The 72,089-nt window shown below is 40.8% G+C and overlaps 1 pseudogene; it reads right to left on the reverse strand.

Moving 5' to 3' along the window:
• Nucleotides 1–19,677: 19,677 nt before the first annotated feature.
• On the reverse strand, nucleotides 19,678–40,772 carry LOC119817083 (annotated as a pseudogene).
• Nucleotides 40,773–72,089: the final 31,317 nt, after the last annotated feature.

The raw sequence follows: 72,089 nt of genomic DNA on the forward strand, positions 1-72,089 counted from the left end.
AATACATCCTGAATTAAAGTGCTTTGGACATTCAGGACTTGGATTCATCTGTCTCCTGGGATGCTATTAATGGGTTATGCATATTAGGCTATTTTCAGAGTCCTGCTCTTTTGCTCTGGAAAATAAATTAAGAAATCCAGTTGAGATGCATCTGGAAGGCTTCAAGAACTGGGAAAGATTCTCATCTGGATGGCATGGTATCAGGCTGATGTGTGAATTTGGGAGCAAGGGCTACAGGATCTCCCCAGGGCAGTTCCAAGACTTGAATTTTACAACACTATGACTATCTAACCAACAATTCCCTGGGGCATAGATTTCAAATTGGATATTACATGGAAAACATTTTTTTGATGTAGTAGAAAAGCACTGGGATGGGACTTTTAAAATATGGCTTCTTGTTCCAACTCTATACATAATTATACGAATGACTTAGGAAGTCATTTAACCTTTATGGGCCTCAGATTCATTATCTGTAAATGAGTGTCATCATGATGATGACCAATATCCCTTTAAATTACCACCACCATCCATAGTGGGCCAGAAAGATGGCTCAGCAGTTAGGAGCACTGGCTGTTCTTCCAGAGGACTCTGGTCCAATTTCCAGTATCTGCATGGTAGTTCACAATCTTCTGGAACTCCAATGCCAGGGTATCTGACATCTTCTGGCCTCTGCAGGCACTGAACACATATAGTGCACAATACATACATATAGTCTCAGTCTCAACCAATCAATCTGTCTATCTATCTATCTATCTATCTATCTATCTATCTATCTATCTATCTATCTATCTATCATCTATATATCATCTATCTATCCATTATCTCTCTCCATGAGTTGGTGTTCTTATGTATTGGTGTACATATTGAGGTTACCTTCAGGGGTTGGACAGCAATACAGAGTTGTGATATCATCTGCCTCACAGAGTGCTAGAAGATGAAATTATCAATATATGCATATCACTTGTTAGAGATATTTTACTAATATTAGAGAATATTTGTATCTAACCAGTATTTATCAATTTCCACAGTCTGGCTTTATTTACTTGAGAGTGCACTTCTTGTACTTGGCTAAGGAGGAAAGAGTTGAAGGCATTGAAAGCAGTCTCCATTTATTGAAGAAGAGGAAATTTATTGGATTCTTGACTACCTTTCTCTTATCTGGTCTCACATGCTGAATCAGGAGCTTTGTGTACTCACATAAATTTGAATCTTCCCATAGGTAGGTAATTCCTCACAGCACTGCCCTTATGTGATAGCTCACAGCAGACCATATAGGGCTGATCTTGACTCTGTGGCCTTGAACATAAAACCCAAGCCTGCACTTGTCTTAGGCTTTCCCAGCTCTACTGTCCAGGCTGGAATTATCAACATGCATTATAGTTAGGAAAATAAATTTATATCCAAGAATATTAGAACCATTTGGCAATAGGATGGTCAGTAAGTAAGCTGAAGTATTTGAGGTGGACAAATACATGTAATAAATGTCCATCTAGCCAACGCACAGTTGTATGAGCATTGACAACTGTATATATTAATGTGCTCCATATCTCAGTGGTAGTATACACTATTAATGCTAGGAAGTCCTGCGTGGATTCTCTTAAGTCAACGGTCCTTTCTCAGTGCCAACTTGTGTTTTGGCGTCTCTCTCAAAGATTAGTTGCTCCTGTCCTAGAACTTCACAGAAATGTCATATTTGGTGTCTGGTTTCTTTCACTTAGCTAATACATTTGGGATGAATCCCTGTTGTTTCACGAGCCAGCAGTTCATTTTTTGTTTGAATTTTGTAAAGAGGCTAGAGTTTCATGTGGATATACTGTTTGTTCGTTCATTCCTTTTAGTGTGAGTAAATGTTGGGATGTTTTCCATTCCAGCTGTGACGAATAGAACTGTGACAAGTAGAACATACAGAATGACAAGTGAAGGAAAGATAGTTTAAGCTTTTGATATTTCCTCTTCTGTATTTATATTTTCTAAAGAATAAAAGATCTGTGTCTAAAGACATGGCCCAGGAGTGAAGTGCTTGGATTTTTCTTGCAAAGGACTTGAATTCAGTTCCTAACACCCAGATGGGAGTCTCACAATCACCTGTAACTCCACTCCAAGAGATCCAGTGCTCTTCTGGCTGCTGCCACCACCAACATACACAAGTGTGTGAGCACACACACACACACACACACACACACACACACACGCTAAATAATTAAAAATAAATCTTCAAGAGTGAAAGGTCTAAAATGAATCTTGAGGGCCACTCAAGTGTAACCCAACCCCTCCAAACATTGTCCATTTCTTCATTGAGCTGCTTTGCACATGCTCAGACACAGACAGTATCTCACACTGAGCCATCATCATACGGCTAGTTTGTGCAGCCCGCTTTTAACATCCATGCCTGTTGTGTTTGAGTTAGTCTCATCTCTTTATTAGGTAAAACTATTTCTATATTTATTTATAACTTCCAGGATGGGGTCGACACATGTAATGTGTTTGTATTTTATAAGTTATTTTGAGCAATTATAGGTATTCATGTGGAATAGTTAATTTAATAGAAATAAGAAAAAAAGCCTTTGGTGACAGATGTGCTACCCCAAGCACAAACCTGATATGAATCTCCAATAGTGCTTCTGGGCCTTGTATAATTAGTTGAGAAATGGGTTGGTTCTGAATTTTTATTTTGTATCTTTTCCTTGTATGTTCAAGTCATGAATCTGGCAAAATCTGTTTCACCATAAATATGCTTTGCAAAAATATTTCCCTTGCACAATTTGAACAGACTATTTTTGGGAACATCTGTAAATTCACCATTCAGATAATGTGCTCTCAGTGGGATATGGATAGAAGTTTGGCTCTAATAAGGTTCACTATCAGAGCACAGATGAGAGCTTCTACACTCTAGATGCTGTGTAGCATGTGTGTGTATATGTATTATACTGAACTGCTCCTCATGTATGTCTGCAGTATGTATTTATGTTTATATACGTGGTGTGCCTATGCATATATGTATGTTTCTGTATGGTGTGTATTCATGTGCTGCATAATACATATTTTTATATATGCACCTACACGTGCTATTCCTATTTTTCTTTGCATGTATCTACAGTATATGAAATGAATATGTTTTGTGGTTTTATGCATAAGTATATTGTATATGTTGGTATGTTTTTGAATGTGTATGTGGGATATGTATATGTATATATGCAGATATGTGACATGTATACACATATGTACATACACACATTAATTCCTGTACGCCACTTCACACAACTATGTATAGATCAAAGAGAAATGATGAATACAGAATTGTATAGATTTAAATGAGAACAAATGACCAGTTCTTTGACAAGACACCATCTCTTGTTGCTAAGTAACCCTTACCAGAAAGGAAGGCTCATTCACTCACAGAATGTTGTTTTTCTCTGATCTCCAGTAGAATTATCATGTTCCCTTCCTTTCTATGTTTTGTATCATTATGCCTTTCATAATTATGTCTCAATTGGTTTGGATCCACATATAACACTGTATATTATATCAGTACTGATGATTAATTATTTCATTTTATGCCTGTATTTTCATATAATCTAAGCATGTGAACTTCATTTGGTGGTACAATTTAGCAATTTTAGCTACTTAGGAGGCTGAGGTAAGATAGCATAAATTCAAGGCCTGTCTGGACTACAGAATGAGGTCACAGTTGCCTTCTGCAACTTAGTGAGACCCTGTTCAAAATAAAAATGAATTAATGGTTTGGGATGTAGCTCTGTGGTGGAGCACTTGCCTAGCAGAAGAAAGAAGGAAGGGACATTAAGACTTTAGTAACAGTTTATCAAGGCCTAATTATTCTCAAAAAGTCTGAGACTTCAGTCATAACTCTTTCCATTTTTGAAGAAACAATTATGTTATTTTTTAAAGAACTTATCTTCTTTAAGGTGAGGAGCTTGGCCCTGTCTCAACATGATGTGCCTTACTTTGTTCATGCCCATGAGAGGCCTGCCCCTTTCTTAATGGAGACTGCAGAGAAGGAGTAAATGGGGGAAGGCGTAGATGAGGAAGAGGAGGAAGGAGAAACTGTGGTCGGTTTGTAAAATAAATGAAAAAAAATTAATAAATAAAGATATCTCTTCCAAAAGAAAAAGGAACATATGAAACTCATTTTTCTTTAAATGTGATTCTAAAATAAGGTTCCGGAATTTTTATACTATATCAGAGAGATGTATCATCATCAGCAGATCAGAAACATAGCTTAAAACTCTGATTATAAGCCGGGCGATGGTGGCACACGCCTTTAATCCCAGCACTCGGGAGGCAGAGGCAGGCAGATCTCTGTGAGTTCGAGACCAGCCTGGTCTACAAGAGCTAGTTCCAGGACAGGCTCTAAGGCCACAGAGAAACCCTGTCTCGAAAAACCAAAAAAACAAACAAACAAAAAAAAACTCTGATTATATCTCCATATTTGAGATATGATCAATGACTCCAGTGGACAGAGAATTAAAAAGAAAAAAGGAAACTGAGCTAGTAAGACAACTCAATGGTAAAGAACTTGTTTTGAAGCCAGAGGACCTTAGTTCAGATCCCCAGAACCCACATAGAACATCAGGTGTGGCAAGCACCCTCATGCAATCCGACAACTGGAAGATGGGAGGCAGAGACTGGCAGATGCCTGGAAATCACAAACCAGTGGACTCCATAGTGAAGCTCCAGATCAGTGAGGGGCTCTGACTCAAGAAAAGGTGGGAGGGACCAGAGGAACAGCACCTGAGTTTGTCCTATAACCTCCACATACATATCGCGAATACATGTACTTCCCACACCCACACACAGCACACATAACACACACACACACACACACACACACACACACAAATATATATGTATATGTACACACTTCTTTAAATGAGGAAAAAGAAGAAAAAAATCGTAGTTCTCATGTGCACCATCACACACAGATTTACATGGGCGCTGGAGATCAAACTCAGGTCCTCATGCTTGTGTAGTGATCCCTTTATCTACAGAGCCACCTCCCCTGCCTTATAGCACTCTTGACCTTTTTACCCTAAGTGGTAACTTACACTGTTAGAAGATCATAGTCAAAAGCCGGCGGTGGTGGCGCACGCCTTTAATCCCAGCACTCGGGAGGCAGAGGCAGGCGGATCTCTGAGTTCGAGGCCAGCCTGGTCTACAAGAGCTAGTTCCAGGACAGGCTCTAGAAACTACAGGGAAACCCTGTCTCAAAAAAAAAAAACAAAAAAAGAAGATCATAGTCATTTGTTTTCTCTTTCACATTGTATATATCTGTGTATAATGGCTAACAAGTCTGGGAAAGGAAATTGCTGTGGCGTTATTAATTAATCCTTCTACCTTAGTCTTTCTATTAGCAATGACCACACTGCAAAAGAGGAGGTGACTGGTTGGGGCTATTCATCAAAGCTATGGTCACGACTTTCCTAGGATTTTCAGACCATCATGTAAGGATGCAAACATAAGCCAATCTCCTCCATCAGACTCTCTTCCATACGCAACTGTGCCTTGTGCTTGGTGCCCAAGACCCAAGTCACACCTGCCATATGAGTGTATCTCAAAATAAATTTCAGACATGACAAATTTCAGAAAACTAAGCAAAACAAGAGCTCTGGATGCAATCAGCATAAGGATTCCTGGTTTTTCAAATGTCGTAGTAACTGATCAGTATAAACCTTGATCATTCATTTAATATACTTCTGAGTTTTAATAGGATGAAAATTCAAAGATTAGAAAACATTTACAAGATTATGACCCACTTTACTGAGGGATGGCCATATTGGACTAGAGGCCCAGTTCAATCCAGAAGAGCCATCTTCACTAAGTGTGCCTACAATGTCCATATTTCCAATGTGCATATTTCTAAAGCATTCTAAAGGCAGGGTTTCAACGTAAGGATTTTGAGGGTGACATAGTGTATAAGAATAGGGTAAATACCTTAGAAACTGTTATTTTGTGGCAAATTCTTAACTTGCCTTCATTTTGTGCAATTTTGGTGGGATTCCATTTTACCCTACAGAACCACAATCTTCATGTTTATAAAAAAAAAGGCAGAATACCGATGTTTGCCACTGACTGACTCTTTCAGGTATATGTGAAATATTTGATAGTTTACTTTTATTTGAATGTATCTTTTTATTTTCTTTAGAAGAGTGGGAGAGGATTCAACATGGAGTTTTGAACTTCCTCTTCCTGTGAATCAAGATAAACTGTTAATAATATATTCACTAATCCTGCCACCATTGTAAGGAAATACAGAGCCACACAAACACACTCATTTCCCCATAAGCTGGAATGTAGTGTGCATATTGAGCAAGGGTAATGTTCTTTACAACATTACATTCAACAGGATGTCCTATTCTTCTCATGAAGCTTTATATTCTTTAAAATAAAATAAAATGTAATAAAATAAAGCAAAGGTTAGTACATTGGAATAGGATAAAACAAACATGGAAAAGAGCCTAAGAAGAGGCAAAAGAAACAGATATTAACACAAAGATCCATTTGTTTACATATGCAGGAACTCATAAAAACACTAAACTGAGGTCATGATATATATCCAAAGGACACAGTTCTGTCTCTTCTTCCACAGGATTCCTTGAGCCCCGAGAGAGGGAGTTCATAGAGCCTTCTTATTTAGGGCTGTGATTTTCAAGGTCTCTCATTCTCTGAATAAGGTCTGATTGTGGGTCTCTGTATTTGTTCCCATCTGCTGCAAGGCACTGATCTATGAGTATAGATGAATGTCATTTACAGTCATTTTATTTCTTTTTTTTAAGAACAGTAGTATTTGGTTTTACCCTAGGTCCCTAAACTATCCAGTCTTAGGTTCTTGACACCCAAGCAGGATAGCACATGGATTCAATCTCCTGGAGCGGGTCTTAAGTCAAATCAGATATTGATTGCTTTTTTTTCACAAGCTTTGAGCCACCATTGCACTAACATATCTTCCAGGAACGAGAATATTATAGATCAAAAAGATTGTGACAGTGTTAATGTTTCTCCTTTCATTGTGTGCAGAATACCTTCCTATACCAAAGACATTAGAACACAGCGGTGAAGGCTCTTTGTAGACACCAGCTCATGTTCCCCATTTTCACAAAGTTGTGTAGATAACTTTAGCAATGGGTTTTACTATCTGTTTGCTGAGTGCAACCTATAGCCTTGGCAACAGCCTGAATTGTTTGGGGGTTCCCATATGACACCTTTGTCCAACAGCTCAGATGTTATTCAGTCTTGGTACTGGAAGCTTCATTTGTTGATAATAAATGTCCACTTGGGTACTGTGTCCCTGTTATTTGGTGATTTCATTTAGATCCCCTTCGTATATGTATAAGTTTTACAAGGGTTCTACTGGATTAGATTTCTATACTACCTCTCAAATGTCCTTAATTTTAATAGCCTGTCCCTGTGTTTCCCTCAACCCCTCAACCCCCTTCCCTGCTCCCTTGATTTTCCCATTCCAACCCATCAAGTCTATCCATATTCGCTATTCTATTTTCCAAAGCAGATCTCTCTGTATGCCCTTAGTCCCTTACTCTATAATTAAATTCTGTGGATCTGTGGATTATGGATTGTTTATTGGTGAGATTGTTAACAGCTAATCCACATTTGTGTTTGGAGTTTAAGTTACCTCACTCAGGATGATTTTTTTTTCTAATTCCATCTATTTACACATAAATTTCATTATTTAAATGGCTGGATAATATTCCATTATATAAATGTACCACATTTTCTTCATCTATTCATCAGATGAAGGACATCTAGGGTATTTTCAGTTTCTAGCTTTTATGACTAGGGCAGCAATGAACATGGTTAAACAAGTGTTTCTGTGGTAGGATGAAGCATCCTTTGAGTATATGCCCAAGAATGGTTTAGGTGGATTTTGAAGTTGACCTATTTCCATCTTCCTGAAGAACTGCCACACTGCATCCCACAGTGGCTACACAAGTTGCACTCCCACCGGCTCTGGAGATGAGTTCTGCATTTGTTCCACGTTCTTATCAACATGAGTTGGCACTAATTTTACTGATCTTAGTCATTCTGACGGATATAAAATAAAATCCCAAAGTATTTTTGATTTTCATTTCCCCAATAGCTAAGAAAGGTGAACACTTCATTAAGTCTTTCTCAGCCATTTGTGTTTTTGGCTTTGAGAATTCTCTATCTAGATGTGTACACCATTATTTAAGTGGTTATTTGGTCTTTTGATATCTAGATTTTTTTATCATTTAGATATTTTGGAGATTAGCCCTCCATTGGGTGTGTAGTTGGAAACAATCTTTTCCCATTTCATAACCTGCTCCTTTCTCCAAATGATGGTGTCCTTTGCCAGACAGAAGTTTTTCAGTTTCATGAGGTCCCATTTATTAATAGCAAAAGATCCAGCAAAGAAAGAGAACTACCTACCAATTTCCCTTTGCTGGACCTTTTGCTATTAGTGTCGCAGAGTACCTGATCTCATAAAACTAACTGGGTAGTGTTTCTGCTGTGTTTATCTTGTGGAATAATTTGAGGAACATTGGCATTGGTTCTTATTTGAAAGTCTAGCAGAATTCTGCAATAAAATCATCTGGAGCAGGGCTTTTTTTTTCCTTTGGTAGAAACTAATTACTGTTTCTATTCCACTAAGGATATAGCTTATCTAATTTTGATTTAACTTTAGTAAGTGGTATATATCAAAGAAATCATTCATTTTAAAATATTTTATAGTTTGTTGGAGTATAGATTTTTAAAGTATGTCCTTATGATTCTCTGGATTTCCTTCATGTCTGTTGTTTTATGACTCATTCATTTCTAATTTTGTTAATTTGGATCTCCTCTCTCTGCTTTTCAGTTAATTTGGATAAGGATTTGTCAGGCTTATTGATTCTCTCAAAGAACAAAGACTTTATTTCATTCATTCTTTGTATCTTATTTGTCGGCATTTCTATTTGATAGATTTCATCCAAGAATTTGATTATGCTTTGCTATCTAGTCCTTCATTTGGGTCTAGAGCTGTCAGATGTGCTGTTAAACTACTTGTATGAAATTTCTCTGATTTTTTTGTTTTCTTTTTTCTATATACTTTTTATTAAGCTAAATATATATATATATATATATATATATATATATATATATATATATATATATTTCTCTACTACCCTCCTTTTCTCCACCTCCTCTTCTGGCCTCTCCCATGATCCCTACACTCCCAATTTACTCAAGAGATCTTGTCTTTTTCTACTTCCCATGTAGATTAGATCCATGTATGTCTCTTTTAGGGTACTCTTTGCTGTCTAGGTTCTCTGGGATTGTGAATTGTAGGCTGGTTTTCTTTACTTTATGTCTAAAAGCCGCCTATGAGTGAGTACATATTATATTTATCTTTCTGGGTTACCTCACTTAACATGTTTTCAAAATCCATCCATTTGTCCACAAATTTCAAGACATCATTATTATTTTATTTATTTTTTGCTATGTAGTGCTCCATTGTGAAAATATACTACATCTTCTTTATTCATTCTTTGTTTGGGGGCATTTAGGTTGTTTCCAGGTTCTGGTTATGACAAATAATGCTGCTATAAACATAGTTGAGCATATATCCTTATGGTATGATTGAGTACCCTTTGGGTATATACCCAAAAGTGATATTGCTGGGTTGTTTCCTAATTTTCTAAAAATCGACATACTGATTTCCAAAGTGGCTGTATCAGTTTGCACTCCCACCAGCAGTGGAGAAGTGTTCCCTTTACCTCACATCCTCTCCAGCATAAGTTGTCATCAATGTTTTTGATCTTGGCCACTCTTACAGGTGTAAGATGGAGTCTCAGAGTTGTTTTGATTTGCACTTCTCTGATGGCTAAGGATGTTGAACATTTCCTTAAGTGTCTTTCAGCCATTTTATATTCCTTTGTTGAGAGTTCTCTGTTTAGGTCTGTACCCCATTCTTACAATTGGATTATATGTTCTTTTGATGACTAATTTCTTGAATTCTTTGTATATCTTAGAGTTCAACTCTCTATCTGATGTGGGGTTGGTGAAGATCTTTTTCTGTTCTGTAGGCTGTGATTTTGTCTTGTTGACTGTGTTTTTTTCCTTTACAGAAGCTTTACTTTCAGAAGGTCCCATTTATTATTTTTCTCAGTGTCTGTGCTACTGGGGTTATATTTAGGAAGTTGTCTTTTGTGCAAATGCATTCAAGTGTATTTCCCACTTTCTCTTCTATAATGTTCAGTGTGGTTGGTTCTATGTTGAGTTCTTTGATCCATTTGACTTGAGTTTTTTTTTTTTTTTTTTTTTTTTTTTTTGGTTTTTTCGAGACAGGGTTTCTCTGTAGCTTTGGAGCCTGTCTTGACTTGAGTTTTATGCATGGCGATAGATATGAATCTACTTTTATTCTTCTACATGTTGATATCCAGTTATGCCAGCACCATTTGTTAAATATGCTTTATTTTTTCCATTTTGTACTTTTTGTTTCTTTGTCAAAAATCCTGTGTTTGTAGATATATGGATTGATATCTAGGTTTTCGATTCAGTTCCATTGGTACTTCTGTCTGTTTTTATGCCAATAAAAGGCTATTTTCAGTGCTATAGCTCTGTAGAGTTTGAAGTCAAGGATTGTGATGCCCCAGAAGTTCCTTTATTGTACAGAATTGTTTTGGCTATCCTGGGTTTTTTTCTTTTCCATATGAAGTTGAATATTATTCTTTTAAGGTTTGTGAAGAATTTTGCTTGAATTTTTGATGGATATTGCATTGAGTCTGTAGATTATTTTTTGGTAAGATTGCCATTTTTACTATGTTAATTCTACCTACCCAAGACCATGGGAGATCTTTCCATTTTCTGGTGTCATCTTCAATTTCTTTCAGGGATGGTAATGCCTCCAGAAGTTTCTTTATTGTATAAGATTGTTTTGGCTATCCTGGGTTTCTTGTTTTTCCATATAAAGTTCATTATTGTCCTCTCAAGATCTGCAAAGAATTTTGTTAGGACCTTGATGGGGATTGCATTGAATCTATAGATTGCTTTTGGTAGAATTGCCATTTTTACTATGTTGATCCTCCCAATCCACGAGCAAGGGAGATCCTTCCATTTTCTGGTATTTCTTTCTTCAAAGGCTTAAAGTTCATGCCATACAGGCCTTTCACTTGTTTGATTAGAGATACCCCAATATATTTTATGTTATTTGTGGCTATTGTGAAGGATGATGTTTCTCTGATTTCTTTCTCAACCGATTTATCATCTGTGTAAAGGAGGGATACTGATTTTATGAGTTAATCTTATGTCCTGCTACATTACTGAAGGTGTTTATGAGTTGTAGCAGTTCCTTGGAGAATTTTTGGGGTTGCTTAGGTAAACTATCATATCTTTAGCAAATAGTGAGAATTTGACTTCTTTTTTTCTGATTTGTATCCCCTTGATCTCCTTTTGTTGTCTTATTGCTCTTGCTAAAACCTCAAGAACTATACAGAATATATACAGTCAGAGTGGATGATCTTGTCTTGTTCCTGATTTCAGTGGAATCACTTTGAGTTTTTCTTCATTTAGTTTGATGTTGACTGTTGGCTTTCTGTATATTGCCTTTATTGTGTTTAGGTATGTTCTTTGTATCCCTACTCTCTCCAAGACTTTTATTATCAAGGGATGTTGTATTTTGTCAAAGGCTTTTTCAGCATCAAAGGAGATGATCATGTGGTTTCTTTTTTAGTTTGTTGATATAGTCGATTACATTGACAGATTTTCATATGTAGAACTATCCCTGCATCTCTGGGATGAAGCCTACTAGGTCATGGTAGATCATTTTTCTGATATGTTCTTGGATTTTGTTTCCCAGTATTTTATTGAATATTTTTTGCATTAATGCTCATGAGGGAGATTGGACTGTAATTCTCTTTCTTAGTAATGTCTTCATGTAGTTTGGGTATCAGGGTAATTGTAGTCTCATAAGAAGAGTTTGGCCATGTTCCTTCTGTTTCTATTGTGTGGAATAATTTAAGGAGTATTGGTATTATTTATTAGATCTTCTTTGAAAATCTTGTAGAATTCTGCACTGAAACCATCTGATTCTGGACTTTTTTTGGTTGGGAGACTCTGATTGACTGTCTATTTCTTTAGCAATTATAGGTCTATTTAATTTGTTTATCTGGTCTTGATTTAATTTTGGTAAGAGATATTTATCCAAAAAAGTGTCCATTTCCTTTAAGTTTTCCAACTTTGTGGAGTACAGGTTTCCAAAGTATGACCTGATGATTTTCTGGATTTCCTTTATGTCTGTTGTTATGTCCCCCTTTTCATTCCTGATTTTGTTAATTTGGATATTCCTTCTCTTTTTTTTTGACTAGTTCAGATAAAGGTTTGTCTATTTTATTGTTTTTCTCAAAGAACCAACTCTTGGTCTCATTGATTCTTTTTATTGTTTTCTTGTTTCTATTTTGTGGATTTCAGCTCCTGATTGGATTATTTCCTGCCTTCTCATCCTCCTGGGTGAGTTTGCTTCTTTTTGTTCTAAAGTTTTCAAATGTTCTTTTAACTAACTAGTGTGGGATTTTTCCAATTTCTTATGTAGGCATTTAGTGCTATGAACTTTCTTCTCTTAACACTGTTTTCATTGTGTCCCATAAATTTGTGTACGTTGTGTGGCCATTTTTGTTGAATTTTAGAAAGTCTTTAATTTCTTCCTTTATTTATTTCTGACTCATTAATGATTCAGGTGAGCATTTTTCCCTTTGGGATTTGCTGCTGCAAGATCATCCATTGCCTGGGTCTTTATGGATATAGCTAACTTTTGTGGGTTGAAGTTTTCCTTCTAGCACTTTGTGTAGGGCTGGGTTTGTGTCTAGGTATTGGTTAAATATGGTTCTGTCATGGAATATCTTGTTTAATCCATCTATGATGATTGAAAGTTTTTCTGGGTATAGTAGTCTGGGCTGGCATCTGTGGTCTCTTAACATCTACATAAGGCTTGACCAGGACCTTCTGGCTTTCATTGTTTCCATTGAGAAGTCAGGTGTATTTCTGATAGGTCTGTCTTTATATGTTACTTGACATTTTTCCTTTGCAGCTCTTAATATTTTTCTTTATTCTGTATGTTTAGTGTTTTGATTATTATGTGGCAAGGGTGGTTTTTTGGTGTTTTGTAAGCTTCTTGTAGAGTCATATTTATATCTTTATTTAGGTTGGAAAAGTTTTCTTCTATGATTTTGTTGAAATATTTTCTGTGCTTTGGATATGGACTTCTTCTCCTTCTATCTCTATTATTCTTAGGTTTTCTCTTTTCATAGTGTCTCATATTTCCTGAATAGTTTGTGTTTAGCTTCTGTTGGACTTAACATTTTCTTTGACTGATGAGTTTAATTCCTCTATTGTATCTTCAATGCTTGAGATTCTCTCTTCCATCTCTTGTGTCCTGCTGTTTATGCTTGCACTTGTGGTTCCTGATCTTTTTTTTTTTTCATATTTTTGTTTCCAGGATTCCCTCGGTTTGTGTTTCCTTTATTGTCTCTATTCTGGTATTCAAGTCTTTAATCATTTCTTTCACCTATTTGATTGCTTTTTGGTTTTCTTTAAGGAAATTTGCTGGGTTTTTTCCCATTTTTTTGTTTGTCTTTTTCTCCATTTCTTTGAAAGAAAATTTCATTTCCTCTTTGAGAGCCTCAAACACTTTCCTACAGTTATTTTTTTAGGTCATTTTCTTTTGTTTCATCTGTATTGGCATGTTTAAGTCTTGTTGTTTTAGAGCCACTAGTTTTTGTTGGTGTCATGTTGCTCTTTGTGGTGTTGAGTGTGTTCTGACTTGTCTACCCATCTTTTCCTCTGAATGGTGTAGTTGGGGTCATGTCTCTGGTGATCCCTCTTCCAGGTGCCAGTGGATCAAAGCTCAGATGGTTGTTCCTTGTGGTGGATTTGGGACCATGGCTCCAGTCCAGCTGGAGGTCAATCGGTGTTCCTGGAGGTCACTCAGCACTCTCAGAGGTCACACTGCAATCCCTGCCATTGGTCAGACTTGCTTCCATGGAGGTTGCTAGCTTGGATCTGTTGCTGCAGAGGTTTTGGTCTGCATATGCAGGTGTCCCTATCTCAGGCATGCATCCGCAGAGGTTGCTGGCTTGGGCCTGGGTCTGCAGAGATTGTTCCCTAGATCCTGGTCTTATGGAGGTTGCTGGCTGGGGCATGCTCCTGCAGAGGACTCTGGCTTGGGCCTGCTCCTGCTGCTATCCCTGACTTGGGTCTGCTCCTGCAGAGGTTGCAGCCCTGGACCTGGTCCTGCCGAGGTTGCTCACTTGGGCCTGCTCCCATAGAGGTTGCTGGCTAGGGTTTGGTCCCACAGAAGTTGCTGACTCAGACCTACCCCCTTGGAGGTCACTCCCTTGTACCTGCTCCAGCAGAGGTCACTGACTCAGGTCTGGTCCCATGGAGGTCACTGGCTTGGATCTGCTTCCACAGAAGCAGTCCTGCAGATGTCTCCAATTTTTATGTAGGTGTTTAGTGCTGTGAACTTGGCTCTAAGAATCACTCTCATTGTGTCCATCAGGTTGGGTTTGCTGTGTATTCACTTTCATTTAATTGTAGAAAGTCTTTAATTTCTTTTCTAATCCTTAGCTTGACCCATTTTTTATTCAGTGAACAGTTGTTCAATTTCCATGATTTCATAAGCTTTCTGTTGTTTCTGCTGTTGTTGATATCCAAATTTAATCTGTAGTGGTCTTATAAGATACAGGAGTTATTTCAATTTTCTTGACTCTGTTGAGACTTGCTTTGTGTCCAAGTATGAGGTTAGTTTTGATGAAAGTTTCATGAGGCACTGAGAAGAAGGAATATTCTTTTGTGTTTGGGTGAAATGTTCTTTCAATATCAGGTATAAACATTTGGTTTAAAACACCATCTAGCTCCAGCATTTCTCTGTTTAGTTTTTGTCTGAATGACCTGTCTATCAGTGAGTATGAGGTATTGAGGTCTCCCAGTATCAGTGATTATATGAGGGTCAATCTGTGATTTAAGCTATAGTAGGGCTTCTTTTTTAAAAGTGGGTACATTTATGTTTGGGGTATAGATGTTAAGATTGAAATATCATTTTGGTAAAATTTTTTTCTTTGATGAGTATCTCTTGCCCTATCCCCTTTGATTAGTTTTGTTTTGAAGTCTACTTTGTCTACTAAAATGGCTATGCCAGCATGCTTCTTAGGTCTATTTGCTCAGAATATCTTCCATTCTTTTACTCTGAGATGATGTCTATACTTGATGTTAAGGTGTGTTTCTTGGATGCAACCAAAGAATGGATCCTATTTTTGCTTCCATTCTGTTAATAAAATGTGTCATTTTATTAGGGAATTGAGACTACTGATGTTGAGAGATGTCAATGAGCAGTGTTTGTTGATTCCTGTCATTTTGTTCTTGTTGTTTTTGTTGTTCGTGGTGGTGATGGTATGTCTGTGTGTGTATATTTCCCCTCTTTCAATTTGCTGAGCTAATATTATTTATTTCTGTGTTTTCTTGGTTGTAGTTAAGTTCTTTAGGTTGGAGTTTTCCTTCTAGTATCTTCTGTAGGGCTGCATTTGTAGATAGATATTGCTTAAATTTGGTTTTATTAAAGAATGTCTTATTTTCTCCATCTATTGTGAGTGAAAAATTTTGCTGGGTATAGTAGTCTGGGCTGACACCTGTGGTCTCTTAGGGTTTATAGACCATCTAACCAGGACCTCCTGGCTTTTGGCATCTCCATTGAGAAGTAAGGTGTTACTCTAATAGCTATGGCTTCATGTGTTACTTAGTCGTATTCATTTACAGCTTTTAATATTCTTTCTTTGTTCTGTACATCTGGTATTTTTTAATATTTATTTATTTATTTATTTATTTATTTATTATGTATACAATATTCTGTCTGTGTGTATGTCTGCAGGCCAGAAAAGGGCACCAGACCTCATTACAGATGGTTGTGAGCCACCATGTGGTTGCCAGGAATTGAACTCAGGACCTTCGGAAGAGCAGGCAATGCTCTTAACCACGGAGCCATCTCTCCAGCCCCCTGGTATTTTTATTATTATAGACTTTGGGGATTTTTTTCTGGTGCAGTCTATTTGGTATTCTTTAATTTTCTTTTACCTTGATAGGCACCCCCTTCTTTAAGTGAGGGAAATTTTTTCCCATGATTTTGTTGAAAATAAAATCATTTCCTTTGACCTGGGTTTCTTCTCATTCTATTCCTATTATTCATAGATTTGGTCTTTTACTAATGCCCGGATTTCCTGGATGTTTTGTGCTGAGAAGATTTTTAGGTTTAATTTTTTCTTTTATAGAGGTATCCATTTCTTCTTTTGAGTCTTTAGTGCCTGTGATTCTCTCTTCCATCTCTTCTGTTTTGTTGATGTGGCTTCCTTAGGGGTTCCTGTTCAAGTTCCTAATTTTTTTCATTTCCAGACTTCCTTCCCTTTGGGTTTTCTTTATTGCTTCTATTTTCACTTTCTTATTTTGAATTGTTTTATTTCTTTCTTTCTATTCTTTGCTTGTATTTACATAGATTTCTTTAAGGGATTTATTCATTTTCTCTTTAAGAATCTCTATCATATTCATAAATGTTGCATTAAGGCCTTTGTTTTGTATTTCAATTATGTTGGAGTACACAGGTCCTATTGTGTTAGGTTCCTGGGTTCCAGTAGAGTCATACTTTCTTGGCTGTTATCAATTGTGTTTGTGCACTGGCATCTGGGAATCTAGGTTTGGGAAGATTGTAAGTCTAGGTACTGATATTGCTCTTGTCTTTGTTGGATGGGTGTTTTGTCCCTTGGTTTCTCTTGTCCTCCCTGTTGTTAGGAGGGTATGGTGGCTGTGTGGTACTTGGTAGGAAATATTTCTGGGCTCATAGTAGGTATAGACACAGGGAGCTTGGTGCAGGACAATTGTCTATATTCTGTCAATTATGTTTTAAATAAATGCTGATTGGCCAGTAGCCAGGAAGGAAGTATATGCGGGACAACCAGATAGGAAGTAGAGTCAGGTCAAAGAGAACAGGAGAATTCTTGGAAGAGGGAAGCTCCCTCTGCAGTCCTGTCCAGACACAGAAGAAGCAAGATGTGACTATGCCGCTGAAAAAAGTACTGAGCCATGTGGCTAACACAGATAAAAATAATGGGCTAATGTAAGTTATAAGTGTTAATAAGAAGCCTGAGCTAATGGGCCAATCAGTTTATAATTAATGTAGACCTCTGTGTGATTTCTTTGGGACTTAACGACTCTGAGAACTGGGCAGGACAGAAACCTCAGACAACAGGAGCTCCTGGTAAAATGTGTTTCTAGGCATGGGGAGCCCACCCTTAGGAATGGGGGTGGCCTAGAATGGGAGATATGAGGGCATGCAGGGAAGTAAGAAAGTAGTATGTTTTTCTAGGATCTGCTTAGTCCTCTGAGAATGGGGGCAGAGGGTAAGGAGAAGTCATTAACAAGCAATCTGTTACAGAACTGGAGATGAGACTGAGGGATTGTATATACAGGAAAGCAGGGAGAGTGGGTATCTGAAGCTCACCTAATTACTTTTCTGGCCTACTTGCTTCTCTGTCAGGCTTGGCTAGTGACTTCCTAGAGAATATTTGCTGGAGTTTGGGGCTGGGGTAACAGGATGAGTGGGGAGGAAGGCTGGAGAGGAAGATCTGTGTTATCCATTGGAGATGGGGGCAGAGAGGATGGGGAGGTCACAGCAGGTGGTGTGCTACAGATCTGAGGCAAGGACTGGAGGATTGTGTTTGGAGGAGAGGAAGGAGGTGAAAGTCTGCAGCCAGCTTACCCATTTTCATGGCTGGAGTCTATCTGATAATTTGTGATGCTGCTGCATGATAATGTTTGCAAGACAAAGGACAAGGTAAATTCTTGTCCTGAATAGCTCTTACAGATTCCGGGAAAATGTAAGCATTTTATCCACTATAAGTTTTTGTTCATATATGCTAGACATTCATGAAACTTTCAAAAACATTCAAAAATTTGCCTCACAAGCAAATCATTTTGATTCTTTGTTTATAAAGGGGAAGAGAAGTACTTTATAATTTCTGAATAAAAAAAAAAAACAAAGAGCCAAACAATGCACTTCAAGTGTTCTTATGAACAGAACAGCATTCTCCTCCCAGACATAATTAGGTAAAAAACATATACTCATCTAATTTCTTTGAATTGTTCCTGTTAACAATCTTCTAAATTGAAGCTCCTTACATCTAAACTTATTACATTAATTTCTAGTTTTTATCAGCTAGTTACATGTTCTATTCATAGTCTTTTGTGAATCATTGCCTTTTTGTTTTTAAAGATGGCCTATTTCGAGCCTTTGTATAGGTACATTCCTGTTTTTGTGACAAAAGAAAAACTTTAAAGCTGTCCCAAACAGAAAAATAATGGCTATCAAAAGTATGCTTTGTTTTAGTGTGAGTTTATCGTTACTGTATTTGTTTATTGTAAAGGTGGACATTTAGCGTTCAGTGCAGTTTTCAATAAAACGTAATTAAAATTTCTGTTAAAAAAACAAACAAAAAAAACTTATATCCATTTGATCCAAAGTTGGAATCCAAAGCTTTCCAGAAAATATAACCCATAAAACTCTGAGTGACTGAGCCCTCTCTACAGTCCAAAAGAGTCCCTGGCAAAACCGACAGTGATACTGCAGGAGTGGCCTGCGTGGGAGTCAGCATTGCCACTGCATTAGAGCTGGACCCGAAATGGCATTTATTAGTGACCAACAGTAGAAATTCCGAAGACTGAGACTAGAATACAATGGAAAGCAATATTTAATTTTCCTTAGGAGAATGTAAAAGCAATTCTACTCAGCTATAAGTCTTTGAAGACCCAAAACAGAAAAAAAAAACCACATGATTCTGTTATACTGAAAGCTATGGGCACCTAATAACTTTATACTTTATTAGACATTCAATTGTATTTTAATAAATAAAGACTGTCTGAAGATCTGAGAGTAAAACAGTCCCACTGGTCAGCCTGTAGGTTACGATAATACACACCTTTAATCCCAGTAGCCACACTGACTAGTTGCCATAGGAATCGGGTGGTGCATGCCTTTAATCACAGTGGTACATGCCTTTACCCAGCCTTAGAGAGGATTCTAAAATAGGAGAAAACAGCTCTCAGTCACTGCGTCATTCTGAGATTCCTGGAGGCAGGATCACCACTTTCAGACTGAGGTAGAGGTAAGAGCCAGTGGCTAACTGTTTTGCTTTTCAGATCTTCAGGTTGAACCCCAATTTCTGACCCTGAGCTTTTATTCATTGTGCTTCAGAACTACATAGAACATGTAACCCAATGTCCTTCATCCCAAAAGTAAAGTTTCAGAGTAGTATATTGACATCATATTATCCCAACCATTTATTTGTTTTCTTAAGTCTAACTCACACAGTATAAGCAGACATCTATTGCTACATAAAATTAGCATACAAACAACAACAGCAGCCAAAAAAAACTAGTTAGTAAAAAAGAATGAAGAGGTTTGTGTCACTGGATAAGAATATCTTCAAATGGCACAAGAAGGATGAGTTTTTCTGCTATTCTTTTCATTGTAAGTTGTTTATTGTAAGATAATTAGCAAACATCTTGCTGTCTTTATAATTCAGTGGATCAAGTTTCTCACAAAGACAGCAATCATTTGAAATCAGCTTTTTTTCCCTTCCTTACATCTTGTATAAGGCTGCAACTTGATTTTCATTCATCCACAGCAGTGACCCCAGAAACTGTTTCAATCACCTTCTGATGATAGTCTGATGGGCTTGATTGTGTGTCAGTCATATCAGAAGCCGTCATCCTGGCACTCTGCTCACTGGTGGTGGGCTCCTTCGGGGAGTAGTAGATGATGTTGGCCAGACTGTACTCCTGGTAATTCTGTAGCACATCAGCATCGATGTCATCATAAATGCTCATGCTCCCAGCAGTTCCAGTGGTAATGAGAACAAAGATGGGCTTCTCCACTGTCTTATGGGAGACAACAGACTTGAACTGATTAAAAGTGATAAAAACCTTTATCAAACTCATATCTATAATTTAACAGTTCAAGAGCAACCATTGATATATTTCTAAAAGCAGGGTCTTTTGTCCAATGTCTTTGAAATATCGAAAATGGGTCAGAGTGAGTCCTACAAAATATGCATCTTATTTTTTCACCAATTCCAACTAGTATAACTTCTTCCCAGTAGCTGTGAGGCTACCTCATTTTCCATCTGTTTAGCCAATGAGGAGTGAATAGCACCACAAAACCTTTCATCTAAGGGCACACCAGTAGGAGGTGTTTCCTCTCATCCTCAGGTCCCTTCACATCAACCTTGTCATTTAAGGTCAAAGAGCCTGTTCCCACTCAGCCTGGGCATAGCTGTCTCCATCTTCATAGACTTGGCAATTCTGGATATCTTTGACTGACTTTGGTCTCCTGGAAATGCCTTTCAAAATTACCGTTTTGAACTTGGATCCATTGTGGCTGCCTGGCATAGGCCTACAGCTACACAACTGTCTCCACAAGAATAGGGTGAAATCTTGAAGGACAGCAGGATTCAGCAGGATTCAGTTGGAACAATGCAAATGTTGAAGTTACTCCATCTTCTAACACCAGAATCATCTGGGAGGCAAAGATTTCTTCACTAACATGTCTGTTCTCTGAGCTGGGGAGGCTCTAGGCTGGTGTCAACTGGGTTTATGAATGAGATTACTTAACTATGGGCTTTCTGGTAACTTGGACTTCCTCATGACATAGTGGCCTGGGACTGTTGGACAGATGGATTTCTTAATTTTTATTCTTGTTTTTTCCTTTTACTTGATTGGGTTTAGAAATGACTAAGGTATTTGATAATATCACTTCTGGATGTGTCTATGAGGATATTCATTTTCTAAGATGATTAAATGATGAGGACTCTGTCTTAACCAGCAGTCTGTCTGTTGATGGATTTAAAGTTTTATGAAACCATGGGTTGGGTTGCTATGGTGTACTTATGAGGGTACATCTGGCCATGGCCTCCTCCTATTATTCCTCTTAGCCTTGTGGCTGACATGAGGTTCTTTTATGTCCCTCTTCCACAATGTTTCTCTTTTGCTTCATAGACTAGACAATGGAGCCAGTGAGCACACATTTAGGCCTCAGAAACCATGACCCCAAATGAGTCTTCTCTCCTTTACACTGTTTCTCTTATGTATTTGACAAGGAAGAAAATCATGACTAACAATGTGAAGAGTAAATGTTCTACAAGCTACATAATTTCCCCTGATCTATCCTGGGTGCAAGACAAAGTCACTTCTGGAACATTTGAGATTTTAAAAAAAAATGTATCATTGAGTCTATCCTCTGGCTGAGAGTGGGCAACTGGGCTCTGTCCTCAAAGGGAAGAGTATCAACAGCATTAAAAACAAGACTAGTTTATCTAAATAATTACCTTTTCTCACTCATTCTTGTAGACAGAAGTTTTTGTCCTCTCTGGACCTGAAGGTTTTCAGTCCCAAAGAAACACACAGATGCTTATATTAATTATAAACTGTTTGGCCTATTATCTCAGGCTAATTATTAACTAGCTCTTATAACCTAAGAATTAATACATAATTCTTGTCTATGTTTAGCCATGTGGCTTGGTACCTTTTCTCAGTGAGACATTCTCATCTTGATTCCTCTATATCTGGGTGGTGACTGTGTCTCTGTTTTTCTCTTCCCGAATTCTCTTTGATCATCCTGCCTATGTTTCCTGCCTGGCTACTGGCCAATCAACATTTTATTAAACTAATACGAATGACAAATCTTCAATTTACAAAAGCATTATCCCACAGCAATTCTTGTCTCAGTGGATAGCAGAGTAGAATATTAAGATGGTCTCACTTTTCTAGGATGGTGTCATCCAGTTGGTCTTCATTCTGAATTAAGGTTCCCACAGCACTTGAATAAGTCATTTGCAAATATGGTACCTGAGCCAGTAAGAGGGGTCAGGAGTTGGTAGAAGAGGTGATTAATAAAATCATAATCACCTCTTCAAATGAATAAGAAAATATTTTCTAGAAAGTTTCATTTCAGTCTCAAAATACACACCAAACAGACAAGTTTTATTCTGTACAAGCATGTGCTTCAACAAAAGTCAAATGAGTTTCCCTCTCAGGACATCCTATACGAACTACTGAACATCCTGGAACTTCCAAACATTTCAGATTTCTTTCCCTAATACCATTTCACAACTTCCATTTCTTTTTCCCTAGGTAGTTGACATTGTTTTCCTCTTTTGTTGTAAAAAAATAACTTTTCCATTTTCTATGATGGATTTCAATAAGAATTTGATAACAAAGCAAAATAAGATACAAAACACATTTATACCACACATCAAGCTCGGCTCCTCCAGGGCTGAAAGAGAGCAAAGTAAGTTATGAGCCATGGAAAACAGTCCTTCGAAATAGTTCTTTCTAAGGCCCTTACATGGGGTAGTATTTTCCAGAATTCACTTTTCAAATAAAAATTTTGATTTTTGTTTTTTCGGTTTAAATTTTTTTTCCATGGTTTATTTTTTTATATTTAAAAATTTCCATCTCCTCCCCTCCTCCTCTCCCTTCCCTCCCCTCCTTCTCCCCCTTCCCTCCCCTCCCCTCCACCCATACCTCCCCTCCCTCCCTCTCAAGGCCAAGGAGCCATCAGGGTTCCCTACTCTATGCTAAGACCAAGGTCCTCCCAACTCCCCCCAGGTCCAGGAAGATGATCGACCAAGCTGAGAAGGGTCCCATAGAGCCTGTCCATGCAGAAGAATCAGAGCCCAGCGCCATTGTCCTTTGCTTCTCAGTCAGCCCCCGCTGTTGGCCACATTCAGAGAGACGGGTTTGGTCGCATGATCCATCAGTCCTATTCCAACTGGAGTTGGTGATCTCCCATTAGTTCTGTCCCACCGTCTCCATGAGTGAACGCACCCCTCACGTTCCTGACTTTCTTTCTCATGTTCTCTCTCCTTCTGCTCCTCATCAGGACCTTGGGAGCTCAGTCCGGTGCTCTAATGTGGGGCTCTGTCATTTTCTTCATCTATCGCCAGGTGGAGGTTCTGGCGATCGTGTCTACTTCCAGTATCCAGGAGGATTACTATATCTTCTTTTGGGAGTTCACCTTCTTATTATCTTCTCAAGGATCCCAAATTATAGGCTCGATTTCCTTTAATTATGGCTAGAAACCGATTATGAGTGAGTACATCCCATGTTCATCTTTTTGGGTCTGGGTTACCTCACTCAGAATAGTGTTTTCTATTTCCATCCATTTGCATGCAAAATTCAAGATGTCATTGTTTTTTACCGCTGAGTAGTATTCTAGCATGTATATATTCCACAGTTTCTTCATCCATTCTTTCACTGAAGGGCATCTAGGTTGTTTCCAGGATCTGGCTATTACAAATAATGCTGCTATGAACATAGATGAGCAAATGCTTTTGTAGTATGATTGGGCATCTCTTGGGTAGATTCCCAATAGTGGAATTGCTGGGTCCTGGGGTAGGTTGATCCCGAATTTCCTGAGAAACCGCCACACTGCTTTCCAAAGTGGTTGCACGAGTGTGCATTCCCACCAGCAATGGATGAGTGTACCCCTTACCCCACAACCTCTTCAGCAAAGGTTAAAAAAATATTTGAATTTATTTAAAAATAAAGGGCATATTTTCCAAGATGATGTCAGCTTCAAGTAGAGAAGCTGCATATATGCTATCTGTTCTCATTACTGTCAGCTGAATTAAATTAACATTTTATAAGGAAGAAAGAGAGATTTGGAGGAAATATCAAAAATGATGAAACTTCTTTTGACTTGTAAATTAGATAGCCTTCTTAAGATTATTTAAAGCATGAAGTCTGTATTAAAGCCAACATATATGTAATTGCTCTCCATTTTTTATTTCATTTAAAAATGAGTTTTTACTGTGTTTGACTGATGGAAGTAATAATGTGACAGAGATGCAGAGAGAGGAAAATATATACATATTAAAGGGAAATACACATTTGTGAAGCAAGGAGACTTGTTGTTATTTATGTGTTTTCAATGGCTCTACATATCTTTGTAGACTTAACTCTGAGAAGTGTTCTATGCCTTGAGGAAACATCCACAGATGACCCGTCCTCCTTTGAGCATGTACAGTGTCTTCTCTTAGCTCCTAAGTGCCAAGACACGGTGGTCCAAGGAGTAAGAGAAACTTATTCCAATATTCACGGTCCCCTTCTGCATTAGCACTTCACCCTCTCCCCGCTGAAAGGCACAAGCTTTCATCATATTTAGCCCATAACCACCCCCCATCTCTCTTGTATATATCTAAGCAAACCTGATCGCAGTAATAAATTGATAGAATTTTTGAAATCATACTTGTTTATATTTACAAAAACAACTGCTGGCAGTTGCCAGGCCCTGTATCTGTGCCGCCATCCACATTGGATAGAGACTTTTTATCTGTAGTGAGCCATGGTTAATACGGAAACTCATGGCTGTTCAAAATGCTGAAAATAAATAACTGTTTGTTGGCACAAAATAAAACAACTATGTTACCCATTCTAAGCTCTTGGAAAGGAACATCACAAAAACAAGAGGTGATGAGATAGTAAGAGCTGGAGGATGGGGTTAAGCATTACAAAAGCTGTGTTCTAGATATGACATGGCTGATATACTCATGAACGCACAGCAGCTATGGCTACCTGTGTGCACGCACACACACACACACACACACACACACACACACACACACAAAAGACATGAAAGGATGAGGAGGAGGATACTTGACAAAAAGAAGGGGATCGGTAAGAGTAGAAGAGGGGTAAGAAGGTAACAAGGGTGAACGCTTTCACAATACAATCTACACACATGGAATTGATGGAAATTAAATTTAAAAAGCATTTGTCATAGAAATGAATTAAATTATTTATGAGCAATGTGCACAACTGATTGTCACCATAGTCACAATAACAGTTAAGTCTTTGTATTGATCACTGCAAACAGATCAGATGCTGTGATTTGTATCTGTTCTTTTGTAGAAAAATTAGAATTTGCACATACCCATGGAAAGAGAGATATGTATACATATACACGTGTGAGAACAAAAGATCTCTCATTAAAATCATTTGCAGTTCCATCTCCCAGCTAGGTGACTCCTCTCAGCCTATTGGTATGTGTTCCATTTGATTTGTCTGGGCAAAGGTAATTGGAATAACATCCTATTTTACACTCTTTCATAACTTGCTTTATTCCCTTTGTACACTGTATTTTCTTTTTATATAAAAATCCTTCCTCATTTTCCAGTGGCTGTTTAGCATGTCCTTATAGTGAAGTAGTCTGATTTATTTAACCAATGTTCCCTTTCCAAACATTTAAATGGGTCTTAGTCATCTTTGTTGCTGTTTCTTGTGACATACAAATCTATAATAAACATTCCAGAAGCCATATTCCTTCATACAATAATGGTTTGATCACTGTACTTGTTCGGTTATTCCAAGTTTAAAAAGTCAGAGCAGACATTAAAGAACCATAGTTTGAGGAATATTTCTATATGACGAGAACCAAAGACCTTATGAAATGACGGGAGGATGGCATAAGGAGTGTTTGTTTGTTTTACTGTTACTAAGGCTTGCCCAGCATCCCTGAAAAACACACTGAGTACTAAAACCAATCTATTCCAACGACTCATATGGCCAGGCTTGGCAGAAAGAATACATCTTTTGAAGAAGCTATGACTGGGGAATACAGTGATCTCAGGAGGCTCCGCAGAAGCTGAGTTCCCGTCTGCCTCTTTTGGCAATAAAATCAAATCCTAGCTGCCACCGTCATTAGCTCACACCTGATATGTCTTCTACGTCCAGTCCTCTCTGAACATCTGTCAGACTGTTCCTTTTTACACACTCAAGGATGTTATGTAATCTGTGAATATATACCCATATGTTTCATATTTAAAATGTAAATTTCATAATTGGGTCAAAAATTCTCCAATCTTTCTGAACCAAACAAAACACATTTATCTGATTAACATAATCACAAAATTATGTTTTGTTTGTAGAAACATTCACGGATACAGTCAAATGAAGTTTGGTTTCCTTTTCTTCTGCTGATGGTATCTTTCTGATGAAGAATGTTCGAGGAAGCAAAAAGCAGAATTGGCAAACACACATTAATTATTATTCCACCAGAAACTGAGTTTATTCTAGAGATGCTCCGAGGTTCTCAGGATTCGCTCACCAGCACCTGCAGATCATCATTTTCTGGACCACGTCTACTTCCCGTTTCCGTTGAAATAATCGTGGTTTCATCTTATGGTTGGCTGTGTTTCACAGTTGGCAAAATGCTGCAACATGTAAGGGTCTCTCAACTGTCGTGAACTGGAAAACCTGCAAACCTGGATTTTACTAACTCCCTGATCCACCCCCTCCCCTGCAACCCAAGCATGATTGTCAGTAAAACTGTGAACACTTGGGACAGCAGAACAATTGAACATAAACGTTAAAAAGTGTATTGTGTTTCCTTGTTTCTGCCTTCTTTTCTTTCTAAATCCAGAGGGATGGGGGTAAGCCCACAAAATGCAAGGATGATGTTCTCTTTGGCTGAAGGAAACACAACTGAGTAGAAGTTGGCATGTACTGTGGCGATACTTTGAAACTGCTATTATTGTAGCTCCTCAAGAGAAAAGTGTATTTCTGAATAAAGTATTCATTATAGCAAAAATGCACAAATATATGTATCTCTGCCAATACCAGAATCAATATTAACTATAAAATCAGTTGACTTAGGCCTGTAACAGGCTGGGGAGAGAACTCAACTGGTGAGGTACTTGCTATACAAACATGGGGATCTGGATTGGATCCCCAGAACCTGTGTTAAAAAGCTAGGCGTGGTGACACCAGCTTGTAATGCCAGCTAGTTGGTGAGTTCTAGGGCAGTGAGAGACCTTGTCTCAAAAAAAAATATATGGACAGCATATTGAGAAAATATGTATGAGGTTGATCTCTGGTCTCCACATACACTCACACGTGAATACACATTCAGAATCATGCACACTTATGTGTTAAGATGTGTATGAACATGCATACGAACATGAAATAATTTTTTAACTGGTGGATTTCTGCTTCACTTCCAATCCATTTACCACTGCTCTCTATAGTTTTCCTTATTATAACATAAAGGTTCCAGTTTTAGGAAAGGGGAGTAATGGAGTACTCTCCAGCAACAGCCAGGGAAACAACCACGTTAAGAGAAAATGGGTTGGTATCTTTAAGAAAAAAACATGCAGAACTGGAAAGATGGCTTAGTGGTTAAGAGCCCTGGCTGCTCTTCTGCTCTTCCCGAGGTCCTGGGTTCATTTTCCAGCATCCACATGGCAGCTCATAAAGGGCTGTAACTGTAGACTTGTGGGATCTGATGATCTCCTCTGGTATGCAGGTGTAGAGCAGACAAAACACCCATATACATAAAATACATAATCAAATAATCTTAGAAAGAAAAAAGGAGGGGGAAGGAGGGAGAAGAAAAGAAAGAGTGGGGGGGGGAAGGAGAACGGAAGAGCAATTGAGCAAAGCAGCCAAGAATGCTTAAAAGTTCTTGTGTCTTAGAAGACTGGACGTGGAGACACATCTTATTCTGGATGAGATGAGGCTATGGGGTGTGGAGAGCAGGTGAACACAGAGAACAATAGAACTTGGGATCTATGTGAACATCCCCATTTCCAGGTACCCGTCCTTGCTGATTATGATGAGTACTATTGACTTTTCAACTTGATGTAATCTTGAATCACCACAGACACAGGCCTACAAGCATGTCTGGAGGGGGGTAGATTTCCAGACAGCATCAGTTGAGGTGGGAATGTCTGAGCAGGGGCTGGATTTCCAGACAGCATCAGTTGAGGTGGGAAGACTCACTCTAACAGTGGGTGTCACCTTTCCATTGGTTGAAGTCCTGGGCTGAATAAAAGGAGGATGTAGTCTGAGCATGATAATTCCTCTCTTGGCTTCCCAACTGAAGGTGTAGCCCCACCAGCTGTAGACTGACTTTCTTTCCTGACCCCAGCCCCAAATAACTACATGGAGAGTTTTCATTAATTATGAAAGCTTGGCTTTTAGCTTAGGTTTGTCCCAACTAACTCTTACAACTGAAATTAACCCATTTATATTTATAAAAAACTCCATTCTGTCACATGGTATTAGCTCTCATCTTGTACCTCCTATTTTCCCTCTGTCTGGCTAGCGACTACCCTTCTTCCCCAAGGCTCATGGCCTTATTCCCATGCCTCCCACCACCAAAACGAACTGTACGTTCAAACTGCACCAAAGTCCTTCTGACCTCAGTTAAGTTGCTCTCATTGGGCATTTTGTCATAGCAAAGAGTAAAATAGCTAATAAAGGGATAATAAGGCATTTTTGCAGTAGGAGGTGTTTGTTTTATAGATTACCTCATTAATCTTTGAGACCAAAACTAAAACTAAAACCATTTAACTGCAAAACCATCCTCATTTTCTGCTTGATTTCCATTTTATAAAATAGTTGAATTTAGTCTCTCTCCTCTCCACTCTCGTGTGTGTGTGTGTGTGCGCGCGCGCGCGAGCATGTGTGTTTATTTGATTTATAAGCACATATGTAGATGAGTTCATGTGCTTATGTCTCCATATGTATAGAGGCCAGTGGAAGATGTCTTCTCCTGCCCAATTACTCTGCCTTTTAGTTTAATTCTTTGAATTCTTTGATGATTTTCTACAATGTGTTTTAATCATGTTCACGCACGCCCAACACCCCCACCCCCGCCCTGTAATTTTGAGAAGGAGCTCTCACCGAGACTAGAGCTATATTGTCACTCAGAAAGCTAAGTCATCCTCCTGTCTTCATCCACTGGGGTTAGAGGTAGCCTGCTTACTTGACCACACTTAGATTTTTAGGGGGGAACTGAGATCCAAACTCAGGTGTTCATGCTGGCATAGCAGGTGTTCCTACCCACTGATCCAACTAGCCCCTAGAAATTTTTTTTAACTCAAAATCTGAGAATTTGATCCAAGTGATAAACTGGCCCCAGGTTCAGAAATTTCATGGTTAATCGGGGAACTGACAGACCTTGCAGATGGCCCTGTGAAAATAGCTTCATCGCAGACTTATTTCGTAGTCTGATCTTCTAAACAGCTGGGTCATCCACGGTAGTGTCGACCCTATATGTGCAACATGGTAACAGAACATACACACACACATGCACACACACACACGCACATGCACACACACATGCACACACACGCACGCGCACACGCACGCACACACGCACACGCACGCACACACACATGCATGCACACACGTGCACACGCATGCACACACGCGCACACACACACGCACACACAAACACACGTTCCTTCTTGGACTTTTTAACATGCAGCAGCAGCACTTGGGAAACTCTTGCCCAGGGTTCTGGCTCCACCCCAGCTTCATGCTCCTTCTTTCCTTTTTTACCATGAAGAAGGAAGCCTAATCATCTTTTACCAAATGTTTTCCATAGCCAGAGGACTCATTGATGGGAAATGATAAATCCCTAGCAACATAGACTTCTAACAGATGGTGGTAAAGGGGTTTGAAAATACTTCAGAACCTGCCTCATTTCCATTCCCCAAATGCTCTCCTGCTCAGGCCCTGCCCCCACCCTCTCTGCAGCAGCTCCTTTCATTGTTTCCAACGGACCCATTTAGTTATAATTTATACTTCCGTCTGCTCCAAAACCAGATCCAAATTACCCACGGAACAGGAGCAACTCCAGAAAGGAAACGTGCATTTCAAATGTGTCCCTTTATCCTATTGGCTGGATATTCCACTAAAGACAAAGAGAAGTGACAGGCTTTCTCTGTGCTCGGTTCTCCTTGAGACTAGAGCTGCTCGCTCGAGGGAGACTGCTTCTGCTGTAAGGGACAAGCTCGGCTCACTCAGAGGAGAGAGGATTTTATTTTAGTCTGGGATGTAAATTAAAAAATAACTATACAGCTTAGCATTAGGTAATAGAAAACAGACACCCCAAACCTCTACAAGAATCCTCACCGTATAATGCATGATTAGCAGGATGTTTTTGATCCATTAAGTTTAATTCTACCACTGTACTATTTAAGTGACTTCCAGTTACATAATAGAAATATAATTTTAGATATAGATGAATACATATGGCATAAAAAGTACATATATGTTTTATGTATTTTTTATAAAATGTATCTATGTTTAACTCTACTTTCTCCTTAAAGCCTAACAATAACCTTGTATTGGCAACTCACATCTTCACTGTATTTTACAGGTGTAGTAACTTAGAGAGGACAGAGACATCCTTTCCTTCCACTCAATATCTCATATCTGGAGCTGATGCTTAGGACAGATTCCAAAAGCAAGATGAACATCACCTAAGGAGCAATATCTCAAATTTCCATTTGACCTCTATGCACATAGTTATACATGTACACACACATGCACACACACACATGCACTCACACACATGCACTCACACACACACACACACACACACACACGACTAGTGAAGGTGTCACTTTGAAGATTTTCCTTAGCAAAATGTGGAACTGACTCCCACTGACTCTGCCGGGGGAGATAAGATGGTAAGTATTATTCCTTATCACCATCTGACCTCGTCATTGTGACATTCTCTCTGTCAGCCAAGTAGGTAGCTGTCACATAATGGCTATCCCCAGAGATCACAAGACAAACTTGGAGAACCCTATTCTATGCCAATCAGAAGAGTAAACACTCCCCCATGAAGGCAGATACTCCTGAAAGTAATTTAACAAGAAATCATCTCTAAATATTTCTCTGATAAAACCTGCAATTTCGCAATATAGAGAGTGTGGCTCATATGTTTGAAGGCTTAGATACCATGGAGTGGAACTGTTTGAAACAGATTGGAAGGATTGAAGCTATGGCCTTGTTGGAATAGTCATTGCCTTGCCTGGGGACCAGGATGTAGCTCTTAGCTACTGCTCCAGTACCAAAATTGCCTCCATGCTCCTGCCATACCCCTGCCATGATGATAATAGACTAACCCTCTGAAACTGTAAGCCAGCCCCCAATTCAATGCTTTCTTTTATAAGAGTTGCTTTGGTCATGGTGTCTCTTTCTAGCAACAGAACAGTGATTAAGACAAATTAAATTAATGTGTGGACTGATTCAAAATGGAATGAAAATGTGTTGCCCTTAGGGCAATGTCCTACCTACCTAAGCTTCCAAGTGTGAAGAGGAATTAAAGGAAAGTTGAAGCAGCAAAGGAAACTTTTAATGACTAAATGCTTATGAAATGTAATTCAAAGAGAGGCACAAGTTTCAATCCAAGCAGGCAGCAGGAGTCAGTAGCTTTGGCCAAATGGTTCTGGTCTTAGAGTCAAGTAGAACACAGATACACAATAAGGGTTATGGAATCTTTTTCCGTGCTTAAGGAAAGTCATCGGGACCAATCATTCATCAGGGCAACCCCTACATGGAGGCCCAGAGAAGCCATTACAGGAGACTGTGAAGGTGAACCTGGACTACACAGAAATCTCCAAGATGTTGGAGATGCCAGAGTCATGGGATATCTGCTAATGGGGTAGGAACCAGTCAGAGAGAAGTGTACTGTCGTCATCAAAGCTAAAAGGAGTTGTGTTATTTAACTTCTGCATAGTGACTGCACCTTAATCTACTGCTATCTCAGCCAGCAATTGCAACTCTGCTGCTACCAGCCTGCTTCTCTAGCAGTGGCCTGGCTGCTCAGACCACAGCCTGGTAAGAATTCTGTTCCTGTAGGTATCAGCCCTGTCTTTAACTAAATCTGTATCATTCCAATTATGAATAAGACTTGAGATTCAAAGGCTGGAATGAGAACCTGCCAGCTCAGAAAGGCTGAATCCTCTCTCCTTGCTGGCATTCATAGAAAACCATTGCTTCTACTTGGCCAAACCAATAAACGCTGCACTACTCCAAAGCCGGCCTTACTACTTCCTATGTTTCTATCCTTCCCAGAAGCCCTCTGAAACTCTAGGATTACTTTCTGTCAACTAGTTGCTAACAGCCTCTAAGGTTAATTTTATTTAATTAATGCAAATGCAAACTCAGTGTTCACAGTGTGATCAAATATCTCCCAACAGAGTTGGAGATCTAAAGAGTACTTTGACAAGGAGATGCAGAGTTTGGAGTTTTCCCTCCTGGATCTCAGGTTAGCTTTGGTCCAGTATTATCTCTCTACGCTCCCTTTCCCATGTTTTGAAATGCTAATGTATATTCTGTGCCATTGTATGCTGGAAGTATGTGATCTGCTGGAAGTATGTGTTCTGCTTTTATTTTTTTTAAATTTTAACTTCACAGGGGTTTACAGGAAAGAAGTTGCCTTGAGTCTCAGAAGAGACTTGGAATTTTGGACATCTGACCAGTGTTGGGACTGTGAAAGACTACGGGGACTTTTGAAGCTGAACTAAATGTGTTTTGCATTATGATTTGGCTACATGCCTCTGGGGCCCAGGGAGTGAGGTAGTTTGAACGAGAATGGTCCTCATAGGTTAATACTTTAAATGCTTAGTCACCAGGGAGCCATGACTAAACATTTGAGAGTGATTAAAAGGATTGGGAGATTGGGTTTTTTTGGAGTAGATATGGCCTTGTTAGAGGAAGTATGTTATTGGAGGTAGGCTTGCATGTATGTGTGCGTACATGTGCATGTGCGTGCGTGCGTGCGTGCGTGCGTGTGTGTGTGTGTGTGTGTGTGTGTGTGTGTGTGTGTGTAAGTCAGAGGTCAGTGCCACTGTCATCCCCAATTTCTCTGTCACTGAACCTGAAGAAAGCAATTTTGCTATACCTGTTCGGGTGATCCTTGGCAATCTGCCTGTCTCTGCCTCCCCAGTGCTAGGATTACAGGAACACACCACTGTACTTGGTATTTTATGCCATTGGTGGTGATATGAACTCAGGTCCTCGAGCTCACGTGGCAAGCGTGTGTGTGTTTGGGCACAGGTGTCTGTGGATATAGAGGGCAGAGTACAATGTTGGGACAACTCCTCAGGTGTCCACCGTTTTCAGGACAGGACCCCTAACTCACCTATGGCCTCACCATTATTGAGGGTCTCTTCTCAGGTGATTTTAGCTTTTGTAAGGTTGACAAAGCTAATTATTACACCTGGGATGTAGTGCCTTAGGGACCCCTGTGCTCAATTCATAATTCACATGATGGAGAAGGGCATGTAACACTCCGTGATGTTGGAGAACATGTACTTCCATGTCGGGAGGATGGAGATACACCTTTCAGCTCTCTGTCACTTTCTAACTATGTGACTTTCAGCAAGCCTCTTAAATTTGCCAAACCTCCACTTCCTGTCTATGGCATGCAGAGCGTCAGGGACACTGTGAGGTCTTTATGAGGATTAAATGAATGTAAAGCAAATGTAAAATAATGCAAAGTACTCAATAAAAGTGATCTTTTATTACAATCTAATGACAATTATATTACTATTAATTAAATTATAATTTAATTCATGGCAGACAGTGCTTCTGTGACATATTCAAGGTCAGATAATCAGACAATGGCAAGAACAATACTTAAAAATAGCTCCTTCAGTCCTGGAACAATGCCTACATGTGTGTAGGATGTGAATTCTTTCCCAGTACAACTCCAGCCAAATTCAGATTTCCTTATCAAACATAATTTTCTTCCTAATGCAAACTTGATTATTATTCTGGACCTAAACCAAATCACTTTTCTGATTCCAGTTGCTCTTGGTCATATAGTCATTGCCCATTTTCCTTTTAGATTGAAGGGTTTGGAGAATTTCCCTAAATCATATGTCCTACCAGAAAGCAGGCTCAGTGGTCTAGTTTCTCTAGATAAACCCTGTACTCTTTAGTATATTAGTCGCGGTTCGTTAGAGAAACATAATCTATAGAATGAGTATCTCTCTCATGTATGTTTGTGCATCTGTGTGTATATATATATGTGTGTGTGTGTGTGTGTGTGTGTGTGTGTGTGTGTGTATTCTGGAATCCTTTGGTTAATTGCTTCTGTAAATCATGTTCTTCTCCTGACTCACCATACTCCCTTCCCCTCAAGAAATGCTCTTTCCCTCTGAATCTCTAATTCCACACTTAAAATTCATCGATGTGTTTCTCATGAATTTATACTTAACTCCATATATATATATATGATATACATGAAATAGATATAGATATATAGATTAAATATAGATTAGATATAGATATAGATACTTATTATTATTAGACTGACTTACAGGCTGTGGTCCAGCTAACCCAACAATGGCTGGCTATGAATGGAAGGTCAAGAATCCAGAAGCTGCTCAGTCCATGAGGCTAGGTATCTCAGCTGGTCTTCTGTAAACACTGGACTCCCAAAGAAGTAGGCTCTAATGCCAACAAAGGAATGGACTTGCTAGTAAGGCAAGAGGAAGCAGGAAAAGAGCAAAAGCTTCCTTCTTCCATGTCTTTTTTTTCTCATTTTTTTATTAAAGATTTCCATCTCCTCCCCTCCTCCTCCCCCTTCCCTCCCCTCCCTTCCACCCATACTCCCACTCCACCCCTCTCCAAAGACAAAGAGCCATCAGGGTTCCCTTCACTATGTTAAGTCCAAGGTCCTCCCAGCTCCCCCTAAGTCCAGGAAGGTGAGCAACCAAACTGACAAGGCTCACAGTGAGCCCGTCCATGCTGTAGAGTTCATGTTCATTGCCATTGTCCTTGGTTTCTCAGTCCTCCTCCACCATAGAACCTTCACCTGGCATTGGATGGAGAAAATGACAGAGCCCCACATAGGAGCACCGGACTGAGCTCTCAAGGTCCTGATGAGGAACAAAAGGAGGGAGATCATGAACAAGGAAGCCAGGACCGCGAGGAGTGCTTTTACCCATTGAAACGGCGGGACAGATCTAACGGGAGACCACCAAGTCCAGTCGGAATGGGACTGATGGAACAGGGGACCAAACCAGACTTTCTTCCATGTCTTTTATGTAGACTTCCAGCTGAAGGTGTGGCCCAGATTAAAGGTGTGTCTTCCAGCCTCAAGATCCGGATTAAAAATTTGTATTTCTACCTCAAAGGGCTGGACTCGAAGTGAATTCACCCACTTCAAACCAAGCAAAAAATTTCACAGGTATGCCCTCCATTTCTGGACTGTAGTTCATTCTAGATGCTGACAAGCAAGAATAGGCATCTTACTTAGCAAGCCTGTAACTACTGTTGGTGCCTATTGACCAAGTGAAGAGGGAGCTTTATGCTTTACTGTAAGGAAGGAACATGTTGCTGGCTTCTGAAGCCATACTCTTCTGTATCTCTGAAGCATACTGTTTTTCTTCCCTGCATCTAGCCTGCTGTGATTGGGCAGAGCAGAACTTCACTCAACCATCTTACCACCTTGCCACCATGGTGCCTTTTTTGTCTCCAGTCTCTTTAAAAACTAAGAAGCTCTTTTCGGCAGCCCCACAACCCACCTCATCCTTGTGTTCTCAGCCTCAACAGAGTGGGAACTGGCAGCTCTGATATTTCCCACTTAATGATTCCAAGTTTTCCATGAAAATCTCTGATTCTTTCGTGCTCTGGGCGAAGCAGGTGTATCCAAATAGGCAAGAGAGCTCAGCTCACTGTTATGTTCATCGTGAGCATGTCTTCTTGTCGAATCTGGTTTTGAAAAGTATATGCATTGAAGACAGACCCACCAAGGGACTTTTTGCCTTAATTCTCTCAAATAATCTGCTGACTTGACATTTATCAAGTGTTATATCCCTTGGAAAATGTTAAGATTCACGTTGCAAAATGTGTTCCTGGTATTTCTATGATGAACTTGTATGGTCCATCTTCCTGAGGAGAGTGCGGATTCTGCTAGTGTAGCTTCCAGGAACCTCGTAGGAGCTCTGAGCCCTTTGACATGTGTACACACGTGGCAATCTCCCACAGTACTCACTGGAGAAAGATTTAGTTTGGGCTTCTAAAGAGATGGGAATCCCAGAGAGTTTGTGAGTTGGTGGCAAAACCAAACAATTCTTTCTGGGATCTTTGATTTAATTGCTTCTATAAACCATGTTCTTCTCCTATCCTACCATACCTCTGCCCCTTCAGAAATGCTCTTTCCCCCTGAACCTCTAATCCCACACTGAAAATTCAACCCATGTGTTTCTCATGAATTTATACTGAACTCCTCAGAACCTGATGTAAGACCCCCTGAAACCCAAGCAGGCTTCTAGAGCTCCCCTTCTCACATGCTCTCCCTGACCATTTACGAGAGAAAAATTCATTGATTGCCAAGACTGTATTAAAGACCAAGCCTACAGTTTCCAAGTGACCCTCTAGTCCAAGTGTACTATCTCAATCCGCTATGAATTTTGCTTCCTCTCTGAGAAATGAGAGACTTTGTCTAAAGGCAGCTCCTGCATCTGTTTGTTCCCGGCAGCCCCAAGAAGGGTGCCATTAATCCACAGGCTCTGGGGAGGAAGCGTATGCATTTATTGTCTGCTGTTTCTCCCTCCAACTTCTCCGCCGGTGCCATACAGCTGTGTTTCTGTGAAAACAAGGGTGCCAGAAAAGGAGAAAAACACTGTTTATGAGGCTGCGTAGATTGGTGAGTCATCGCATCTCAACAGCCCTGAGATGTGCGCAGCTGACTACTTATGCAAATGTCAGAACGGTGTGTGAGCAAAAGGTTCCACAGTACCGTGACCTGGAGCTTTATGACTAATGAGGCAGTCGCTTCCATTTGAGCACAGAAACAAGCGGTTGGCTTTTTTTTAAACCTCTCTTTCTTTCTTTCTTTTTATGACTTCTCATAATTGTCCCTAATAATACAAAAATAATTCAGAGACTTTATCTTCAGGAGGTGTAGGCATCAGGTAAATTTCCTGTTGTCTTTGTGTCTGGAAGGATGTTCCATCTTTCTGGCTTCTTAATAGTATAGTTTGAAGACATGAAGCCCTGGGTGCCTCTTTGCAAAAGAAAATCTCTTAAATTTGCCTGCTTCTGAGTGCTTACTATTCTGCTGGAATGTTTTTAAATGTAATTGTTGTAACAATAAGAAAAGGAATATGATTTTTTTTTAAAAAAAGCCTTTTTGGTTTTAGTATGAACTAGGTAAGGCAGACGTAGCACAGATTAACACTGCTTTCGGTTTGCAAAAGATGTTTTGTTTTGGTACATTATAAAAATTCAGAATGAAGCAGAGGAGCGATTTCTCATCATAATCTGTATTCCTGTAGGTTTTTCATTTTGTGATAGAAAATTTGGTTTGAATGAAAAAATAAATGAAACATAACTGAATGTGTAAATATAAATAAATATAAATAACTCAAGAAGCCTGTGAACCAACGCAAACTTGAGTTGGTACCAGTACATACACACACACACACACACACACACACACACACACACAGAGAGAGAGAGAGAGAGAGAGAGAGAGAGAGAGAGACAGAGACAGAGAGGGAGGGAGGGAGGGAGGGAGGGGGAGAGAGAGTCGCACTTATTTGAAGTAGTCATGGTCAAAGGTCAAAGATTCTGGTGTGTATATATCTTATTTGAAGTAGAATTTAGTGTTAAATCTTGCCTCTTAACTTTAAAAATCTCAGTTTAATAAGCATTTTTAAATCGTGTGTGTATTCCTCTGAAAATTTAACAGTATCTGGGGAGACATGAATAGGTAAAGAATTTGTGTTGCAAGCATTTGGACCTCAGTTTAGATAATCATCAGAGCAGATCTATAATCTCAGTGCGGTGCAGGCAGAGACAGGAGGATTCCTGGAGCTCATTGCTTGGGTAGTCTAACCAAATTGTTGCCTCCCAGGTTCAATGAGAAACCCTGTCTCAAAGATGGGAGGCTTTGGAAGGAGATACCTGGCCTGGAACTGCCCATGCATGCGTATGTGCTTACTCTTTAATATGTTCTTACATACACCATAGATAGCACAGACCACCAGACAGACAAGGAAGGGGAGAGAAAGGAAGGAAGGAAGGAAGGAAGGAAGGAAGGAAGGAAGGAAGGAAGGAAGGAAGGAAAGAAGGAAGGAAGGAAGGAGAGTTAGTCTGCCTCTGAAAAAACTCCCAGGAGTTTCACCCAGCCAATAAATGTGTGAGTTGCTATGGAGACCTGCAGGGGATTTTGTTTCCTACTAAGGGGTTGCAGTAGATGTAAGCATAGTAACAATTTCTTCAGTGATACCCCTAAAATGCGTAGGCTTCTTCCTCCAGGTAACCTCCAGGTAACCTTGAATCGTCTGCTTCTCTTCTCAGCATCACCCATCAACCCCAAGGAAGGTTCTGACCTGTAGATTTATAGCACGCCAGCATCTTCCACTGAGATTTTATACCAAAACATGCTCCGGAGACACATCCTGGGGACAGATGGGGAGAAGAGATGCTTTGTCCGGGCCACTGTGGCTGCTGATTTTTCAGTGTCTACTTTGACAAATGCGATGCTCTATCTTCTTATCAATATTGAAGTTGGGCCTTGTATTTGGTCCAGGGCTACTTCGGGTTTGTCTGTGAGGGTATTTAGAGTGAGATGAACATGTCCATTAGTGGACAGAACAAAGTGGGTTTCCTCCCTACTGTGGGTGAGCCTCATCCAATCCACGGAAGAGCTGAATAGACCTACAATACTAAGAGCACTCCCCTCTCTGCCTAGATACCTGTCTGTGGTCTGGAACAGCAGCTTCTCTCAGGTCTCTCGTGTCTTCATCTTTCTGAGCTGTGGATGAGAGCACAGGCCACCAGTGACACCGGGTCTCCAGATTATCCACTGCCGATCTTGGAAAGCATTGATCTCCATGATCACTTGAGACATTTCCTTCTAATAGGCACTTTTCTTTATTATTCTTTCACATTTTATCATATGTATGACCTAGGCAAAACAATGGAGTTCACTATGACATTTTTACAGATATACATAATGTATCTTTTCGCATACTCTCCGCCATCACCTTCTCTTATCCCGTCTCTGTACACTGCTGCTCCTCTACCCTCAAATTGCCAAAAACCCCAAGCCTAAATTCCATACATGAGAGAAAATATAGATTTGTCTCTTTGAGTTTGCCTATATAGATCACTTCCTTTTTTATATTTTTATTTATTTTTTGATGACTTTATACGTGTATATATTTTAATCACATTCCCTTCCGTTACCCTCTCTTCTTCCCCTCCCACCCTCGCTGACTCCCTCCTTCCTAAAGAGTCCTGCTTCCATTCTTTTCTTTTTTTGTGACTTCCTGGGTTTAATCAGGGCTGCATGAGTGAACGTGGCTGGGGCTTATCTACTGGAGCGTGGGTGACCTTCCAGCATCTCTGCTGATGATCAGAGCAAATCCCCATCCAGAAGCCCTTCCTATTTTTCCTTCACAGACACGGGGTCCTGAATTTGAATGCAGCACATCACATGTGTGCCTTGTTGCCTACCAGGCTCCTGCACTAACAGAGTTCTTCAGAAAAATAGAATCAGTCAAGAGTACATGTGGGTGAATATGAGTATATTTGTTTCTTAGAGAAAATGAGATCCAGCCTGGTGGATTAGGTGGTTAGTTCCAATGTAGAAAGGGCCAACCAGATCTGCAGAAACTTGACATGCTGACAAAGGGTTTGGAGAATAGTGCCGTATTTCCTTCTCGGAAGATCCTCCTGAGAAGTCTCCTCCTCTAAGCCTTTCAGGCCATCTCACTTTTATGTTCCCCAGCAAGTGGGATGATGGAAACAGGCAGTCAGCTTCCTGAGGACAGCAGCTCTTGCAGCAACCCTGGCCAGTAAAAACCCCTCCTCCAGATGATCCTGCCTTTGCCTTATGACAGGCTGGCAGGGAAGAATTGCTTTGCTGTCCCTTTTCCTAAAAGAAATCTGTTCAGACAAGTGCCAAAGTAACTGTGGCAATGACATCAGGGAAGCCATCGGGAACTGACATGATTTTTAGAAAAGAGGAAGCAAAGGAAGAGAGGAAGATATAAAGGGAAGAGGAAGGATGGAGAGGGAAAGAGGGGAGGAATAACAGAGGAGAGAGAAAGAAGGAGGAAGGAGATGAAAGGGAAAGAAAAAGGAAGAAAGAAGAAATGGAGGAAAGGAAGGAAGAGGGAGGGAAACACAAGAAAGAAAGGGAGGAAGGAAGGAGAGGTGGAGTTCTCTGTAAATACAAAGGCACGATAGCCTAACCTGGTGGCACTGGCTTGCAACTCCTGATTGGAGAGGTGGGGACAGGAGGATCCCAAACTGAAGTTCAGCCAGGATTACAAAGTGAGTTCAAGTCCAGCCTGAACAACTTAGTAAAAATCTGATTCCAAATAAAAACAGAAAAGACAGTTCAGTGGTAGAGTTTTCTCAGCATGTGTGAAATTCTAGGATCAGTTCCTCGGTGTCAGTAAATAAATGCCTGAGCAAACACACACCAATCCTTCACATATTCATAAAATGCATTCCTCAGAGATTAGCTAAAAGAGGAAAACAGTCTGCTGTCCTTTGCTAAATATGTCACACATTCGTTTGCACCAGCATGGGAAGAGAAGTTAATAGAGAAGTGATGATTAATTTATGTATTAATTACATACTCTTCAAAATATTAAAAGAAAAAGATACAGCATAGCAGCATCACTTTGGAAACAAAAGGGAGCAGGCTGTGTGGTATGAAGCAGGATTGGCAGATGTGGTCTTATTAACAGCCCTTCCCTGGTTTGCACAACTCTGCTTCTAAGTAGAATGAAGAGCCCACACTTTACACTGAGAATGTAGCTCAGTTACTACAGAGCTTACCCAGATGCATGAAGCCTTGATTCCATCCCCACCATCACATAAAACAGGCACAGTGACACGTATTTGTCATCCTGGCTCTCGGGACATGGAAGCATGAGGATCAATAGTTGGTGATCATACTCAGCTACAGGGCAAGTTTGAGGCCAGCCTGCACTACAGGAGGCCCTGCCTCAAAAAAAGAACCCAAACCTAAAACAAATGAATGAACACACAAACAAACAAAAACCATTCTCCCTGGGTACAGCCCCTCACCCCATCCTATGTCTTTAGCTTAAAGAAAGACATGTCCACATTAATACTATAAAGCCACCGTTCACTGGTGTCTTGTGCTGGTATTATCAATAGAATATTCCTTGGCTACCAGCTTGAGTTCTCTGCTGTGAAAAAGCAACTGTCTCTAGCACTGTTAAGTCATTCATTCTTTCCCATAATACTGAGAACACATGACTGTGCTCCCTAATGACTGAAAGACATGTTGCAGGGAGAAAAATAACATAAAACATGACATCTTTGGGCATTCTGTATAAATTTTCTATTTTATAGTTAGAGAAACTATAAGAGCAGAAAGATGACAAAATTTTCTGGGAGTTTTCTGGCCATATGTGGCAAAGTTAAGACTAGAAGCGGTATTTTGGCTCACCACCCTCTGCGCTCTCTCTCTCTCTCTCTCTCTCTCTCTCTCTCTCTCTCGCTCTCTCTCTCTCTCTCTCTCTCTCTCTCTCTCTCTCTCTCTCTCTCTCTCTCTCTCTCTCTCTCTCTCTGTGTGTGTGTGTGTGTGTGTGTCCATAGCCAGGATTCTTCCAAGGCAGTAGGCTGAGGTTGGGGGTCAAATGCACAGGGGACTCTGGCTGAGACTGGTGTTTTTAAAACTTGAGAGATTTAATTTTCAGAATGAGAGTGAAGTTCTGGGAAAGGAGAACTGAAATGGTAGGAAGGCCTCAAGCATGTCTCTTTGCAAGGAGCTTTGGGAAGGCAAGGTCTAGCCTCAGGAAACAACCACCTATCTCTAGGCACCAGGGCGAATGATCCTTGGATGCCTGCATTTAGCTCACTGCAAGGTTTCCAATATATGAAACCAGCTTACAAGAAATGAGTTTGTGACTGTCAAGAAAATTTAATAACAGCCTTTCCTTCCAGCTGCTCTTGTATTGGCTTTCATAAGATTCGTGCTGGTGAAGGGATGATGGTGTTCTGCCCTCCTACTGAGAGTAAGACCAGGAAGACAATGCAGAGGAGAGGCAGAGGGTGCCAATTAGTGAAATGGTCTTGAGAGTAGACATTGCTGTTAAGTCCCTTGTCTTGCCTCCTTGAGCCTTAGAGATTGATTATCAGTGAATATTTCCTTAAATTGGCAGAGACAATTCCACTAGCCAGACATGATACACTTTCTGTCTACTTCCTCCTCTACACACACACACACACACACAGAGAGAGAGAGAGAGAGAGAGAGAGAGAGAGAGAGAGAGAGAGAGAGAGAGAGAGAGAGAGAGAGAGAGAGAGAGAGAGAGAGAGAGAGAGAGATGATTGGCTTTTTCTTCAAGCCAGACAAACTATAAAGTGATTGTCAGGGTATAGGGTGAAGTCACATACCCAGGACAGGTGTAATGTGCATGAAGAGCCGACAGTGTCCCAGATACTCCACTACCTGGGCATCTTTGAGTTCAAATGTTTGATGGAACCTTCATGCAACCTTCATCCTACACTTCTCTAACAGAGATGGAGATTCTACTGAGGTTCCTGCCTAGGTTCCCAGATAGAAGATGGAGAGGCCTTGGATTCTTATACTCCATCCCTTTATCCTCTAAACCAGCAGCCAGCAGGGAGCTGGGGGCTCTGCTGTTGTGACTGCTGTGTGCTCCCTTTAGTACTCCCTCAGCAGGTGGGAAAGGTAGAGGGAGTGTTATGGGTACACTTACTGCAGGCAGGAAGCTTAGCTCTAATCCAGAGCTCATGCTATTCCCATTAATTCACAGAAGCAGACTCCCCTTCCTATTGCCTGCTTCCTTCCCAGAGCAGGCCCAGCCAGGACCTTCAGCCTTGCTCATTCTGTTTCTGTGCCATTTCTGGTCCAGCAAGATGTGTCCTTGCTGGTGAGTCCGGCAATCTATTCAGGTTTGCTTTCCTCTTCTGTCCATAAATTGTGTTTGTTTTTGCAATCAGAAAGAGAACACCCAAGTCTATACTACTTTCCCAGAACTCTGGAGTTTGTTTCTGTCTCTCACTCTGGAGTGTGACTTGAAGCAACGAGTGTCTTTTATTACCCTATAGCCTAACACCAGGCACAGAGGAGCCGTGTTCACAGATGAATGTCCCGAAGAGTGGGAGCCACTGATGAGGAAAAACATGGGCCAGATCCCAGGTGAGGAGAGCAAGTTCAATCCATTCTACGTCATCGAGGTGATGAAGCTTCTTCCCAGTGGGCATGAAGGACTTGCATAGGTTATTGTAGGCATAAGTCCAGAGCTGGAGTAAGGAGCTAGAAGAGGAAGATGTGAGAACCAATGGGATACTATTTGTCTTCGTTAGGGTTTCCATTGCTGTGAAGAGACGCCATGACCATGATAACTCTTATAAAGACAAACATTTAATTATGATGGCTTGCTTGCAGTTCAGAGGTTTAGTCAGTTATTGTCATGCTGAGAAGCCAGGCAGCAGGCAGGCAGACAGGATGCTAGAGAAGGAGCTAAGAGTTCTTACATCTTGATTCACAGGCAGCAGGAAGTGCTTGATCTAATATGAGACCTCAAAACCCACCTCTACAGTGTTTTACTTCTTACAAGGCCATACACACTCCAATAATGCCACACCTCCTAATAGTGCCACTCCCTTTGGGGACCATTTTCTTTCAATCCATCACATTATCCAATCTTTAAAAATAAGAAAACTCCAGCACTCAGTGCAACATCCATGCAACTTTAGGATGTTAGGCTATAATAGATGAGTTAATCACCAAAGGGCAGATACCATATGATTCCTCTTATACAAAGTAGGTAGAACAATCAAATTCATAGAGACCCTAAGTAAAATGGTGACAGTAGAGAGTTGGGGACAAAGGAATGAGGAGTTTGGTGTTTTCATGACTTCTGTTTAAGAAGATTCAAAGATTATGGGTGTAGATGATGGTGATGGGCACACAGAAATATGGATGCTCTTAATAACACTGAAATGCAGGTTTCAAGATGGCTAAACTCATGCTGGTATATATTTTACCATAATAAAAAGATGAAATAAAAGAGGGTAGAGAAGAGGAAGGACAGGAATAAATAGAGAGGAAGGAAAGGAAGGGGAAGGAAAAAAGGGAAGGGAGGAAGAGAAAGAAAGGGAAAAGAAGGGAAGGGAAGTGGAGGGGAGGGGAAAGGAGGGAAAGGGAGGGGAGGGAAGAAAGGCCTGATGTGGTAAAATTTATACTTATTTCCCCTTCTTCCAGGAATAACTGGCATCTAACAGATCTAGTCTATTATCTATCTATCTATCTATCTATCTATCTATCTATCTATCTATCTATCTATCCATCTTTAACAAATTTATACACACACACATATTGTGGTTTAAATAAGAAATGTTTCTAATCAGCTCATGTATTTGAATAATTGGCCCTCTATGGGTGGCATTGCTTGGGGAGATCATGGGACATTTTGGACATGGAACATTGCTGGAGGTTGTAAAAGGCTTTGAGAGTTTGTAGCCTGGCCTCTCTTCCAGATACAAATGAAGATGTGACCTCTCTGCTTCTGACTCCAACTGTCTGCCGCCTTCCCAGCCATTATGGACTCTCCCTCTGCAACCATTAGCCAAAATAAACTTTTTTCTATAAGTTGTTTTGCGTCATATTTTGTCACAACAATGAAAAAGTTACTAATATACTGTGTGCATATATTTCCTATATAAAAGGTCCTTTGATCATATTAATCCTCCATTATCCTCTCTTGTTTATCTCCTCTCTATCCCAACAAACCACTTCTTTCCCTCAAGAAGTCCCCCTCCTACTTCCGCATTTTCTCTTTTTCTCTCTCTCCCCCCTCTCTATCTCTGCGTGTTTAATTAGGGCTGCCTACATGAACATGGGCATTGGGTTATTTACTTGAGTAAGGGAAAATTAATAGTGGCTACACCACTGAAGAATATAGTTTCCCCTCCCTCAACAACCAACAACTGCCTAAAAATCTTTAGGGAGGGGCAGGGTCTCATTAGCCCCGCCTCCACTTCTAATCTCTCTTAAGGAGGGGAACAATAGAGAATACGGAAGTAAGAAATGGGTGTAGACACAGGTTTCATCCTGAAGAAATACTGATGCGTTCTTCCTTTCCAACTTTTCTCCTACTGCCTCTATTCCTTTCAAAACATCTTCCAGAAGCTGGAAGTCCATAGCCTCTTATTCCAAGATGGGTTCCACTGCAGGACAAAGAAGCACATGGCTAGAAGTAAATGGGCTGCCATCTGAAAATTGTCCTTTATTGATCTGCACTCCCTACGTTTTATCCAGAGAGGAGCTTAATCAGCCGAGCTGCTTCCCTCTTGGGCACTAGTGATAGATTACACTGGGCAAAAGGAGAATGACTAAAAGCAAGAGGCAGAAAAGCAAATGCTTATTGATCAAGGCATTAAAACTCACAGATGATGCCTTGCTAACAGGAGCTTGCATTCCTTACAGTTTAGTGTGTGCCCCTGCTACTCTCTGTATAGTTTCACATCTAATAACCAGGACAGCTCCGGCTACAAGTACCATTTTCATACTCTTTACCCAGACAAAGAAAGACTGGGAAATAAGAAACATGAGGAAGTCAGCAGCTAATGAACAAGGATGTGGCTAGCGTGTGGACCTTGGAACCTGCAGGTGTACTGACTGCTTCTGAAGAATTTGGTTTATGCTTCGAACCATGCCCACTATGTAAAAGCTTTTCAAATGTATTAGGCAGTAATGCACAGCTTAGGAGGTTTTCTGAAGTGTTTGTGAGTGTGAGCTTACTTTGCTTGGGTTTTAGACTTGAGTGTACATAAGCTTATAAAGAATTGAGCTTCATCATGCAACCTGAACCAGGGATCTTTAGCCTTTGGAGACATATCTAACAGTGCCATGAAGCATGACAGTCTCCACCAGTCTCCTGAGCACTTTCCTTGAAGGTCCTGCTTCAAAAGTCTGTTAGGATATATGTGAAGGGTGGCAGCCACCCTTCAGGTCATGGCTAAGGACTTCTCCTACCAGCATCATGCCCGAGATTTGGAACTGGATAAGAGTTCATTTTCTTCTTCTTCTCAATATCCCTATATATTTGAAGTTAAAACATAAAGGGTGTGGTGTGGAGAGATGGCTCAGCAATTAAGAGCACCGGTTGCTCTTCCAGAGGTTCAATTTTCAGCAGCTACATGGTGGCTACAATCATCTACAATTCACACCTCAAGGGATCCAAATTCCCCAATTTTGGCCTCTGAGGGCAACAGGCACAGACATGGTGGGCAGACATACATGTAAGTGAAACACCCAGACAAACGAAACTTTAAACACTGGGAGTGAGGGCTGTAAGTCAGATAACAAGAAGCCCTTAATTCATGTTTTACCCACCGGTACCTGTGCTTTCTACAAATCCAGAGGGAATTCTTGTCTCTTCACTATCTCATTTTTCCACTCTGAGAACTAAAATTATAGCATAAACTGTTATTAATTCAGCATCTAACTAAGTGTAAAACTCATTAACAAAATGTTTTTATATCAGGAATGAGAAAGAACAATCTGCCATAAAAAAAAAAAAAAAACCAATGTTTGGACGCTGAAAAAAATAAGTCATGATTGCCTTTTCATACTGTTTAGTACTAAACAAAACAAGCTCTCCTTTCTTCAACAGGACCAGAATAGAGCCATAAGGTTTATGTGATCTTGAATAAAAAAAGAAAGGAAGAAAGAAAAGAAGGAAGGAAGGGAAGAAGAAAAGAGTAAAGGGAGAAAGTCTCAAAAAAAGGGAAGTACTAGCAGAAAGAAGAGAGGGAAGACACTGGTCTATAGAAGAATATGAAAGAATGTGGGATAGCAATGGAGAAACTAAAGACATAAGAATCAATATTAAGGACAGGCTCTAAAAAAAAAAAAAAAAGCTGCAGAGAAACCCTGTCTCGAAAAACCAAAAAAAAGAAAGAATCAATAATAATAATAATAATAATAATAATAATAATAATAATAAATATTAGATAGGCAAATACAGGCCTGATAATACATTATGAGATAACCACCATGCACTATAAGCAATGAAAAATAAAGACAGCATAAATGAGAAGCATTGATTCTAAGTGAGCGCAAATAGCAGTGAACTAAGGTGGAACTACAAGGGCTTTGCTGAAAGGAATGCTGACGTCTCATCCCTGATGCCAGGACTGAGATCTGTACCAGAAGGTTCCTTGGTGGGCTGTCATTCCAATGTGTTTGATATTGCAGACCATGGCCTGATCCCAACACCATCTCTTCTTAACTGTGTGATCTTGGCCGAGCCACTTAATTTCAGGTCAGTAGCTTTGCTTTTTAAGTAGACATAACAATGCCTACTTTGTTGCAGTTGCAAACACCAAATTAAACAAAATATATGGAAAAATGTTACACCAAGGGCACTCAGAGAACGTCAGTTTCATCAGGCTAATGACTTCCGTATGCCTAAATTACGTGCTGCCCAGCAGTGTTGAATACACGTGGCCTTCGGTTAGCAATCCAGTGTCTCTGGTCTTTGACATAGCAAAAGATTTACGCTACAGAGGCCACTGCCGGCTTTCCCATGTGTGCCCTGTGAAGCACGGTATTTTAGAACTGGAACAAGTGTATTGCATGCAAGATCCATCCCGTGATGAAAATATTTAGACTAGGAACGGCGGATAAAGCTTGTGAAGTTTTTAGCAATGTAATTGGAAAACATGGCCCAATTCCAAAGCAATTTGAAATGCAGATTAAAGGCAGTATGTTTTGACGATGCTGAAATCCAGTCAAAGAGTTCCGCAGGAATGGGATGCTTTCTCCCTGCGCTGCAGACTCCCTAGAGTAAAACTGTCAGGGTGTGAAAGGGTTAGTGCCCTGGCACTCGGTAGCAACCCTGAACTTGGTGCTTGCAAAAGTCAAGTGCCTGTAAAGAGCCGTGCGAACGTTTGCATGACGCAGAGTACTGGGATGATCAGTGTTGGGTGCTTTTTCCACGCCGCTACCGGCTACCAGTTTGTATCACTGCTTCCATCTCTGTACTTAGGTATTACTAAAATTATGAGATTTTATGATTAAAGAAAATATAACAGGGAAAGTTGCTTGCTGAGATGTTTGGTTTTTTTGGCTTAGCACAGAACAGGTGATTTTAAATATTTTTAAATCTGGAAAGGAAAACAGAAATAAGTTAGCATTATTTTGTTCAAAATGTCTTACAGTAAAGAAGCTGAACACTGCTGCCTTTAAAAAGGGATTTATTTCTATTTTTTTATTTGTGTGTGTGTGTGTGTGTGTGTACATGCACGTGCTTACTCAAGGGTGGTCACCGGGATTACACGTGTGAGCCACTGCACTGAGCTTTTTACATACATGCTAGAAATCTAACTGAGCACCTCAGGTACCTATGACACTTACCAACCCAGTTATCTCTCCAGCCCCAAGGAATAAGATTTTTAATTGAACAAACTCCGTGGGATCTTTGTTTCCTTTGTCTAAGAAATCAACACAATTACAAAGTCATTTCCTATAGTAACACGCTATTTTGAAAATACAATGTATTCACACTACACTAAGCAAAGCTAAGGTAGGTGATGCCATGAACTCTATTCTAGTCATGTTTCCTCAGGATGCTAGATTGCCAGCTGAGATGAAGCTACTCCCGCAGCCTTCACCAGAATTCTGATGTCTAATTCACATGTAGAAAATCTCCCATGTGTAAAATATATTGCTTTGAAAATATGGTATGATACGGACTTCACTAAAGGATGCCAGGTGACCCCAGAGTAGAATGGAAAGTAAATTTTTCTAATTGAACTTCATGATTCAGAGATATGCTTATCCTCCTGACTTGAAAATACATTCTCATTAGGCACGAGAACTTATAATGAAAATATTGAAAAGGAAATTCCATCGATTATTTATCATTTACAGTTATTAAGCAATGGAGAAATAGACATTAACTTAACAAACCTTTGGGATAATTATAATTTCTAATTATGAGAGCTTTGAGTTTTGAACTTGTGGCACTAGAATGTTTAAGAACTATTCCTGTTTAGAGCCAGTATTGTTGTATTCTTTTCATATTAAATTGATTGTTTTGTTTTGGATTGGGTTAGTTTGTTGCTTTTGTTTTGTTTTGTTTTGAGACAGGGTCTTAGTAATTCAGGATGCCTCGAACTCACTATGTCACCCAGGCTGGACTCTCAAGTGTGAGGATGACAAGCGTAGGCCAAAAAAACCACCTGGCTTTGTGTTTGTCTTTAAGCTGCATTGATAGGGCTTCCTAGAAACATTTACATGCATCTCTTTGTTTTTCTTGTTAGTCCTCCAAAAGTGTCTTGCTTGACTCCTATCTTCATTTATTCTCCCTTTAACGGAATTACTGGTTCTAAAGGACACACGTGCTCTCTTTATATGTAGAATGTGTGAATAGAATGGAAGAAAATACTAGCAATCACATCTAATGCCGATGAAGGTCATATGGTTAATTTAAGACAGAAAGCCAAGAGAGCAGTGAAAGAAAATGTAGCTAAATCAAGCTGGACCAAGGAAGTTCCAAAGCCTCCATGTGAATTAATTCTAGGGCCAAAATGTCAATATTCCTACAGAAACTTCTTATACATTCCATGATGCATTCATCAGACTGAGCTGTGCTTTTTAAGGGGCCAGGTTAGTGCACAGCTAGTTCTCCCAGAATTCAAGACCTTCTGTGTAGCCAGGTTAATTGGTTCCATCAGCAATGAGGAAATAGATTGAGGCTTTGACATTGACCTAGGCTTTTATGCTGTAGCATATATAGTTTCCTTTCTGTGAGCTTTGGGTTGCTAATCTTAGTTCAGGAGATGGCTGAGCCTTTGACAATGACAGACGCTTTCAAGCGGTAGCATATATAGTTTCCTTTCTTGGAGCTTTGGATTGCTAATTGTAGTTCTGGAGAATGCCTGGAAGACAGCATAGCACAGTGGAGCCAGAACAGGATCTGATTTCTATGTCTCTCATACTGCTCACTATTCAAGCTCTATCTTCTTCATCAGAGAGGGCAATGGCCAGACCTCATCACCTTAATATGAAAGACAACTTTTCCTTATTGAGTTCAGCCTGGGTCTGGAGAGGAACACAGTACAAAGGCAGAGGGACGGAGAGTGTACAGGCCCTGCTGTTTGTTCTTCCTTGAGAATTCTTCCTTGAGAAGCTTAGGTTCAAACAAAAGAAGTGAAGAGTGGAGACATTTTTAAGATGTAAGGAAATATATGAAAGGTTTATTAGACTTGAAAGCCAGATGTCTGATTCGGTGAGAGTGATTGAAAAAACAAAAAAAAAATTATAATTCAAAACAGTGATGCTGGAGTTAAAAACAAGAGGAGGAAAGTCGATCAGATTCAAAATCCCGCTGCCTTTGGACTAAAAGTCACTAAATATCAATTACAGTAGGATTTAGAAATCACTTAGGAAAATTAACATTAATCTGATCCTGAGGTAGCTTGGGGAGCCATGGCTGGGAGTCTCTCCCCTGGTGTTTTTCTTAACCAGAGCCCTTGGAATTTGTTGGTCCCCACCCAGTCTCCCACCCAAGCCTCACAGGACCCCAGGAGGTTACTTATGTAGGCTGAATGAAGGTGCTGACTCCAGTTCTGTAGAACACAGTCAGGGGAAGGGGCTGCATTGCTGACAGGTTTATGAGCCACAGTAAATGCCAGAGGTCCCCACCGACTTTCTTTGTGCTGTTTGTATGTTGGGTTCTTGTACGATGAGAAGCAGCTGCTCTGTGGCCAGTTCGATGAGGATCGCTGAAGGAGTTGCCCAGATGAATTAAAATGGCTTGGGAAATAATTGCTACCGCATATTTGATAGCATCAGGGTCACTTTCACACCAGCAGAGAAGGATCATGTTCAAATAAAGACCGGAGAATACAGTAGTGTTTCTGGGGCTGTTTTCTTCCCTTCAAATGTCACTGACAAAAAAGAAAAAAATGCAGTGATCCAATTGTGCAGTAATAGGAACATAGATAAAGGTACTGTGCAGAATTTTAGAAAAGGAGAAATAATTCTTGCTTTTGCTCACATTCTGGTTATAAATAAATGCGGATGTGTATGCATGTATACGCATACATGCATAGATACATCCATGGCCTGAATCATTCTACAAGATGGAAAACACTGACCATGTGGAACTCCATTCGGATTCTCAGGCACACACAATTCACTTGTGTCATATTTAACTTGTAAAACCTGACACTGCAGAGCCCATCAGTGTGTACCTGTCTATGCTGAAGCAGTCAGGGCCCTTTTCTAGGCAGGGAGTTGCCAGGAGATGAGGGAAGAGAATCTGATCTGTGCCAGGTGCGGCACTATGCACCGTGTCAGCACGATCCCCCTGCATCAGTGTGCAGAAACCCATATGCTTCTTATGCAGGCACTTTTATTTTTCTTTTGCAACGGAGACTGCAAAGACAGTTTTCATCGTGGCCAAATGCTAATAAGCCACAGAAGTCAGCTTGACACCATACTGTGGCTCTCAGACATTATGGGGATCTGTTAGCTACTGCTGCAAAAGTTCCACGTGGAGAAGTGCCCCAACGCACTGGTTTGAATCAAACATGATTTACTATCACATATATGTGAGCTGGCTGGGCTCAGATGGTCACAGCTGAGCACAGTCGGAGGTGGCTCTGCTCCATGTCGTGCTCTGTGACATCCATCTTCTTCTCAGGACCAGCACACTGGCAGAGTGAGTTCTGCTGATGAGAATGGCAGATGTGCAAATCTGTGTGGGGAAACTCACATGGCCTTGCTCTTTCAGTCTCAGAACAGGCACAAAATGGCTGCCTCCTATTCCACTAGGCCAAAAATAATAGCGCATAGTCAAGGTCAGCTGCAAGAAATGGGGAAGCGCCCTTTGACCCCTTTGATGAGAGGAGCTGCAGTCATTAGGGCCATGGTGTGGGTAGCGAAGGGTGAAGGATTGAGGTCCATCTATAACGAACCCCCTTCATACTCGACACTGGCACTGTTACCTAGAATTATGCCAGGAAGTTTGAGCACTTCTGAGAGCATTGTAATATATCCGAATGTATACAAATCAGTATGAGAAGACAAAATAATTTCAAGGCTAGGAACACCGTAGGAGCCCCGGTGAGAGCCCATTGTCTGTGGTGTGACACAGGACAGAGACCTCAAGTCAGAGCCATGACTCACAGTAATGAACATTTGCAGATGAAGAAGAAAGAACTAATGGCTGAAAGGTGTGTGTGGCTCACCAGGCCACACCACAGCTTTGGGCGGGATTGAAATGCATGATGTGAAAACCAAAAAGAATCAATAACAAAATTTTAAAGAAAAGATCCAAAAATTAAAAAATGGGGTCTTGACCCCTTCACTTAACTCTTGAAATCTTATGTTCTATACGATATGTGCTATGTGTTTAACATCACAAAGTCGGTGCTTATTTTTTGTTGTTGTTTGGTTTCGTTGCCGCCAGAGACTTTACAACTCAACAGGAGGCCAATTTCGTGGGCTCCTTAACAGCTCTCTAGGCTCTGCCATGGGTGCTTACTGTCCGCAAGGCCAAGCTAACCAGGAGCTGCCTGTTTGGCAGAAGGTAACCTTTAGTTCCACCGCTATGCAGAGGGAAGAATCACACGGTATCCTGACCTCCTCCTCTGATTGCAAAGCTTCACAGTGAAGTATGCTCCCATCTTTGGAGACATGGGCCTGGTTCTGCATGCCAATATACTGGATGAATCTCCAAGACAAACTGTGTCCACTGTGGACACGAGCTGGACCTGGGCTCTTTTGCTCCACAGACATACTGTTGTAAGCCCATGTCTGGCTAGGAAAGTCAGAAAAAGAAAAAAAGAAAAGGAAAAGGAAAAGAACAGAAGAGCTGCTCTATACCCTGTTGGTCTTTGTTGTTGTTTTTACGTTTGATTGTTTATTGTATGTGTGTGCGCATGTGCATACCCATATGTCTACATACTTTTGTGAATGTTACAGAACAGCTTTCAGGAATCAGGTCACTCCTTGCAGAATGTGGGTTCCAGGGATTAAACTCAGCTTCTGCAGCTTGACAACAGCACCTTTATCCACTGGGCCTGCAGAGAATAAGAGAGGGAGAAAGTAATGCGAGCTCCATCACCCACCTCTCTCTGCTTTCAGACTGGAGATGGAATGGGACCAGCTGCCTCACACTCCCTCCGTGACTTGAGTGAGGAATTATGTCCAGTCAGTCTGTGAGGCAAAAGGAACCCTCCCTCGCTTTAGTTGCTTCTTGTCATCTATTTGGCCACAGCAAACAAGTACCTAATGTTGATAGCAAGAGGAGCTGGTGCTCAGTTCTGGGAACTACAGCACAGGGGAAACTTCCATGAGCTGGGAAGACGGGATGCACTCCTGTTTGGAGATCTTCCTTCCAAATCCAGGCCTTCATCACCAACTCAATATGCTGGGATTCTCAGGTGAGTCTCTTGACTATTTTTTAATAAAGGACAGAATCCTAAATTCTGTCATTTGCAGCCACACAGATGAACCTGAAGAACATTATGCTACGCCAGGCCCAGAAGAACAAATATTGCCAGGTATTACCTGCATATGAGATCCTGAAGAGTGGAAAGTCATAGAAATATGGCAAAGGATGATAAGTACTAAGGACCAGGGAAGGGAAATTATTATGAAGAGATATTGATCAGAGGGTACAAAGTTCAACATAAGAAGGGCAGTTTCTTGAGGTCTGTGGTACAATATATAGGGTGATCAGAGTTAATAAAAATCTATAATTTAGCATTGCTAAGAGAATGAATTTTAAAAGATAGCCCTCCAAAATGCATAGGGATATGATTGATCTTGTGGTGGATATGTTGCTACAATGGCCTTGATTTATTCTTAAGGCTTAGATATATCAAGGCATCATACCGTATCCCTCAAATATATATAAATGTCTGTCAGTGGAAAAAGAAAAGAGCACTTGGCAAACATAAAATCCTGGGTGGGTAGGTCCCTGTTTAAATGCAGAGAAGGGATATCTCATCAATGTCCTGCCTCTAAGACGTCCCTGCCCCGCATGGATGGTACCAGTGATGGGATCAGTGAGGTGTCATCAGTCTTAATGACAGTTCTTCCTAAAACAGACACTAAGATAGCCAGACACTAAGGGACAGCAAGATGTTGTTCACTGCTGTCTAAGAAAGGAATCAAGCCTTTATCAATATCTGGGAACGAGTGATTTCAGACACATGAGCTCAGATGTTGTCATGAGTTGTTCTTGTTTGTCCAGCTGAAATGGAATAATCTAAAACCAGCCACTCTGAGTCACACTCAGTACCATGTTTCCCCTTCCTTTGCTCATTGCTACATCTTTCAAAATCTCTCAGCTTAGTCCTTTTCTTGCCTAGCTTGCCCTTCACAGTCGTAAGAGTCATGGAACTGGCCCTGGTCACCCAGCAGTCTTCAACCTATGACAGTGATTTGATTCCTTAGCCCTTCTTCAATTGAAACACCCAAAGCCCTCATCCCAGGCCAGGCTCTTTGAGCACCTTCTTATCCCCAGACTTCCCATGGTCGCCATGATCTATGCATTCTCATGCGCTAGCAATAAATTCCACGTGCCTGACTCCAGGGTGTCCCGGTGGCCTTTGGTTGCAGGACAAGCACTCACTAAGAGCTAAGTACATTCTGAAAGTTGGTTGATTTTCTGTTTTGCGACTGCCCACTATCAGTTGCTGTCTTTGTCAGGAAACCCGACATGTCTCTGTCCATACGTACATATGTCACCAAAAGGACTATAGTCTTTGCACATCTTATTGATGCTGTGTCTTGTCATTCACCAGCAGTAAAAGTAAACTTGTATAACCCTGGCCAGGAATCCCAAATCAGGGAGCATATTTACTGAGTGTGGTAGTTTGAAGGAAAATGGCCCCCATCGACCCATAAAGAGTGACGTGACACTACTAGGAGGTTTGACCTTGCTGGAGTAAGTGTGGCTTTGCTGAAGGAAGTCTATCACTATGAAGGCAGGCTTTGAGATCTCATACATTCAACCTACACCCAGTGTGACTCACAGTTTCCTTCTGCTACCTGTGGATCAAAATGGAGAACTCTCAGCTCCTTCTCCAGCATCATATCCGTCTATGTTCCACCATGCCTCGTGCCATGATGCTAATGGACTGAACCTCTGAAACTTTCAGCTAATCACAATTAAATGTTTTCCTTCATACGAGTTGCCACGGTCACGGTGTCTCTTCACAGCAGTAGAAATCCTAAGACACTGAGCATCTACAAGGGATGCACTGGGCTCAAGCCTACAGGGAAATGTTTCTCCCTGTGTACGTATTGAGCAACCTGAAGTATTTTATGTGGTGTGGACACAGATTGCTCTTCATGTGGTCCCTGAAAGCTCCCATCTGTAAATGAGTAGGAAACAAGTACATTCTAATAAACCTGGAGCTAAAAACCAGCCCCGTCATCTATCAGCTGATTCCTATCTGGACGCTGGCAAGAGGCATTAACAAAATGGTAATGATTTATTAATGGTTACTCAAAACCTGGGCCTTCTCCACATGATTTTAAAATGCACGGGGCCATTTCTTTCAAGTGATTTCCAGACTTTGATAGATTGAATATCCTTTCACGTTGGCAAAAGCATAAATGCAGGGATGCTAACTAGAATACCTATAGAAAATTTCCCATCCTACTGTCCCACCCTGGTACAGCCTTCAAACATCTCAGAATAATCAACTACCAAGGGAAACATCAAGGGAATAGAAAACCATCTGGTCTCTGTGGCTAGAACACTTAAACAGCTTGTAAAGGGGAAAAAGCTGAACCTCTCAACAAAGCCTGGCAGGTGATAAACACAAGATTTATAAGTTGTATCAACCAATTGATGTAGACCAACAAGATCAAGATCAAGCCACAAGAAGATACTGTTAGAACCCGGGGCCCCAAGCTGGAACAAAAAGACAAGCAGAAAAAAAAAGTCCTGCAAAGTGATAACACTAATTACAGCTATACTACCATAAATGCTACTCGAGAGAAAGCTATTTATTCTCTTTTCAAAGGATGGGAAATCCAAATAGAATAAAATTACACAGAATGTTGTCCACAAAAAAAGCATTTGTTGGATATTCCATCTCAGCTGTGAGCAGATTGTAAGGCTAGCCCCATGAGAAAGGTCTGTTCTATAATTATCTAAGTAAGTCGTTTTTGAAGATTGGAAGGTACATCCAATCCAAAGATGATTTTAACCTAAGCCCTATGGGGCAGTAAGTAGAGTTTCTAAACAACTGAGCTCTTCCTGCCTGATAAATTTCTCTGAAATATTTCTGTTTGCCCTGCCTCTTCCTCTCTTCTTTGGTAGCCTCAGGCATTTCTTAGTTCATGGATTCATTCAACAAATACAACTTTCTGAACCAGATGAGGCTCAAGTCTCACTTGTGTGTAAGTCACTCCACAGTTGCCCACCCAGGGCCCTGGAAACCTCTGTGAACTGAGCTTGACTCTACACGAAGAACTTGCCCACTATGCTATCAAAGCATGGCTTCATGTCATTTCCATCTGTCTCTTTAAAGTCACCCCCAGGACAGTAGGAAGCTTCGAACTAAGAACTGCAGGAGGTCAGTTTCCCTTGTTCAAACGCTCCAATGTCTTTTTAATTTGGGGTGTAGTTTCCTCACCAAAATACCATTGTTCTATAAACATATAAAGTCAAAACAAGGGCAGCACCCTCCACTGACCTTTGCCTTCTAATCCCAGCATACAACAGTGACTACAGCTGCCCTTTTGTATGAACCTTTTTGTACTTATGACATAGAAAAATAATTTTTAAAACATAATTGTATCCTATCATACATCATTTTCTGAAACTTGATGTTTTATTTTACACTTATTATTAACTAATTTTTGCAGGTATACTTTCTGTTTATTGCAGGTCTCCTAGAATTATACTGGTGGGAGAAGGCAGTTATCCTTCTGTACTATTTATTTATCCACCATGCCCTTCTCATGACAATTACAGTAAATGTCTTTAAATGTCAGAAAACAAAATAGAATGGCCTACCAAGCTTATAACTGCTTTTTTTTCTGAGACACAGTTTTTCTGTGGCTTTGGAGCCTGTCCTGGAACTAGGTCTTGTAGACCAGGCTGGCCTCGGTCTCACAGGGATCTGCCTGCCTCTGCCTCCCAAGTGCTGGGATTAAAGGTGTGCGCCACCACTGCCCGGCTAATAACTGCTTTTTATACCCAAGACACTGAAAAAGACATGGATGGCTTCTAAGCCTTCTGGCTGCTTCCACATGTGACCTCATGGGCACCCTTCAATTAATAGGTTGACCTTAGCTTTGGGGACACAACCCATGGAATGGCACCACTGACATCCAAAGTGGGCCTTCCCTTCACAGTTAATCATCTTTGGAAAAGACCTCATACCTACATACCCAAAGGTATGCCTCATTAACGCACTAAGTAATTCTTAATCCAATCATGTTGACTATCAAAATCAGCCATCGTACCTGCTCATGTGTGTGTGTGTGTGTTTGTGGCATTTGTGTGTGCAGGTGCACTTGCCTGAGAAGGCATATTCAGAGGCCAAAGTTTGGCATTGGGTGTGTTAATCATTTCTTCACCTTACTATTTGAGGCAAGGTCTCTCACTGAGGTTGCCATTTCAGCAAGATTTGCTGGCCAACAAAGCCCTGAGATCCATTCCCCCCCCCCCCCCCACCCCCTCCCACCCTGGGCTCCAGTTAGAGATGTGTGTTCCCACATTTGACATCTATGTGGATAATGGGGATCCAGACACAAAGTTTCCTGTTTCCACAGCAAATGCTTTGCCCAGTGCTTAACTGAGCAGCCGCTCTAGGCTAACACTTTCCCCTACCCTCTTATTGTAAAAAACCACAAACTGACCCCTCCTATCTACCTTTAATCCAATAATATGGTGATGTGGGATTCCCCTCTGTATGCTGTGAATACTGTTGGTTAATAAATTAATTGTCTTGAGCCCATGAATAGAGCTAAAATAGAGCTAGGTGGGGAAAACTAAACTGAATGCTGGGAGAAAGGAGGCAGAGTGAGAGAGAAGCCATGTAACCCCTCCAGAGACAGATGCCGGAACTTTATCTAGTAAGCCACAGCCTCGTGGTGATACACAAATTAATAGAAATGGGTTAAATTAATATGTAAAAGCTAGCTAAAAATATGCTTAAGCTAATGGGCCAAGCAGTGACTTAATTAATTCAGCTTGTGTGTGGTTATTTGGGGAGTCTGGGTGGCCGGGAAATGAACAAGCAGCCTCCTACTACAATATGGGGATATTCATAAGGCCCAATTGGCACATTATTTCTCCTCTACTAATACCTTTCCCTATGGCCCCATTTGCTGCTGGATAAAGTAAATGTGTCTCAAAATTTGAGTTCTTCTCAACATCGAAGTTCTCAAGGTCCCTTGCTTTCTTTTTCAGCCTCCTATTCTGCCTTTTCCCATTTCATGCCCCGTGGTCCAGGAAGCCATGCAAAATACATTCAGTTTTACTTCTCTTTTTGTCTTTGGGCTCTATAGCTGCCATGCCCTGAGCTTTGGTCAGTTTTTGATGTCTTCATACTCTACACCCCCCCCCCCCCCCAAGACTCCAGGTTTATGTGGAGTCTATCCTAATATTCCTTTTCCTGGAAAGCCTTTCCTTATCTATTTCCTTTCCACTCCAGGTTAGACCCCTCCCACAGTCTCCTATGATTTGATAAACCCCTTATCACTATCACACACACACACACACACACACACACACACACGTATTTGCCTGTTGTGCCTTATGCACTCACCTTTCCACAGGCCGCTCTTGAAAAACACATTCCACACGAGACTCAGGTCCTGCAGATACACGGTTTTGCGTATTTCTCCTTCCAGAGGGAATAGCAGACTGTATCATCCTTACTTCAGGTTATAACATGTGCACCTCCTCACAGAAATAAACCAACACCTGCCTCACGACAGCACACAACAAGCCTGTCTCCTAGGAAACGTGTCCAATTACTGGAATAGCATGTTCCTTTCTTTTTTGGTGTGGTTGTTTGCAATGCTGCTGTTCGGGAACGTGGAGAAGTCAGAGCTCCATAAGGCAGCAAATAAGTATCAAGTTATAGTTTCTTTGATAGATGGTGACAATCTGAACCAGAGAGTCGTCCGATTAGTCCTATTGAGATGACACCACCATTAAGCAATCCAAATCAGTTCTGGAGTACAGACTAGCTGAACCAAAATGACTAAGTACAATGGATAAAACAGGATACAAGACTGCACATGGATTGGTTAAGCTGGTGAGAAAGAAACTATGACAAGATTCACGGGCTGGTGAATGCTTTCAGGCTAAACAGCATCTCAGTGACCTGAGCTAAAATTATACAGCTGTGATGGACTCAGCAGAAACAAAAATCTATCTATAATTCAAGGACCTTTCTGCCTTGTATATCATAAGTCTCTGCCATCTTGCAAGGTGTACCCATGGCAGGTGCTTGAGAGTTTGTGATGGAATGGAGGAAAAATTGAATAAAAATGAAGGACCTTGAATATTGTCCAGGGAAGAGTTGCCCTCCTGATCTTTTCTCATAAATGACAGAACAGCTGTTCATAATGGTGCAGTTCTTGGAATCCTGTCTAAGGTGCACAAAAGCAAGGGGTAAAAATAGCCCACAAGGGAAAGGAACAGAGCAGAGATTGGCGTCAGTGGCAATGAGGGTCTCCCCTGGGCTTTGGAAGGTGCATATGAAAAGGCAGTGGGAATGGATATCTCCACGCTTCATGGTGAGAAAAACAAATGAGGAAAATCACTAGCATGCTGGTTGTCATCCAGATGCAGAGACACTGTGTTCGGATGACTGGTTAAGATGGGAGAACTCTTTTGTTAGCCAGATGCTCTTGTATTTGGTTCAGATCTATATTTCCATTTGCATCCTGAGGCAATAGTGCTGCACACTACAGGAAGCAGAGCCATGACTGCTAGCTTAGCCTCTGGATTTGGGAGACCTCAGACCCAAGTTGCTGTCAAGTGTCCTTTCTCACACTTTCTGGGGAAGCTAGAAAGAGCCAACTAAATAAAGAGTTGGATCCGTGTTTCCTGTATTACGGTTCACAGAGCATCAATGCCTTGAGGTATTCCAGAAAAATAATGGTACCCTGATCAGATGACTATGGAAATGCTGAGCATCCTGCTTCTCTCTTTGGAAAGAAATCATGTGAATTAAAAACTCATTAAGCCCTTTACAAGAAAGGAAGTTATGACACACAGCACCACATGGGTGAACTTGGAGAATTGCAAGCTGAGTAAGCGAAGCCAAAGAAAGACAAATACAGTGTGATCTCATTTGTATGAGGTCCCTACAACAGCCAAATTCTCAGAGACAGAAAGTAGAACCGTGCTTGTCAGGGGCTGGTAGGGAGGCGTTGAGAGTTAGTTACTCTTTAACAGGAACAGAGTGTTAATTTAGAAGATGCCAACATTTGCAGCTGGGTGGTGATGGTTGCACAACCACTTAAACTGTCCTTCATGCTACTGAGCTGTACAGTTGAAAAAGGGTTAAGGTGGTAAAACTTAGGCTATGCCTTTCTACCACAATTGAAAAATATCTTAACTCCCTGTTAAGGGCCATTCTAAATTTTCATTCCTAGGACAGTTTTGTCATGCAGCCTATAACCCAGAAATGGAACTCTGAGCTTCTGGTCTGAGGATGAGAAGGATGAACATAGTTAGACACCAATGACCACAGTCAGCCACCATCAGGCTCTTTGGACCTTAGATAAGCCTAAGCATGGCTACTAGAGAGCCTGTCTACAGCCCACAGACTATAGCTTGGGTGGTCTCTCTAAAACTCACTGTGGAACTTAACTCACATTGTGAAGTATGGGGAGGTGGGACCATTAAAAAGTGATTAGGTTATAGAGTTTCACATGGGGTTGGTATCCCTTGAGAATGGGTCTTTAATGGAAGTTACCAACTGTGGTTCTTACTCTTGCACAAGTCCCTCTCACCATGCAAAGTCCTGGGTCTCCTCGGGACTTGTTTTAGTTATTTTTTTTTTTCTCTTGCTTTGACAAAACACTTGATAAAAGCAACTTGAAGAAGGAAGGGCTGACTTTGTCTCCCAGTTTGGAAGTGTAGTCCAGCGTGGCAGGAAAGGCATGGTGCCAGGAAGATGAAGCAGCTTGTCACAGTTGATCTGCCGGCCGGAAGCAGAGGGTGATGAAGATCAGTGCTCAGCTCAATTTCTTGGTCTTACTCAGCCACAGACCCTTAGCCCAGGGAATGGTGTCACTCCCATGAAAACAGGTCTCCTCACCTCTGTCACACTACATGAAAGATTCCTCATGGACTTGCCCAGGATTTCGCCTCCTAGGTATCCTTATCCAGTTAAATTGACAGTCAATGTCATCAGTCATAAGGCTCTTTAGAGTGTCCTCACCAGAAAGAGGTCCTGTACCTGATGGGACTATTCCGCCCAGAGTCTCCCAGCCTCCAGAAAGCCAAGGGGAATACACGTTTATTCTTCATAAGTGATTCAGTGTAGCAACAACAAATGGAGTAAGACCTGGGACTTGAACCTGGCTTGAGAAGTCCACAGGGCAGCAGTTGCCTGACACAAAGAAAGGGATTCATGACTGCGGCGAGTGCCCCAGGGCTGACACCAGGCAGCACTGGGGGTTCTGCTTTCCTGTTTTATCCTCTAACCCGATTCCCACCTCAGGGAGGAAAAGGTTGTTCTGTTTGTTCTTTATCAGTGTGTCGTTGATCAAGTTGTTTTGTTTAAAGGGATCATAAAGGGCAAACAAAATAACCCATGACTACATCAAGACTAATTCTATCAATTGCTTGGAAACCTATGAATTTGTTAAATTTGACCACTGGTCTACAGAAATAGCATTTCCAATAGTTTCACCTAAATACTTGTATGACAGAGGACATCCACCCTGGAGCATTTTTTTTTTTTCAGTTCAAATGTCCTCTGTATCTCCAATCATGTCCTTCATTAACTCCACTAGCCTCCCTCCTTGTTTCCACACCAGCCCTTCTTTCCCACTCCCAACTACCTCCCACAGAGATCATTTGGAATTTAAATGAAGTACAAACAGTCAAGTACTCCCTAAGCCTTCTATATAGCCATTTCCCCAGTGCATACTTTCTCATGGGAGCTGAATCTCTGGCGGTAACTTGTCTCTGGTCCAAAATTTTTATTCTTCATTTTTCTCTTCCTTTAATACACTTAATTTTAAACACGTGTGCACGCGTGTGCGCGCGCGCACACACACACACACACTCACACACACACACACTTACTTGAATTCTAAGTTCTTAATTCACCTGTTAATATCGTTCTTTGCCTTTTTCCCCTCTGCTGTGCTCTCTCCATTTCCTTCCCATTTCACTAATTCTGCTCTAGAATTCCTTCCCCTGGGTATGTCTGCATAAAGCGTTCCCTATCACTGCTAGTACACACAGTCTACAAGTTCTTTTTAAGTTGAAACCTCTCCCTCTAATCTGAACCCTGCTTCAAAGGTTATATTCCAAGCCACCCTCACCCAAGCTGTTTTCCAGAACACACTAAATTTTCTTCCTTAGTAACACTTCATTTGTACACAAACGGGAGTTTGCTATTTATTGCCAAAGCATCCTGTGCTAAGCATGGATTTTTGTTCTTAGAAAATTCCTTTAGATGTGTTTATTTTATGTATTTACTCATGCATTTGAGTTTTCTACTGCACTCTAAAAGGCTTTAAAGCAACAAGTGCAAATACAAACATAAACACATACATAAACCAAATATTAAAATAGCTCAGCAGTACAACATGAATCAATAAGGTGGCCGTGCAAGAAATGGTCTGAAAATTGATAGACTAGAATCCCAGTTTTCTCCTTAGGTAGATGATGAAATATCAGTTTAGGTAGATTGGATGATGTAGGAGCAATGCAGTCGGTCCATTTCTAGTCATGGTGGTGCATAACAATTTCAAAGCAGCAGAGGCAAATTCAGCAGCAGTTTATTTGCTTGCTGTTTAGGTCATTGTGCCTGACATGGGCAAGCAGCTCTCCAGGCTGGATCCCTGTCAGAGCAGTGATTCGGGAATCTATTTTCCTGCCACCTTCATGATCTTCATGGGAGCTCAAAGTGTGTAGTGCTTCTGTCCCTGCTCCACTGGCCAGAAATGACTTAATCACTGGAAGGTTAAGCATTTTCTTTCTTTTTTTATTTATTCTTCTCTCATGTATTACATCCCAACTGTAGTTTCTCTTCCCACCTTTCTTCCCATTTCCCCCCAACCCTTGCCTTCTCCCTCAGATCCATTCCTGCTCCTTTCCCTTCAGAAAAGGGCAGACCTCCCAGAGTTACTAACTGAACACGGCATAACAAGTTATAAAAAGACTAGGTACATCCTCTCATATTAAGGCTGGACAAGGCAACCCAGTAGGAGGAAAAGGTCCCAAAAGCAGATGAAAGAGTCAGAGACAGTCCCTGTTCCCACCTTTAGGAGTGCCACAGAATATCAAGCTATACACAGAGAACCTAGGTCAGACCCATAGAGAACTGTTCAAGTCACTATGAGCCCCAGTTAGTTGATTCTGTTGGTTTTCTTATGGTGTCCTTGGCCCCTCTGGTTCCTACAATCCTTCCTCACTCTCTTCTGCGGGATTCCCTGAGCTCAGGCTAATGTTTTGCTGTAAGTCTCTATATCTGCCCCCAACAATTGCTGGATGAAGCCTCTCTGATGACGTCTGGGCTAGGAAGTCTATAAGTATAGCAGATCATCATTAGGAATCATTTCTTTGATGGTCATGTTTGGTTCTATTCTAAGTCTCCGGGCTACCCAGACTCTGGTTCGTAAGCCTTCAGGCAGTGCCAAGCATAGGCACCCACTTAGAATGAGTCCCCAAGTTGGATCAGCCATGTTTGGCCACATCTCCCACAGTCCATCTTGCAAGCAGGATGATTGTAAATCAAAGATCTTTTGGCTGGGTTGAAGCTGAGCATTTTGGGTTTTCAGGTGATGTGGGAGAAGCAGTCAAGGCAGCGGGGGATTCAGCCATAATCAGAGTCAGTTCAGAAATGCAGCAACCTGGTGTGAACTCAGCATCGTGGAAGTTCCTTCTAAAAGAATGAAGTGTTTAGGACTGACCTAGGACTTAAAACAGCGCTAAAAGATTGTTAAAGTCCAAAGAGGTATCTGTCCATTTGGGGACTGCATTTGTTTTCAACTAGATGGACCTTTCCAAACCTTTGTTACCCAATATCTTAGTCCTTTGAAGATGCAATAAAAATTATCCCAAGCTGCATAATATCAGAAATTTATTTTTAATCTTTATTTTTATTGTTTCTTGGAGAATTTCATACATGTATGCAATATACTTGGATAATGTCCTCCTCCTGTTCCTCACTCCAACTCCTCCACGACCCCCTCCTACCCTGACCTTCCAACTTCATTTCCTGAAGAAAAAAAAAATGCCTTGAGTCATATTAGCGCTGTCTATACATCATGGATGTAAGGCCCTCTGCTGGAGGATGGGTAAACCCGTCTTTTATCATTATAGAAATTGAAAAGTCCAACTCATCAAGGTTTAGTGCCTGCGAGGTTCTGCTTCTTTCATAGACAGATGTCTTCTTACCTTAGCTGCGTAGTCAGAAGGGTAAACAAGGGCCCTGGCATCCCGTACAGTGTCGTTCACGGGTGCTCCACTCTCCTGATCCGTTTACTTTCCAACGTCTCTCCTCTTAGCACCATTACCCTGTGTGTTGTATTTCAACAGGAATTTATGGGGAAGGAGGGAACGTCAGAACCTCAAATCCAACTAGCATCCCACATCTTAATCTTTTCTCCTCTATTCCTAACCAGGAAGAAAAACAAAGCTTTTAACAGGTCGCCTTTGACAGGTTCTCTGAAACTACAAAATATGAAGCACTTAATCTTCCTCAGCTTCTCATTTGGGCCATTTACGTTCAAAAATCTTGTAACAACTTTTAAATTGCTAACTCATGTGTGTGTGTGATGTTTGTGTGAATTTATGTATGCGCATGTGTGAATTATACATGTGTATGCTTGTGTGTGTATGTTTTTATGTGTGAATTGTGTGTATATGTATGCATATATTTGAGTGTTTGTGAATGTATGCATGTGTGTGAATGTATGCGTACATGTGTTTGTGTGTGTGAATGCATGCATGTGTGTGTTTGTGTGTTTGCATGTGTGTGTATGTGTGTGTATGCACACCTATGAAGACCAGAGGGGACAATCCCAGGTGTCATTCCTCAGATGTCAGCTACCTTGTCTTTTGAGACAGGTTCTCTCTCTGGCCACTCACCAAATAGATTAGTCCGGCTGGCCAGTGAACTCCAGCGCTTTCTGCCTCCACCTTCCCAGTGCTAGAATAGGATTTCCAGCAAACACCACACCCAACTTTTAAAAATGTAGCTTCTGGGGCACAATATCAAATCTTTATGATTGTAAGACTAGTTCTTTATCAGCTGAGATATATCTCTCCAGCCCAGATGTTTCTTAAGGAACCCCCACATGTTCTGTAACTAGGCACAAATTTGGATTCTCCTTGCTGGTCACTGGACAGTCTCTTAAGCTGTACCTATTGTGCTGCTCCTATTCCCTGGAATTTCTCTACCACACACTTTTCTGTCTCCCTTGGCGAGTCCATAGCCGACTGCAGACCAGCAGATAGCTGTTCTCCCTAGGTGGATCCCATTTTGTTCCTTCCTACCTCTTCCCTTCCCACACTTCTCATGGATTTATTTGTTCATCTCCTCGAGGTCTTGATCCTCTTTTCTTTCTCTAACACTGGCCAACTTAGTATTCCTGGCAGAATTCAGGTGCATCCTGTGGATGAGCTCTTCCAACTCCTTGATAAAGACGTTTAATAAACTCAGTTCTCACAGTCACTCCGGGACATTCTGCTAAACACCTCCTTGTAGCTAGATCTGTGGCCATTTAGTCAATGGTTCCATTACCTTTGGTTTATGGGTTTGGAGCCAGGTTTCGGTCTGCATCAGGGTTTTCCTATCTCAGCCAATTTGAATGAGTTTTGCAAGTAAAAATTCATGGGACGTTTTTTATCAAGTGGTTTTGCTAAAGTCCAAATAGATAACATCTGTTGCGTTCCTCTTACCCATTCATGCAGTGGCTGTATACACGTGTGTGTGTGTGTGTGTAAGGTGTGTGTGTGTGTGCGTGCATGCGTGTGTGTTCACAGTTCTTTTAGAGAAACAAGCCTTTGCATTTTTTTCTGGTGCAGTTGATCCCTAACAAACCTATGCCGCTTTGGTCCTGGATCACATTATCCTCTGGTTTGGTTCTCGTTAATTTTCATGGGTGAGCATTCTTTTTTTTCCTCCTAATATTTGTCTTGTACTATAAACAATTATGTTAGCTAAACAGCAAAAGAGGGCTTACAGCGCTGTATTTCACAGACTTGCCTGATCCCCATTGAGGGCTTCAGGGGTTTGCACTCCTCTCCCAGCTGCTTCTAATCAAACCTAATTCCTTCTCACAGCACCGCCCCTCCTTCCCATTCGGAGTGTGGACACCAATCTTCCCATTAAACAAGATGACTCAGGGCGCTTGGGAAGCAGAATCTCATTTCCTCCCCTTTCCCACAGCAACTGCTGGCCTCCCCGTGGTCAATTCACCTGCTTTATATGCACGTCAGCCTCTCCCCGTCCTCCTCCTTTCAAGAGTGAACATTTTGCAGAGTGAGTAGAGCTGCTTCCCTACCTGTTCCCTAACCTTTAGAAGAAGGGAGGTGGAATAAACCGAGGACGTGACCACGAGGTGACGCTGTATCTGAAACGAACTGTAGGGCATTCTCTCCTTCAAAATCAAGTTAGATCCTGAGGAGTTACAGGCAGTTAAGGTTCACAAGAAGAGGGGGTTGACAAGGTCCCACTCTCTCTGCATGTCTATAATGGTTGCTGGAGAAGGACAGACATTTTCTTCAGTGGTGTAACCACAGCTAAGGTGTCCATGCTTCTATAAATAACTCCTTACCCATGCATGCTCCTGTAAGCCATCCCAACAAAACTCATGATGCCAGCAAACAAGCAAAAAGGACATGAAAGTTGAAAGGGCACTAGTTGGGAAGAGGAAGAGGATCAGTGTGAGGAGGAAAATAATAAGAAGCGATGGGGAGTTGTCTCAGGGTTTCTATTACTGTGAAGAGATGCCATGACCGCAACTCTATAAACGAAAACATTTAATTAGGTAGCTTACATATCATCGTGGTAGAACATGGTGGTACACAGGCAGGCATGATGCTATAGAGGTAGCTGAGAGTTCCACATCTTGCACAGGCAACAGGAAGTGGTCTGTCTCACTGGGCAAGGCTTGAGCATATCTGAAACCTCAGATCCCTCCTCCAGAGTGTCACACTTTCTTCAACAAGGTCACAACTACTCCAACAAGGCCACACCTTCTAATAGTGCCACTGTTCTTGAGGATCATTTTGTTTCAAGCTACAATAGGTGTTTATAATCAAAACACATTATATACAGGTATGAAAATACCATCAAGAAACCTATTGTCATGGATAATAAATATATGCTAATAAAAATTTTAAAGTCAAATCAGGAAATAGACACCATGACTTCCCAAGAATCAGGTCATTCTTGGGTTGTAATATGTCAACTACAACTTCTAGGGTGACTGTCATTGCTCAGAGCTCATGTTTGACACCTACTCTGTTCCTGGTGGTTTACCTAAAATCTCAGATCTTCACCATACTATCATCATATGGAGCAGCTGCTTTCTGAGTAGTCAGGATAACTAAATGAAAAATAAGGCTAAGAGTATTCCATGAGTCCCAGAAGAGAAAAACTCACAACCTGCTCTGCTGATTTGCCATTAGAATTTCATTCTGCTTTCCTAGTTAAATGTTAAAGTTGGCATCATGAATTTCTATGTGAGCATTCAAAACGCCAGAGACATTATAATCACCCTGTTCTTTTTTGTGTGAGATTTTTCACAGTTATTCAAACCCCACCAACCCATCCATTTGATATGTTCTTATCAGGCTGAGTGAACTTACCACTAAACTAAGCTGCAAGAAAACCTCTCTAGTTTACTTTCTCCTCCCATGTCAGCTCTCCATTAACCTTGCTCTACTTTGTAACCTTTCGGTCCTATCACCCTCACCTTGTTGAAAAAGCTAAAAGTAACTCAGACCAAGGAAGTGGAAATGTTGCCTGAGCAATCATCAGACCAGAGAAATGAACCCAGATAAAGCCATCTGCAAATGTCCAGAGGAGACAGTAGTTCACCATGGACATAATATGCTCTAGTGTGTCTAGTGAGGCTCCGAGAGACTTTACTAGGTGGTGTGGCGGGTCCTTCTGTCTATGTGTTGCTTTTATTGGTTAATGAATAAAGAAACTGGCTTGGCCTATAGCAAGGTAGAACTTAGATAGATGGGGAAAACTGAACTTAATGCTGGGAGAAAGGAGGCAGAGTCAGAGAGAGAAGCCATGTAGCCCTGCTGCAGACAGAGGCCAGAGTTTTAACTGGTAAGCCACAGCCACGTGGCAATATACAGATTAATAGAAATGGATTAAATTAATATGTGATAGTTAGCCAATAAGAAGCTAGAGCTAATGGGCCAAACAGTGATTTAATTAATACAGTTTCTGTGTGATTATTTCGGATCTAAGCGGCCGGGAACTAACTAGAGACCTACTGGTAAATTTCTTCCTCTATGAAGTGAACATGGAGGCATTAAAGAATCTGACGTGCAAGGCAGAAGTTCTCTGAACGTGGAAAATGTAAAGCCATCCTCCTTCGATTCATCCTGAACTCTGAGTCTTGAGGACCAAGGAAAGCCCATGAGCACTGAGAGACAAAAGGCAGTTCAGGAGCTCAAAGCAGATGTATTTACTTCCTGCATTTCCTTCCAGGTCAGACGTGAAGACTCTCTAGAATGAAGGGTTCCCAGAACCTTTTAGATTTGACATCACTCTAGAAGGAATACAGCCTCTACCTTTAACTGGACTTGGCCACCTTTTGACAGAAATAAGCTCCAACTCCAGTATCATAATTAGTAGGTATATGTTTGTTCCCATCTGTGTCTGAATATCCTGGTTACGTTCCGATAGAAGAACATCTTGGCAAGTTACCACTTTGTTCAGAAACTACCATTAAACGTATTTTTCTCCTATGACATACTAGAAATAAGTGGCCAGGCAGACAAAGTGATTTCACCCTAGTTGAGCACCAGAGAACACATCAGACAGCACACTGGGGGATTCAAATATCCACATTTCACAGTAAATTAACACCAGACCAATACATTCCTTCAAAGGCTAATTCATTAGGTGTGAGATAGCTACATGAGTTTTCACACCAGTAAATGAATATTTTGCCTTAACACCTATCTATCACTTGGGCCATTTTCCAAACAAATGTGGTATATAGCTAGACCCTGAAACTACCTTCACAACTAAGTTACCATTAAAGCCTTATTCTTTCTGATCAAACTGGTGGTGCCAAGGTCCAAAGAACCAGGAATATTTATGTGGGTCAATTAGAGAGGTTAGGCCCTAGAGATGCTTAAGTTTTACTTAACTTCTCTTTAGTGAATACATTAATCTTGTCCTCTGCCTGCAATGATAGTGCTTTCTGCATTAGAGGTAGATATCAAAGAATAACTGCCAATGAATGATGAAGTAGTGATTCATAGAAAACACCTTCAGATGGAAAAGGACCTTCATGGAACCTAAAATTAAAAGCCAGTCTTCGGACACACACACACACACACACACACACACACACACACACACACACGTATCCAGGATTAAAGAGTGCAGGGAGAAAACAATACATTTCTGGTGTCCAGCTCTGGACTCGTTAAGGAAATTTGGGGAGAGGGAGATTTGCCTTCAAGTAAAGATTTTATAAAAAAAAAAAAATCAAATTTCTGTAAGGCTCCTTAAGGTGAAACTTGCGACTCAGAGAGTTGATGTATTTAACTTTATTCCTTATCTATCCCAGGGGATTAAAATGAAACAATGCAGAGCTGGGTTCTGATAGTCGCTGTGCCCTCTGCTCCTTCCTGCAATTGCAGCTGCTAGAGGTTTCAGTGGCCAGCGAGCGCTGTGGAGCCCTGCAGAGCACAAACCCCAGTCTGCTGTCCCCCTCCAGTAATTAATCTTTGCTTGCTGCAGGAGCCATCTTCTGCGGAGCTCAGCATTTGCCTGCAACTCTCCGACTTTTTCCTTTCTCATCTCCACTGCCTTTGTTTTTGAAAAGGAAGAGAAGCATCACTGTGGCATATGAACCTTGCTTGGGAGGGCACCTAAGCTTTGAATTAGCAACGGTGCATGTGAAATGCATGTGGCCTGCATCAATCCAAGTATCATTTCTCTCCCCTAAATAACTCAGAAAAGATACGCCAGCCTGTATTCCTCTCTGAAGATATTTCCAATATTTTTACCCATTAATAATGAGATAACTCTTGAGTGAGTGCAATACTTTTTTAAAGCTACCATAAACATAACGTGAATATAGGCAATCTATTCATGCACAGGGGGAGAAAAAGAGAAAAAAAGCAGTATTTTTAACTCTTTTACTCTTCACTGATGTAGTTTCCATGGAAACCATAACATTAAGCCAAGCAGCTACTTCGGCATTACATAATACTGTCTAATGGTTAGTTACTCCTGAATAAGCGTGTTTATTCAGCAGCTTTTCATCCACGTAATCAACCATATCTACCCTGATTAGATTAAACAGGGACCAGAGTCATGAAATCATTTATTGCAATGTGGTTTGTGCCCGTTACTCATCTAGAAAATGGCAGACTGTGTTTGCCGAAGAAGAGGTGTCTGAGGAGTGTGCCTGTGAACTTGAGGGTAGAGAGTGTAGAGCCGCTGAGACACACTATTGGAGATCTGATATAGTCAGATGAAGGGGCTATGATGCTGAAGACCAGAGCAGAGGTGTTCACGACGCAACTGCAAGCATTTGGTCCTCTGCCTCCTTTAAGCAAGAATTAAAGAGGGTTAGCTCCAATTCTCAGAGAACCTATGCATCTAAATAAAGCACCCGGCACAAAAGATACTTGCTACAGAAATTCTTGTTCCACTCAGGACCAAGAGTTCTCCCCCACATGAACACTGGGGCTTGTTGCTTGATTACTGTTGATTGAAAAATGGTTCGGAGGGCATAAGAGGCCACCAATTCCCTGTGACTCTGCGCTTTTTATTTGTTTTCTTTTTAATTACTTCATGAGACTATCCTCTGAGGTCTTCTATGGCTCCTTTCTCATATACAACTTTAGAAAACAGTTTGTTGTCCCCAACTTTACAGAGGTATGACAATTAAAAATTGTATATGTTTAGGCAGAATGACAAATTGATGATTTGGTGTATTTGATACTGTGGAGTAGCCTGCTTAGTTGACCTGTTAGTAAATCTATCCAAAAATTTCAAAGATTGCCTTTATCTTAGGACAACTCGATATTTTATTCATTGTTCTCCTTTGTTGAAATACATACAAATTTTATATATTTTTCAATGAAGTGAAATAATGCTCACCATAACTAGTTCTTCGAGGCAATGTTCTTTGCAGGATATAGATATTTGATTTTTCTCATGAATGACAGGTATGAGTTAGAGGAAATGAATTTTCCTTCTTTTTCCCTTTTCCTCTATCTTTTGTCAATAATTAGTAATTTAAATAGACATTGGAAGAGTCTGCTGGGAAATGAATGGAATCCAAAGACTAGTTTTTTTTTTTTTTTTTTTTTTTTTTTTTTTTTTTTTTTTGGTTTTTCGAGACAGGGTTTCCCTGTAGTTTCTAGAGCCTGTCCTGGAACTAGCTCTTGTAGACCAGGCTGGCCTCGAACTCAGAGATCCGCTTGCCTCTGCCTCCCGAGTGCTGGGATTAAAGGTTTGCGCCACCACCGCCCCGCTTCAAAGACTAGCTTTTTAAAGTCACTTAAATATTCCTATAGTTATATAACCAATTTCATGCATTTTCTGCTTACTCTTCTTTATATTCTTATTGAAAATGCAGTGATAACATATAGAGTTAATTTAGAAAGAAGATAGATAAACTAAAATTCCATTAAAATCTCTCAAAATCCTCCTCCTAAAACAATGAATTTCCCCTTTTTTGGAGAGGTGGGGTGCAAAAGGCTAGGACATGCTGCTAGTTACTAAAGGAAGAACCTTTGTTCCGGGCCTGCAGCTCCTTTCTTGTAGCTGTTGATTCTCTCGCT

The sequence above is a fragment of the Arvicola amphibius genome, chromosome 6, assembly GCF_903992535.2.
Source record: "Arvicola amphibius chromosome 6, mArvAmp1.2, whole genome shotgun sequence".
Taxonomy (NCBI): Eukaryota; Metazoa; Chordata; class Mammalia; order Rodentia; family Cricetidae; genus Arvicola; species Arvicola amphibius.